We start from the raw sequence: 72,089 nt of genomic DNA, 5'->3' as shown, positions 1-72,089 counted from the left end.
AGGGTATTGAAGGGAATTAACAGCTACAGTAAAACATCAGCCGGTAGTAAGAGTACACAACAATGAGCAAAATTCAAACCTATTCACACCTATTCACACCTATTATTACAAATTAAGAATTGATTTTTTTTGTTGCATTCGAAGATTCAGGAAGTGATAAATTATTATAGGGGATGTTATGTACGTTACATTAACATCTAAGGGGGTTGCTTAGTTCGTAGTTAGATCTCGCCAAGGAAAGATTTTGCAGTATATAATTACGAGTTATTCTAGACGGAACATAAGACTTTATTTCGCTAATTAAAAACTGTGAATCAATATAACCACACAAAAGTCGTATTAAAAATATTACTCTAAGCTTTAAATCTCTTCTTTCTAACGATTGGAGATCTTTTAAGCGATTTTCTTCAGCCGGATTCCAGGTCAAACCTTTGAGAGCGAATATACACAGTACGCAACCATACTCTAATGTAAACAAACGTTTGGTAACGTAAGGGTCTTCAAGACTCTTTAGACCAGCACTTAATGAATCCTAGAAGTGACTTTGCTTTATTAACGCTGGATTCAATGTGTAAGTTAAAACGAAGTTTATTGTCCAAAATTAAGATCAAGAAATGTGTCTATATTCTCCAGTTTGTATAAAACTACGAAGTAATTAGATAGAATATCGAAATAAAGATACTTCTTTGCTTTTTTTAAGATTTAGTGACATACCGTTTATACCACACTAATTTACAAAGAACTGTAGATCATCTTGTAAATGTAATGAGTTATTGAGAGAATCGGGATTAGTGAAAAGCTTAACGTTATCTGCAAACATTACAATTTTGGAAAACCTTACAACTGTCGGAAGATCATTGAAATAGAGAACGAAAAGTAATGACTTCCCTTGGGAACACCAGAATGGACTAGTATATTTTTTATACCCTACACCACATAGTGGCAAGGGTATTATGTCTTTGTGCATTTGTTTGTAACATGGAGAAGGAAACGAGATAGACCCATACTTACTTTTGAGAACCTTCATAGAATCACTTTCTGAGTCGATTTATGCATGTCAGTCCGTCTGTCCGTCCGTCCGTCTGTCCATGTATTCTTGTGAACAAAATGCAGGTCGCATTTATTATCCGATTGAGATGAAATTTTCCAAACAATATTTTTTTGGCCCAAGGACGAACCCTATTGAAATTGGTGAGAATCGGATCAAATTTAGATATAGCTCCCATATATATCTTCATCCGATTTCGGGTTAAATGTGCACCAAATGTCCACTATCAGTCCAAATTACCTGAATTTTGGCACACCCAACCGAGTTCGGCCTAGAAGCAAGTATGTCAAATTTAGTGAAAATCGGTTCAGATATAGATATAGCAACCATATATATGTTTCATCCGATTTAGTGTTTTAGTCCCTTACATTCGTAATATTCACTCCACAACCGTGATATTTGGTACCAGGTATTAGATGGAGCACAGGAATAGCTGTTTTAAATTTTATCGAAATCGGTTCAGATTTGGATATAGCTCTCATATATATCTTCATCCGATTTCGGGTTAAATGTTCACTAAATGGTCAATATCAGCCAAATCACCTGAATTTTCGTACATAAGACCGAATTCAGTCTAGAAGCTAATACGTTAAATTTGGAGAAACCCGGTTCAGAGATAGCTATAGTTCGTAAAATGCACGATAGAATTAGATAGATTTTGATTTTGTACTAAATATCTCATAGAGCTATGAAATGCCCTGTATAAACCCTTTTACGAGAGCTCTACTTAATATGCATAGTGGTGTAGGGTATCATATAGTCGGCCCCGCCCGACTTTTGAGCTTTCCTTACTGGTTTAAAACTGTATTTATGAAAGACGCTTTTTGAGTACGGTTTTCAAGGTATGAAGAAATCCAGTAGGAAACCCAAGATCAAGTTAGTGAAGTAATAATCTATGTACGACAGTGTCAAAAGCTTTACTAAAATCGGTATAAATTACATCAGATTGAAATTTATTAGTAAAACCATTCTGAACATAGTACGTTAATTCCATAAGATTATTCAAAGTCGACCTACCTCTGATGAAACCGTGTTGATAAGGCGATAAGGTGTTGGTGCCACAAGTGTACTAATCTACCCGAAACCAAAAATTCAAAAAGTTTATAATTTTCGATATTGCTCGGCTATCAGCTAGCCCAAAGGTAAGGAGTAATTGAATAATTTCGTAAGTGGTAAGTATAATTCAATTGCACATAACTTAAGAACGTTTGCCAGTACTTCGTCTGGACCTAGGGAGATTGTACTTTTTAAAGCTTTTAAACCAGTTAAAACCTCGTCTTCCATAAGTAAAATTTGTGGCAAAAAATTCAGTCTATTAATGCTTTGTAAGACGTAAATGTCTTAGATATGGAGTAAACCATGGCAAGCCTCCATGTAACCCGTAATTTGAATTAGAGACTGTTAGTCTAAAGGCATCATTTAAGATGTTATACAAGTCGGAAATTCAATAATGCCAGATTTTATTGGAAAGATAATAATAATAAAATAATAATAATAAAATAAATAATAATAATAAAAATAAAGAATATTTTTTTTTTTTGGATTGTTTGGATGTTACTTGAGTTCAAAACTTAAATTGAGGGTTGTCTGAAACTTATCCTCCGGTTCGACAAACGGTGCACATCTACATAATGAAAGGTTAACGGTTGTGGAGAATACTAAATCTAAAATTATTTACTTGACATTAATAACATTATTTATTTGGAAAAGACTTTGGTCAAATATAGTTTCCCAGAAGTCGTCCATTCTGCTAGCTGAGCCTACAGACGATACAAGAATATCGTCTGTGGGATCCACGATATATTTGGTTAGTTGAAATCACCAAGGCAAATAAGATCAAAATTTGCTGACCTTAAACATGAAACATCTTTCAGAACCTTTAAGTGCTTAATATATATTTCAAAGTCTGCATTTGGAGGAACATGTTAAAGCAATATATAGCAAATACTTCAGAAGTAATGAAATTTGTATAGAATCATATTCAATAAGTCTTTTGAAGCCAGCATAGCGTTAAGAGTACGGGCAGGATTCAGTGATTTACCTAACCTATTAATAATAATATCAAATATGTTTTTACAAAGAACAAGCTTAAACGATGAAATCCCACGATCGGAGGAGGATTAAACATAAAAACTTTAACAATTTCTTGAAGATTATGTATTTTAAACTTAACATAACTACTTACATTAATTATTGTAGTCTTAGGATGCAATCTAGATATAAATACGCTTTTTCTAGGAGGAGCTACAATTAGACCACTAGAAGGAAGGGAATCACATTGCATTGAGGGATATGCTGTAAGAATTGACGTATAATCACTTACAAAAAAAGGGAGACGTTATGCAAATGATGTGGAATTTAGATGGAGCTTCAGAAGATCTAAGTATTCCGACTTTAATTTGTACTAGAATCAGCAGCTGATGATCTGCTGGATGGCGAAGATGAAAATTGCGACGGTGGCGCCGGATGGTTGTCAGCGGGTTACAACTGGTGAATTTAGCGATATTAAGTTATTACCAGAAACAATTGCTGAAGATATTTTTCTTTTGGGCAAAACATTACGATACTCAAATTTATTATACATGTTTTCAAAATAGTTTAGAGGCGAGTAAATAGATTCAAAATCTTTCTTCATATTTGCAATTTACGCACGCTCAGTAAAGTCCATTTTTTCTATCAGTTATTACATCAAATTGTCTGACAATAAAACCCTCATATTTTAAGTGACCATGATTTTCACATTGCCAACAAGTAATGTTGGCATTAATTACATTAGTAATTTTGCATTAGTAAAACTGCACCGTACCGAGGTGGAGTGGTACACTACGATAGTGTACCGTACCGGAACACAGCCCTTAAACAAATATTTTAGTGATACTGTATCGGAGTACAACGATAATCGTAGTGTACCGGAGTCGGAGCACTAAAAAACCTAGAGGTCCGCAGTCGGAGCACTACAAAATCGTAGTGTACTACATGGTGGAACATTAAAAAATAATGTAGTGTACGTTTTGGGAAAAAATTGAATGTTTGATGTTTTTGACAATGCAAAATTAAATAATACAATTCAATACTATGAAAATAAATGCTGGATTTATTTTATTTGTCATGTATGTTCAGATTGCTTGCGAAATTGAAGAAAGTTGAAAAATATGAGATTAGGTAGAAAGGGTAAAAAAATCACCGAATCTGAACATATAAGAACTTGTATTTAACCATTAAATTGAAAAATGAAATATTCCATGGGTATTTTAGTGATTGCCACAAGTCCTTATGGATACGCCTGATTTTCGGCCTATTGCGTTATAATAACCAGTAAAAAGGTCCGTCCATTTAAAAACAAAAATTCTACGAATGAATGCAAGAATATGGATAGTAAAATTTAGTTTAATAAAATTTAATGTATTGGTAAAAGGTCAAGTTTGTTTTATTATCTAAAGTGGTCGCTAAATGAAATCAATGAATGTTTATTATGCAGATAATTTACCTGCTACTTAGTGGTACCAAAAAATCAATGAATGTAGGTGCAAAAAATTAAATATTTTACAAAGTATGGCTGAGGGTTTAAATTTAGTTTTATAATTTAGGTTTAAATAAAGCCAAACATCGTATAGGAATTACATCAAAATATGTGATGATATCTAGAATAAAGTTAGCCACATTTTCACAACGGAATACAGATAGTTTTATTATTTTTAAAAACAATATTTTTAGAATATATGCAAAAAAGCCAATGTCCTTTTTTTTAGTTCTTCTCAAACATTCAGCGAATAACTACAAAAATGCCGCGACCTAAAAATATTATCGGTATCTTCCGATATTCGATATTTTGATGATTTTACCCACATTTTTCAATTCTACACAAGGTGTTCCTTGTGGGTATTTTACCCCCTGCAAGATAATTGTCTATATAGATCCACGATATCGTATAGCCCCCATATAACGGTACCCCCGATATTCGGTATTTTGATGATATTAGCCACAATTTTTAACAGAGTTGTCTGAAATTCTACACAAGGAGTTCTTTGTAAGTATTTTACCCCCTAAAAGAGAATGGTCTATATAGGTCCAAGATATCATATATCCCCCATATAACGGTACCCCCGATATTCGGTATTTTGATGTTTTTAGTCACATTTTTCAATGGAATTGTCTTAAATTCCACACAAGGTGTTCCTTGTGGGTATTTTACCCCCAGACGTAGATTTGTCTTTATAGGTCCACAATATTGTATATCACCCCAATATATCGGCACCATACGATATTCGGTATTTTTAAGATTTTAACAGAATTTTTAATGGATTTCATTTTTTTGAAAATTTCCTAATTCGTTCCAAATGGTGGAGGGTATTCAAACTTTATGCTTTTTTATTTGTTAACTATTACCCTTATTTCTTCAGATTCTACACCAGACAATACGGCCTGCTCAATACTGAATGAAACTCCATCAACAAGTAATGCATGTACAGCGAAATCCTTTTCCGATCACCTGAAAACTTTAGATCCTACCACGCCTACACAGAGTTCTTCAAACATTGATAATTTCAAATCTGATCTATCCACTTATGAAAGAAAATTTAGATTGCCACTAAGTGCAAATGTTTTAGAATATTGGGATTCTTCAAACATTATTAGTGATATTGTGAATATTTAACTTTCAATACCATCAACACAAGTAAGCGTGGAACGCTTATTTTCAGCTATAAAATATATGTCATCCGATCAGCGCAATCGATTGCCACCGTTAAATTTAGAGCATATATTAATGGTAAAAGCCAATGAGATTTTTTATTACCAGTTGGGATCAGATTAAAGTTCTTACTGGTACAGTTATATTTTTAGTTTATTACATTTTCTTTTTTTATTTTCTATTTATATTATGTTTATTATATTTAACTTGTTTAATTAATTCAATTTTTATTAAAAAAATACATTTATTTAATAAAAATTTAATACTTTTAAATAAATCAGTATTAAGTATGTTTCATTGACCAATGACTGTACGTTGTTTTATTTATTTTTTAATTTCCACTTATAAAAACAGTGATTCTAATATCGAATTTTGTATGATTTAGCCAAGTCGGATAGGATGTTATCAGATACTGTTGTTTCATTTAAGAATGCATGTAAATATATGAAAATGTAAATTTTAAATTTGCAATCCCTTATTTTTTTCATTATAATCATTTTATTCATTATCAATGCTATTATACTAAAAACTCAAACATTTAATATTATCTTCCAAATCATAAAAAAGTATATTGATGCCAGTACATTTTTTAATGTGGTGCATGTGGTACTATACGATTTTTAAGTACTCCGATTGCGGAACACTACGTTTTTTTAGTGCTCCGACTCCGGCACACTACGATTTTTTTGTGATCCGATTGCGGTACACTACGATTTTTAGTGCTCCGACTGCGGCACAGTACAATTTTGGTCGTGTTCCGGTACAGTATCATTAAAATATTTTTTAGTGGTAGCGTATCGGAACACTACTGCTAAAGATTTTTACTGGTACTGTACACTATCTTTGTGAACTGTTAATTTTCGAACGGTTATTTGAAGCAATTCCGGTGTATAATGTCGCTAAAATGGGAGCTATACGAAAAAGTGGACCTGACCGATTTAAGAACTTAATATGCCCCTTGGAAAAATACACACGCGTTCAAAATTTTTCCCTTCTATCTCAATTTGTTCGTCTTACAATTCTATGCTGATCCAGAATATATATACCTTGTACGGTCTTTTATAATATTTCGAGAAGTTACAAACGGAATGACAAAGTTAATACACCATCCATAGAATGGTGGAGGGTATAAAAAATTGTCATAAACATACAAGAATCTATATTAAGCTAAGTCAATAGGAATCAATATAGAAAAAAAGACTGACTCTGTCCATATGAACAAAATATTACGATATCCCAAGTTTAAACCACCAAAGGCTAATGAAAATATAGACAAAGAAATGGTATTAAAATATTAGGATGAACTAATTTTGAAGTACATCGCAAAAAATACAATTTTATGTTTTTTATACAAAAAGTTTTATCTTTTATTTGCGAGACAACAATATTCTAATATTGATAAAAAAAATCTGGAAGTCTAATACTGATAAAAAAGTAAAAAATTCAAATTTTCTTGAGTAATTAATTGTTAGTCTACATTTGGACCTTTTGTGATGAAGGTGCCAGAAGAAGGAGGCCAAAATATTTGTAACGTATGTTTGTAACGTATGTTACAATAGATTTGAAACGTATCTTTAGAAATGCTGCCGAAACCGCTGACTTGTTTGGTACTTTATGAAAGTTTTATTAAAGTTTTATTATTTATTTAAATTATTTATTATTTAAATTATTTATTTATTTAAAGTTTTATTTATTAAAAATGTTAAGTCTTTATGGGAGAAGTACCAAACCGATAGTGCGATTATCAAACTATTTTTTGAATTTTTTGAATATGCTTATAATTTCGGTATTGCCAAATATTTTCGGCATATTAGCGATCAAAAATAAGTGGCCGCTAAATCCTACCCATAGAAATAGTACTGCCAACTTTAATTCAAACTTTTCATATTTTGCGCCTTAAGCAAACCGATTACGTCCATTTCCCCATCTCATCTTAATATGCCAAGTTTGATAAAGAGTACTCCTATTTTTATTTTTTTTTTTAGAAAATTTTGATCTTGAGTTAGTGAAGTACCGGAAGAAGGTTAACGGTATTGCCCATCTTCGAATGGCACCTTCATTTGACACAAAAAAATTACAAAGTTTTGACCAAATCGGATACTCCCATCGAGAGTTTTCGTACTCAAAGATAAAAATACTGATGGGCTGAAATGTCTAGATCCGCTCAGAAACATTTTGGCCGTATTAAATTATATACACCCTCTATACGTTTATGGAAGAGGGTACAATTGTACCCTTATACATATGTAGCCAATGTAGATACACCTTTACGAGTTCACTTTCTTTGTTTATTTTGGAATTGTCGTACTATTTTCCTTAAGTACTACAACACTAATCTTACTTAACCTAATCACAGCCACACAATTATTCACGGTACTCACCGAAATTCAAATTTTAATAATCGTAGTCACTTTAACCCACGAAATTCTTCAAATTTGGAATTTAAGACTCACAGGTAAAACTCTTTGTACGATAAAATTCTCAATATAGGTTCCCGTTTTTTATATGTTTGTATGTATATAACAGCTTTACAAAATACTTGCTTTACAAAATACTCCAGACACAATAGTCCAACAGATTGGTATTAGATTTTGGTGGCCATTGTGCGCTGGAAATTAAGCGAGGAACCTCATTTTGTAACCATTCTTGTGTGGCGAGTGCTGAGTGCGATGATGCTGAGTATTGTTGGAATGTCCAAGGTCTGTCGCCAAAATGTTTGTGTGCCCAAGGCTTTAATACGCCCTCCAGAATATTTTCGCGATAATATTTGGCATTTAATCTAATGCCACGGTCGAATAATACGAGCGGAGAGCGACCATCGGCTGTTATGGCGGCCCACACCATCACCATTTCCGGTGCTTGAGTTCTGGTGGCCAACCGAAGTTCCACATTTTCAGCTGATCTCTTTTGCAAGTAAACACGATCATTTTGTTTTTTACTAACTGCTGGACAACGAATGTTCTCTCACCAGAGAAAACCAAATTCGGCAGTTCACCACTTTCGGAAAAGCGAAGCAAATCTTTAGCTCTTTTGAGTATAATTTCTTTCTGTAGGGGTATAAGTTCTTGCACTTTTTAGAATTTCAATTGCTTTACCCCGAGCTCATTTTTCAATATTTGCCGAATGGAATATTGCGATATGTTCAGCTCACGAGTCTTTTTTCGGCCACTGCGACGCGGGTTTCGATAGAGTCGCTTCTTTACTTTTCGAACCATTTCTGCTGATGTTGCTGTTTTCTTCCGCCCACTTCCTTGACGTCGGCCTACGCTACCAGTATCACGGTAACGAGCTATGGTACGAGACACAAAAGATTTATTCACATTTAAATGCTGGAGTGCTCTAACGCTAAATATAAAGAAATCACATTATCACGCTTGAATTCCATAACGAATAACTTTTTTTCTGGAAAATTCTCACAATTCTCGTGTACGCTTGTAAACAATAGCAATCACTGGAATAATTTTAATAACTGTCGGACGAGTGGCTTAGAAATGACAGCACATAGGCCAATCAGCTAATATCCTCAACACAGATGGCCTGTCCGAAATTGTGACAGAAAGTCGTAAACCTAGGCAAACATAATAAGACTTTTCGACAGAAACACGGTGATTGCATATTTATCAAGCTTATTGTAATTGTCAATGCAAGCATGTCTTTCATCTGAAATTCATATTCTTTTATTTATTTATTTAAAGTTTTATTTATTAAAAATGTTAAGTCTTTATGGGAGAAGTACCAAACCGATAGTGCGATTATCAAACTATTTTTTTGAATTATCGGCAAAAATATATAAAATAAATATGCTTATAATTTCGGTATTGCCAAATATTTTCGGCATATTAGCGATCAAAAATAAGTGACCGCTAAATCCTACCCATAGAAATAGTACTGCCAACTTTAATTCAAACTTTTCAAGCCGATTACGTCCATTTTTTTTTAGAAAATTTTGATCTTGAGTTAGTGAAGTACCGGAAGAAGGTTATCGGTATTGCCCATCTTCGAATGGCACCTTCATTTGACACAAAAAAAAATTACAAAGTTTTGACCAAATTGAAATTCATATTCTTTTCCATACCTTTCATGAAAAAACAGAACGGTCTTTAGCTTAGCTATTTTGCAACAACAAAACACGGGTGCTCAATTCTTGTTTTAGGAAAATTGTAATTTTCAATTGTTGCAAAATAGCTATGATGTAACTTCGTCAGAAAAACTCGTCAGGGAAACTGTTTTTATACAGGTATATGACGTTTCCGACGCTTAAAACTTTTAGGCAGTCGAAACCTAAGAAACTTCCAAACGGACCACATCTAAGCCACAATGTTTTGTGCTGTAAAATATGGCATCTGTTGAAATATAGATGGAACAATATTCTCCATTTGGGTAATTGTATCTGATATTTATCTTGAATGAAATATATATGAAATATAAGGTGGGATATTTAATAGTTATGATTTTCGCTAGATGGCAATAGCAGTTCGAAAAATTTTGAATCAAATCTTTTTGTTTTTATATAAAATCGGCCATCTGTTGGAATATTCTATACTACATTTCAAGTTTTGGTTGTTGTATCTGCTAATAATCTGAAAGCAATTTTCCATGTAGCAATAGCATAGACAAATAAAGGTATAGACTAAAAAGTTTTAAAATTAACCCAATAAAGTCACTCAGAGCTAGTGAAGCATAGACAATAGACACTCGACTTCGAAGACACATTTTATCGTTTTTCAAGAATTTCACTTGATTATTCCCGAAATTTTCGATGTCATCATGTACTATTCACATTTCTTTTATTATGGAACAATTTTCAACTTACAAATATCCTGCAGTTTTTGTTATTTTTAACATTTTAGAATTGAGTGACTTCACTCAAACCCCTGAAACGATACAGACGACATCTGCTGATCCGACTTTTTCGAAGATAAACGGTTAGAGCATTGCTTTGTCTATATTTTCATTTGTACTGTTTTTAATATTTTAACATTTAAGATTTGAGTGACTTCAATATTTTCAGTCATACCTGCTGTTGCAAATTTTTTCGAAGATGAGGGGTGAGGGCATTCCTTTTTCTATATTTTCATTAGTCTACAGGGTGAGATGAAAAAACTGCAACCAACTTCAGACTGCTGTGATTACTAAGCCTAAGTCACTATTCCAGTGACAGTTCATTATATTGTTTACAAGCGTACAAAATCATTCTGGTGAGAATTTTCCAGAAAAAAGTTATTCTTGAAGGAACTCAAGCGTGATAGTGTGATTTCTTTATATTTGGCTGCAAAACCACAAGTGGCTATCGTTAGAGCTCTCTAGCATTTTAATTTGAATAAATCTTTTTTTGTCTCGTACCATCGCTCGTTACCGTGATACTGGTAGCGTAGCCCGACGTCAAGGAAGTGGAGGGTAGAAAATAGCAACATCAGCAGAAATGGTTCGAAAAGCAGAAATGGTTCGCAGTGGTCGAAAAATGGCTTGTGAGCTGAACATATCGCAATATTTCATTCGGCAAATATTTAAAAATGAGCTCGGGCTAAAGCGATTGAAATTCCAAAAAGAGCAAGAACTTACACCGCAACAGAAAGGAAATAGACTCAAAAGAGCTTAAGAGTTGCTTCGCTTGGCCGAAAGTGGTGGGCGGCCGTATTTGGCTTTCTCCGATGAGAAAACATTCGTTGTCCAGCAGTTTGTAAGCAACCAAAATGATCGTGTTTACTTGCCAAAGAGGTCAGCTGAAAATGTGCACCTTCGGGTGGCCACCAGAACTCAAGCGCCGGCCATGTTGATGGTGTGGGCCGCCATAACAACCGATGGTCGCTCTTCGCTCGTATTAATCGAACGCGGCATCAGAATAAATGCGGTTTGAAGGCCATAATTCGTGACAAAGGTGACAAATTCGAACAAATCTAAACATATTCTAAAATTTGATGCTATTTCCGACATTTTTGCTTTCATTCAATAAATTAAAAAAAAATGTAAAAATGATGGGGTTTGACTTTATTGCAATTTTTTATCTCACCCTGTATATATGTTGTGTCTTTATCTGAATGGATATGAACTCGTCGTGAGCCGATTTAGTTTTGACTTAAACTGATAACAATATTTCCCCTACACTTTTTGTGTAGAATTCAAGCCCTTTTACTTTCGGTTGTTTTAGTGTTCTCCATAGTTTTTGAAGAAAAAAGTAAAACAAGTTTTCATAAAAATTGTAAATATTATTTTCGTAAATCAAATTTATTTTTAATGATATTTCACAATTTATTTCAATATTATACATTTTTATATTACTATTTTATTTATCTACTAAAATGAAACTTTTTAATATAATACAGCTGAAATGTTAAAAATATTACAAATAATGTAAAAACCCAACACAATACACTGGTCTGTCTGTTTGGTTTATTCCTCGATATTGTAAAAGTACTTTATGATTATGAATAAACATTTATCTATTTTCTATATGTTTTTGATATATTCTATTGTATTTAGCATATAAATATTGTGGTTTTAGTGCCTAACTTATCTATTTTTCACTAGGTAAATTATTGAATTTCTAGTTATTCTGAATATGGTTTTGGTGTGCAATATGCTCACATTCATCCATCCTACATACTTATGCCACAAATATTTATATTTTCTTAATAAGCATATTAGTTTTTAGCAAATGACTGCATGCTTCTTCACAGTAATTCAAAATAATATTGCAAATTTCCAACGGCTTTCGAATCTATCATCTATATTCACTATAACCAATAGAAAGCGTACAATTTTTCGTAATTTCTTTACATTTCTACACGGGTAAAATCGGTCCCCCAAAATAGTCTCCCTTACAACAAGGAAACAACAACATATAGCAGCAGAATAACTTGACTCAATAGTATTCGAATCCATACAATAATCTATTTTGAAATTTTATATGAACATAAGAAAGTTTACATTTTATTGAAATTTCTCTAAGAAAATCGCTTACAATCGTCTTCCAAAAAAAGTTCCTAAATGAATAACTTACAAATTTTGAAATGAATTAAATTGTTGAAAGGTAAGAACAAATATTGCGAATATTTAATCTACAATGTTTTGCAATTTTATCAAAAGGGGGATATGAAATAAATTTTTAAAAATTATTTTAGTGTCTGTATCTTTTTTTATTAAAAACATATACATATGTGTCAATAGTTGTCCATGAAAATATCATATTATAGCAACTAAAATACAAAGCAATTACGATGCAATCAACATATAGAAGAGCATTTGCGAAATGTTATAAACAATTTGAAACGAGTTGAAATCTGTTGAAAATGTGGCTGCAGACTTATCCTCTTTGGTCAACCATTTCCAGTATTAGAATAAGGATATTGTTAAGAAATGGCCCATTATGGACCTATATTGAACTGAACTGAAAATATGTACTGTACCGCAGTCGGAGCACTGGAAAACGTAGTGTTCTGCAGTCGGAGCACTGAAAAACGTAGTGTTCCGCAGTCGGAGCACTAAAAAATCGTAGTGTACCACATGGCGGAACATTAAAAAATAATGTACCGTTGTGTTGTTTACGATTTGTGAGAAAAGTTAGATGTTTGATATTTTTGATAATGCAAAAATTACTAATGCAATTCAATATTATGAAAATAAAAGCTGAATTTATTTAGTGGTAGTGTGTCGGTACACTACCGCTAATTTTTTTAGTGATACTGTACCGGTACAGTACACTATGTGTACTGTTTATTTTCGAACGCTGCTTTTGTATGACCCATATGTAATAGTATACCTTAATTTAGGTACTTCGAAATATTTGATTGCATTTAACTGAGTTTGTTTAAATTTGAATTTGTGATTTAGGAAATTAAAAAGGATCTATGAAGTTTGTGTCAAAGGTTTATTTTAAACCATTTTGTGTATAAGACATTCCTGTTCTAATAGCAAAAGAAAAAAAAAAAACAATTATTGATTTAATGAAACACATTCAAGAAGATATTGTGCTTCCCTCTATACGTATGAGCATGTATCTTCTACCACTTTACAAAATATGTATGGTAATACCTATGCAAATTATCAGAATAAATCATTTAACCATTTATATACATTTTTTCTGGTCAACGGTACCACTAATTGTTGAAACTGACACAAAATAGCTGTTCTTCATATTTTTCATTGATAATCCTTCCGTCGCACAGACGGGTGAATAATTTTAAAATAGATAATTTTATTTTAAAATGGATATATCGACTATAGGTAGTTACAAGTATTTTATAATATTTTGAAAATTAACTGAAAATATGGCCATATTTTCGCCATATCCGAAAAGTATATAGAATTAAAACAAGCCAAACTTTGAATACCCTCCACAATTTGGAACAAATTTGGCAATTTTCAAAAAAAATAAAAAATTCTGTTAAAATCTTAAAAATACCGAATGTAGCCGTTATATTGGGGTGTATACGACGTCGCGGACCTGCATAGGCAAATTTTGCCATAAACCATTACATTATTCGAGTGCTAAACTTGAAAAAAAAAATCGAATATACGGAGGTACCATTATATGGGACAGGTACCATTATATGGACCTGCACAGACAACTTTCTGTCATAGGCTATAGTATTCATTACGAACTTCAAATATCAAATTTGAAACAATTCCGGTGAATTTAGTCGCTTAAATCATCAAAACACTAAATATCGGTAGGTACCGTCATATGGGTGCTATACGAAGACGTGGACCTGCAAGGACAGTTTTCGGTCATAGGCTGTAGTATCCACTACGGGCTATACGAAGGCGTGGACCTGCACACACAATTTTCCGTCTTAGACTGTAGTATCTATTACGAACTTCAAATACCAAATTTGAAACATTTCCAGTGAATAATGTCGCTTATATCACCAAAATAGTTAGGTATCATTATATTGGGGCTATACCAAAACGTGGACCTACTTGGCCCATTTTCCATACCAGAAGTCCTGCAGACATAATATATATTTGAGTAAAATTTTATCAACCTACTTCATTTCGTTCGGAAGCTTCCACAGACGGACAGACGAATAGACGGACGGACATCGCTAAGTCGACATAGAATTTTATGCTGATCAAGAATATATATACATACTTTGTGGGGTCTAAAATGTATATTTCGAGGTGTTACAAACGGAATGACAAATTTAATATACCATCCATACTATAGTTCTAGAAGGTCCTAACATTTTAGTTTTGTATTTTGGTATGGAATGACATTTTTCATAATTAACAAAAAAATCCTGCCGATTTTGTTTTATTTAAAAAATGGTTAACTAGTGAATAATACTAAATAAATTCGGTGAATAATACTAAATAATAAGTTAAAAAACTCTATTTGAAATAGGGAAGCAAATATGACTTACATATAATAGTGAACCTATCTTCACAACATTTTGCAGGGAGAAATCCTAAAAAATTTGAAATTTTAAAATGAATCTTCACAAAACTTATCAGGGAGAGATTCTGTATGCCTTGGGTTTGAAATTGTGGTCGAAACCTTGAAAATACCGACATTTTGGAGGTACAGTAATATGGAGCCTATACCAAATACTGGAGTAATCTTGAAAAGTATTAGCATGAGTAGATTATATCTACTCAGAACTTTAAATGACAAGTTACACATAATTTGGTTTAAAATTGTGGTCAAAACATTCAAAATATCGAATATCAAGAAGTAGCGCTATATGGTTCCACACCGTTTTTAATGCCAAACATACTGAATATATTATTATAAATGTCTCAAAATCACCGGGTCTAAATGGTCTGTGATAGATAGTGTCTATCTGGTTTTATTTTTCTCTCCAAATTTCAAATCATTGAGCTCGTCTCAAAACTATACTACAATCGTTTTGGGCTATACTATGCATTAATTCAGACTGTAAGAGGAAGAAGACTATGAATTATGGGTGAAAACTCAATTCATAATCTCAATGGTAGATTAAAAATAGAATCCACTATCTTCTGCAAATCCACTTCATCGCCTAATGGGTTATGAGATCGCAGTAATACTTAGACTTCTCTTAAATGTATCTATGACGATAAGAGTTGATTTTGCGTATTTTCCTCTAATAAAACGTTAATGGATATCTTTATGTTGCTGTAATAGAACACGATACATTGTTTGTAATATAAATTTAGGTCGATATGAAATTAAATGTGAGCATTTTTAATTAACGTACATTAAAATTTTGATTCAAAACAACTGGAATCTAATATCACATTTCATGGACATTCCCCTTTTTAATTAAGCTAAAATGTGCTAAAATGTTCATTGTTACGTAATGAATGCAAAAATTTGTACTCAGGCTTTTGACGTTTTCGACGCTTACAATTTTATAAATGTCAGAATCTAGAAAAAAATCGTAGCAGATGACAACGAAATAATGAAATTAAAAAGATATCACATACTTTAATGAGGTATTACTCAATTTTTATGCTCTAATAATAATAATTTAGTACCTGGTTCAATCTTTCACCAGAATTGGAATCGAATTGTATTTGAAGGTCGAGTGTTGGGAATTTATAGATATATTGAACATATTCCCATTAAACTACGTGACAATTAAAAAATATCAGATATACAGGCATGTAACAGGAACGGGTTCCGAACGCTTCTTCAGAAAACGATTTTTTTTTTGTTTTTGGTTTGAAATATTTTTTTGATTTTGGAAGTGAAATTGTATTTTTATTTTAAACTTGCTTCTTTAAACGCTCTCAAAACAATTTAAAATGATAAAAACGTTGTTGTAATAACAAATACACCCCAATGTCTTTTTTATCTTTTAATTTTAAATAATTTGCAAATTTTAGTTGTTTCTACTATTCCATTATTAATTTTTTTCTTAAAACAAAAAAATGGAAAAATAAACAATCTGGCAATAAATTGAGGCAAAGATAAAAACAAACTCAAAAAAGTAAAAGATGTAAGTTCGGCCGCGCCGAACTTTGGATACCCTCCAACATTTGGAACGAGTTTAGATATTTTCAAAAAAAGAAATTCCGTATGAAGCCGTCATATTAGGGTCTATACGACGACGTGGACCTGCACCATCAAAATACTGAATATAGGGAGGTACTAATATATGGGAGCTGTACCAAAACGTGGACCTGCACAGACAATTTTCTGTCATAGGCTGTAGTATCCATTACAAACTTCAAATACCAAATTTGAAACAATTCCGGTGAATAATGCCACTAAAATCATAAAAATACGAAATATCGGGAGGTACCGTTATATGGGGTCTATACGAAGACGTAGACCTGCAGAGACTATTTTCTGTCTTAGGCTGTAGTATCCATTTCGAACTTCAAGTACCAAACTTGAAACAATTCCGGTGAATAATGTCGCTAAAAGCATCGATCATCGGGAGGTACCGTAATATGGGTGCAATACCAAAACGTGGACCTACATGGCCCATTTTCAATACCAAAAGTACTATACATAATATACATTTGAGTAAAATTTTATCAACCTACTTCATTTAGTTCGGAAGCTAAAGTGATTTCCACAGACGGACAGACGGACGGACATCACTAAATCTACATAGAATTTCATACTGATCAAGAATTTATATACTTTGTGGAATCTAAAATGTATATTTCGAGGTGTACAAACGGAATGACAAACTTAATATACCCTCCATACTATGGTATACCCTCCATTTTGTGCAAAAATGTAAGAATTTTAACATGTATTTCAAAATATGAATAACGTTATAATGATTTAGGGGCAAGCGCAGAAATTTATTTATAGTTTAAAACTATACTTGTAATTAAAATGCTTACACTGCACTTGGGTAGAACAAGGGGTTTGGAGTATCTCTTAAATTCCTCCGGCGTATTTTTGAAGTATAGCGTTCATTACTGTATTGCGTTTATTGATTTCAAACCATTACGACTGGATTTTGTGACATGCCTGATAATGAAAGAGTGAAAGCCCTTAATTTATACTGTAAAAAACACAAAAGGATCCAAATTTGAATGCAATAAATATTTGAAATGAAATAAAATTAAGGGATCAGTAATACCAGATTGTTGCTTTTAGCAACAATAAAGAAATAAAGAATTGAGTATGCATTGGTACATCCTTGATAAGAATCACAAAAATACCATGCGTTTGATGTCTACAAAACGCATTAAATTACATAATATTATGTTTTATGGTGGTAAGTTGAAACGAATATTACACCTTAATTAGTTAAAATGACTTCAAAGTAGTTATCAAACTCACCAACAGACTTAAGTTTCCTTGGAAAACATAAATAAAAATAAGCTCATAAATCTTATACGCTGAAGGTCAAATGCGAAGCCAAATAAAAATCAATAATCAATTATCTTTTTAAATACAAATTGGTTTTCTTTTTATTTACGAGAAATATTTCTATCTAAAGACCTTTTCTAAAGTTCGAAGAATATTTTTAAGAACATAACAATATCAAAAAGAGAATGGCAATTAATTTAATTTAAACTAATTGCTAAACAATAGTGGAAAATAATATTTAATATTTATATAAAGGACGACATTGAATTCAATACACGAAAAAATAATAGTAACACCAAATACAATACAATTAAAGCAAGGAAGAGAAATATTTTATATGAACAAAACGGTATAATTGAATTAATAATTATGGAAAAATATAAATTCAGACAATAGACAAATGTGTGCGATTCAATTACACATATTTTTCTTTAAGTAAAGTAAGGCTTTGTAACAAAACATTAAGTTATTTCAATTATTTACGAGAAAAAAAAAACAAACAAAAACAATTACAACATAAAAATATGACAATTTTCCAGCTTCATTTGCTAACATAAGGTGGTTTCTTGCGTATTTTTGATTTTTTTTTTTCGTGTGTCGTGTACATTGGAGAAATGGTATTCAAAATTCATATGAGATCCCAAAAAAAAAAAAAAAGAATTACAATAAAATTAAGGATTTACACATATGTAACTATACTACAAAAATAATAAAACTAATATTAAAGTTTATATAATATTTTCTTTTTGCACTTGGTTTTTGTTGTTGTTTTCAATTCGCTTCGAAGAGTTCCTTTTGCTGAATGTTTTCGCTCTAAAAAGCTGATACCTTTAAGTTGATGTAGAAATAAAATGAAAAATGACAGTGGTATGCTCGGTGTGTTTTTGTTACTGTTCTTTTGGTTAATATAATAGTTGTGGATGCCACTGATGTTGTTTTAAATGTTGTTCTTCGTGTTCCTATTGCAATGTTGTAAAGCTAATACTAACTTTTACTTAAAGCTTTTTTCTTTCTTTGTACTAAAATATCATAGAACGGATTATGACTAATGGATTGTGTTAGCCGCTTAATCCATTCCTGTTGATCTTCCTCGGTGGCAGCAGACATGCGATAAACGCTATGCTTGCCTTCAACAACCTAAATGTGTGCAAAGAAAAAAGTAGAATATTAATTTGCCGGGCTATAGACAATAATTCAAGCTTATGACTTACCTTGCCTTCCGAATCAGTCTTACATGCTTTAATAATTTCTGCTCCACCAGTAGCAAAGAGTTCAAAGCAGTTGGGTTTGCTGCGATCGTGAATTTCTCGAACCTGTAATCAAAGCAATGGAGGTTATAGAAATATGTTCCAAGAGGATCAAGTCCCATGCTTACGAATTCAACCAACAAACGGGAGAGAAGGATTTAATATGAGCAACGGATTGGATAGGTTAAGATTTCCGAGATCAATTTGTGATATGACGTAACAAAATATAAGATACACATTTGTGCATTCTCACGGGATGAACTGATTCCATCCGAAAAGTCAGTCCAATTTGATAACCAAAATAAGGCACGCATATGATAAGGGAATGTCTTATGCAAATTTCAAATCAAAACACGAGATCTATGAGTGCGTATCCACCTTATTTACGACCGGCAAAATGTAATTGAGTGATTATATAAAAGAATTTCAAGAAATTATGCACAGTGGCATATGAAGAGTTTCTGTCATAACAATTTGTTAACAACAAACTGATAATAATAAAAGTTACAAATTCCTTATGTCTTGTTGTATTCCACCACACCCACAGAAGGGGTTAATTTAACTTTATTTCTACCGCCCCAATCCATATGCCATTCTCCTTTGTAAATTAGCAGTTAGACAGATTACCACACCTTGGATTAAAATTTAAGAAAATTTGGAGAGACAAATTATATACACCACATAAAAAGATTCTAAGTTCATAAATCGAATAACAAACGTATAGAAAAACATAAGAATGACTTTCGATCATAACAAATAATTGCGGATGTTAAAACTTCGAATCAAGAGTAAATTCTGGACACTTGATTGATTTATAGAATTATAGACCTCGTGATGTAGCGTTGTTTGAAGTATAATGGAATATTTGCACATTTCCGGCGACGAGTATTAAAATCACAATGTGTTTACCTCGAAAAGGGAAAAATCTACAAGTTTTGTAGATTGTGGAAATAAAATATTTCTTCCTTGTGCAAATTTGCGATTTTTTAAACTTTTCTGATATATTAGAATGACATTTAGTATTGCCATACACTTGGAATCAGGAGGATTTGAATTTATTATTTGAAATGTTAGATGAACGGACGACTACAATTAGAGGAATGCAAGCAATAAGGGAAGAGCGAAATACCAAAACACCAACAAATACTAAAACACATTGTGTCTAATTAACATTCTGCCAAAACCACCTTTGCAAAATACTCATACTTACACATATATTTTCCAATGGTATTATCCCCCTGGGTTCTTTATCTGTTGTATATTCAAAATAATATAAACAATTGTCGTTCAATATAAACCATCGCCTCTTCCATGATTTGTATCTGGAGAACATACTAAAAAGGTTAATATCATTCCAAATACTAAATTTCAATTAATTCGAAATCACTTACCTGCCACCCTGTTTCCACAGCCAACCCTCTTTGTCGGGATTGAAGAAGGTGTGCATTAAATCATTACCATCATCTTGGGGTATTTTAAACGGTTCCGTTCGTATGGATTCGTATAGAGATTCAAGTAGGGTTCGTGGCAAATCACCGCCGTTGTTGATACCGCGATTCATTGAGATGAATTGTTCAACTGTGGGTTTGTCTTTGACCTAATGGGGAATATGGAAGTATATTTGATGAATTAGTACTTAGTTATCGAAACATGCCATATTATTTACCGCCACACTACACTCATATATTTTAATAAACAATATCTATATATTCTCATAAACGATATAAAGAAATCTGCCACCGAAACAAACATTAATATGCATGTTGGGAGAATTGTAATTGATCTTTATGATATTATCTTTATCTCAACATAAAATGAAGGTGAGGTTAGGGTGAGAATAGAACTCTATTGTTTTTGAAGATGATTGCAAAATATTAAGGCGTTGAAATGGACAAAAAATTAAAAAAATCCTGACTTTGAAATGGCTCTAAAGGCCACAATCATGAACCAATCGACGCTGAAATTTACATGGAGTTAAAATTTAGGACTGGCCAGAAGTATATCAATTTGGACGGTCGTCGCATAATATTTAACGGGTAAAGTAGACCCTAACTTTTATGTACCCCGAATATTTTTATTATATAATAATAATAATATCATTTATTCCATTTTTTGTCATACTTTCTTACAGTTGTGAACTGTAAATTTTCTTTCGTCTCTCAATGAGTTTTATCATAGGACCCTCTTAAAATTCTAAAATTGTCGTCAGTAATTATTTTCTCTCTCAAGCTCTCTTAAATATCCAAAATAGTTTATTTTATAATGCAAATGGTGGGAATTTTGTCTGTTACTTTATTTAAAAGATAAATCTACATTTATAACAAGTTAAAAAGTTAGAAATTCTTGAAAATATATTTTTTAATATTCTGCCAAGGGACTGATGATGCAAATTTTCGCATACAAAACATCTCTTTTTGATTTATAAATACATAAAATGGCAGCGATAAAAATAAACGATTTAGGCAACCGCTGATTGTCATAGAAAGCATAAAATAAATACATGCACAAAGGCCCTTGGACTAATGGCACCAGAAGAATGAGAAACACGATTGGCATTTGCTAAAAGTAGCAAGGCTATGCTGTTCAATAAATGTAGATGCAAGAGGAAAATACTTCTTTTCCCCTCTTTAATATTTTGCATAGAAATATACTGCAAATTCAAAAAAAGCTATCTCTAACGTTATGGAGAATATACGGAGTGTGTAGTGTGGAGACATAATATACTTAATATTCTATAGAAACACATACCGATGGATTGTGTAACGATGTATTTAACATGATGATGGCAAAACTTAAAACATAACAGGTATCGGTATTTGTGAATATATCAGGGTTTAGTTGACAATAACGCTGGGCAAAGCATTCCATCATGCGATCAATTTTTTGCGCCTCACCGGGCAGCCGAAAGGACCATAAAAATTGTCTGCAAAGCGTTAATGAAAAGAAATAAAAAAGAGAAAATAAAATATGAATATTTATTGATAATGGTTGAGTAAATAAAAATGTAGTCAATGTTTACCTTAAAGCTTGAACCAATATTAAATTTGTAAAATCGTGCAGTGCCACAAAAGCTTTTAAAACTTCCTTGTTAAAGTCATTGTTTTCTCCCAAATAATCACCTGCAAGGAGAGAAGAAGAAAAGGAATGGGATTTATTAAATTTGATAAATGCCTTTGTATGATTTAATACTCTACGCCCCACTTTCATAGAGGGTGATGTGAATTTATTATGTATGCTTGTCTTTTTGTTATGTGTGCTTGTCTGTCTGTCCATGTATTTTTGTAAACAAAGTACAGGTCCCAAATTCTTACCCACTTAAGGTAACATTTCGCACAGTTTATTTATTTGGTCCTAGGACGAACCAATGGATGATGATCGGTTTAGATTTGGATATAGCTGTCATGCATAATTTAGAACTACTATAACTATCTGTGCACTAAATATGTAATATCTCTTCCAACAAGATGGATATTCTACACAGAGTTGTATTAGTTGTGGAAGTCTTGAAGATTTAGTAAGAAGATATAACTATAAGTCCTATATATGTTTCATCCTATTTGATATTTTATTGTTAATTATAGCCGTATTATACACTATACAGGGTGAGATGAGAAAACTGCAACCAACTTCAGACTGATGTCATTTTTAAGCCACTCGTCCGACAGCTGTTAAAATTGTTCTAGTGACAGCTCATTATATTTTTTACAAGCGTACAAAAGCATTTTGGTGAGAATTATCCAAAAAAAAGTTATTCGTGATGAAATTCAAGCGTGATATAATGTAAATAAATAAATGCGATACTGGTAGGGTAGCCCGACGTCAAGGAAGTGGACGGAAGAAATGCCGAATAATATCGCGAAAATTTCCTGGAGGGTATTTTAATGCCTTGGGCACGCATACATTTTGGCCGCAGACCTTAAACATTCCAACAGGACTCAGTACCATCGCACTCACCACGCGCCACCCAAGAGTGGTTACAAAATGAGGTTCCTCGCTTCATTTCCAGAGTACAATGGCCACCAAAATCTCCGGATACCAATGCGTTGGATTATTGTGTCTGGAGTATTTTGGAAAGCAAATACCAAAGTGTCGATCACCGGACGGGAATGGGCCAGAATACCGCAGGGCAACATTCGGGCAACATGTGACGGTTTTATTGGCCGTTTGAAGGCCATAATTCGTGCCAAAGGTGACCAACTCGACACATGGCATCAATGTAGACCCGAAATACCTCTTTTTGTCGATATTGGTTTAGATTCGGTTATATGTCCCACATATTTCTCCCACGATGTTAATGATACACCAACAAATTGTGCATACAGGTTCCCACCAAGTTAAAAATCGATCGGGAAATTCAATTTAGATAATAAGATGAATGCGTGGTATGGCTTTCGACAATGATAGGGTCAATAAACTCTTTTAAAAATGTTCGTAAATTTTCTTTTTCTTCCATTACAAAGTCCTGTTTGTAATGGTTTATCTCTTATGAGAGGTTATATTCAATTGCATGATTGTTTTGTTCTGTTTTCGTTTATTTTGTTTATATGTTTGAATTTAGGTACCTCAGTTCTATGTAAATTCTATTTGATGTATTTTGTTTACATAGCTTTTCGTAGTGGCCTTGTATCGCTTAATTTGTTTATTTGATTTGCCAAGAATGTCTATCTATTGTTTCTTTTATACAAATGGGTATTTCGTTTCGATGTTGTTTTTTTTTTTTTTTTTTCTTTAGAATTAAATTTTTCTTGTGGTTTTTTTTCATTGTAATTGAATGCATCATCGTTATCGACAAAGGGTGTTAATTGTCTAACAATGACGTCGTAAATAGACTCTGAAATTAATACCCAATAGGTGTGTGGTGTGATATAATATTGTTTATAATAAAAAAAATACATACCTATTGCCGTTTTATTGAGACCTTCACCTTTGTAAAGGAAATGTGCAACATCTTGTGGATCGTGTCGTAGTAGCCGATGTTCAACCAAGTGTTCGATACCTGAAAGAAAATGTAAAAAAATGGTAAGGAATGAGTACAATTGTTTCAAAAGAGAATAATAGATGGTTTTAATCTGATTTTAATAAATCTCACACAGATTTACTAAAAATGAATACATTTCTCCCACTGTCATCACTTCACTTTTATTACTAACTATATGTCGTTTAAAATGATAATGTGAAAGTGGCGGCAAACAAGATGGTGTGCGAATACCTTGAATACATTTAATTTGTTGTGTTATTTGCATAAAGATGAGTCAGACAACAAGATTTTGAATGAACATCAAAAAATCTCTGAATGAAGTGTTCAACAAAACACAACACAAATGATTTTTAGTCTAATGGAATGCAAAAAATCAATGAATATTGCTTAGAATCTAGAGACAAAAGTGTGTACTGACAGAATGACTCAAAATTAAGCACTAACTACCGGCAAACATACAGCCACACACATGTACATATGTTAATAAATAATTCTGGTGTTGCAGTTTTATTGAAAACGATAAATATACGTTTGCCAAAATGTAATTGATTGTCAGGAAGTTAATATGAAATGACTTTATCGGAAGTTTGTAATTTAGTATGCTATTATTTGCAGACTACTATATTTAGAATGATTTAATGATAATTTTTTCCATTTAATTTGAGTGTCATGTGGGTGGGACGAAACAGGAAGATTTTTTGCATTAAGAAACTTCATCAGTGCGGTTGGTGAATAGATAAATAGGCTTGTAACGTCTTTTGTTATTTTTCCACGTTTAGTATGGAATATATTACCAATAGTGTATTAAGTATCTATGTAAACGACTTATATACTCTTTATTAAAAAATTAAACTAACATTTATTAAAAAAAAAAAAAATCCAAATGTTCTCATCTAAATGCATTATTACGTATTTTCTTTTAACCAAAAGGATTATTTCCTATAGAAAACTGTTTTTAAAACACTCACAGTCTTAGCACGCAGAGAACATAAATCCATTCTTACATTTTATTTTGCATTACTTAATTAGTTTCATAGATTCATATCACAAAATTACATTCTATTGAAATAATGTGTATCACCCAACTGGCTCAAGATTTAGAGTTTGTATGAAATCTGAAACACAATGATTTCGAACGTAAATGCGTGTAAACATTAGAGCATGAATCAAATAGACAATAGGAGAAACATTCAAAATTAAAGGTACACAAATTTAAATGTACATCTTTATAAATATATTCAAAACCTATTACTACCAAATTAAAGAAGTAAAGAAAAGTCAAGCCGGGGAGGGAGGGGCCGACCGCATGATACCCTACACCACTATGCATATTTAGTAGAGCTCCTTTAACAAAATAATTTGTTTGAAGTAGATCATACCACCTATCAATATTTGGCGTTAGAGCATTTATCATTTGATTTCAAGGGGATCTAATATATGTGAGACATATCCAATTCTAAATTTGACGGAGACATTTTTTCTTTTATACCAAAGGGTGAGATAAAAAAAACTGCAACAAAGTCAAACGCCATAATTTTTACAATTTTTTTAAATTTTATTGAATGAAAACAAAAAATGTCGGAAATTGCATCAAATTTTTTGCTCTGCGGTATTTTGGCCCATTCCCGGCGAAGCGCTTGCTTGAGGTGATCGACACTTTGGTATTTTAAAGTGCCAACCTTGCTTTCCAAAATACTCCAGACATAATAGTCCAACGGATTAGTATCCGGAGATTTTGGTGGCCATTGGAAATGAAGCGAGGAACATCATTTTGTAACGCGTGCTGATTCCTATAGTGCTGATTTCGGTTGGAATGTCCAAGGTCTGCAGCCAAAATGTTTGCGTGCCGAAGGTTTTAATACACCCTCCAGAATATGTTCGCATTAATATTCAGCCTTTATTCTGATGCCACGGTCGATGAATATGAGCGGAGAGCGACCATCGGCTGTTATGGCGGCCCGCACCGTCACCATGGCCGGCGCTTAAGTTCTGGTGCACATTTTCAGCTGGCTTTACCCCGTGCTTATTTCTCAATATTTGCCAAATGGAATATTGCGATATGTTCAGCTCACGAGCCATTTTTCGGCCACTGCGACGAAGTTTCTATTAAGTAGCTTCTTTACTTTTCGAACCATTTCTACTGATGTTGCTGTTTTCTTCCGCCCACTTCCTTGACGTCGGTCTACGCTACCAGTATCACGATAACGAACGATGGTACGAGACACAAAATATTTATTCACACTTAAATGCTGGATTGTACGATTTTGTACGCTTGTAAATAATATAATGAGCTGTCACTGGATAATTTTAACAGCTGTCGGACGAGTGGCTTAGAAATGACAGCAGTCTGAAATTGGTTGGAGTTTTTTCATCTCACCTTGTATATATATATCCAAATCTGAAATGATCTTGATACAACTTGGCAGAGGTATTTTATATTTATAGCAGCCCATTTGACAATGAAGGCAACACGAAATTTTATGTTCCCATGTATCGCAATTACAGAAATTGTGTTTCCCACAAATTTAGCCTCGAATAAGTCTAGATTTTTAGGAAATCATTGATGTCCTTCGTTTTACCCCAATAACCAACAATTATTGAAATAAAAGCCTTTCTTGTCTTCTAAGCCTTGTAGGGGATTCTTTCGATCCTAATCATCGGAGTATAAGGATGAGTTTCCTTGAGTTAGTTTTATTAAACTTAACACTTGACATCTATATATTTTCACAAATCCAGCTGTATAAAAAATCTATAAGATTGGTTTTGCCTTCTTCGAAGACCGAACTCTTTTTACATAGACTAATCGATTTATCGAGTACTTCTTTACCTTGTTGCCCGGGTAACTTTCTTCTGTTTCAGACTCTGAATTAACACTCGTTATAGTCGAAGCTTCTTGCGAAATGTTGGTTCAAGATGGGAAATGTAGTAGAGAGCAAAAGTCTACTCATGTTTTTCGTTTTTCTGTAATCAGCTATAACCAAATTCGTCGTTTTATCAATCGTTTCATAATTTTTGTCTCTTACGAGAATGAAAAATCGACAAAAATCTATGATGTCAAAATATTTAACACAAGCCGACTTTTCGATTTTTACAATCAAAAGTTGAATTACGTTTCCCTAGTGCGATATTAAGTTGTTATTGGTTACTTTATACACCCTGATGTTGGGTCAGAATGATCAATGTTAAAAATATGATGTCAAAAATGCCAGAAAGTGATGAAGATGACATGTAAATCATGAATATGTCATGACAATGTATCGTCGAAAATATCACATCAAGGAATTAGTAAAACTGTAATGAGAAATGATAGGCAAAAATGATTTTGGGCAAACTAGTCTAAATGGAATGGAAGATTCCCATAATAGATGTAATGCCAAGTCACTTCCACCGCCCATGATTGAACTCATTCTTTGGCATCGAAGGACAAAATTACAGGATACGTGTAATCACATAATATATTTCTGTTTATACAATAATTGTAATTTTAGTTTCTCAATAATCAGTTTCCCTATCGAAAATTATTAAAGATTGTGAAAATAAAATTCGCCCAAAAAACATAAGTCATCATTAACTTATCGATTGCTTACCTTATCGGCATTTAAAATGAAATATCGAATGCGTATGGTCAGATACCAACCAACGTCACTGTCTATCTAAGCTATGTGTGAAGCATGAAAACAAAAATCGTCATCAGACGTAGCCTTGTTTGTGCATACGTTAAACCCTTGATAATTCAAACGGTTTATATGTATGTCTGTGTATGATAATAAAGTGTATTTTTGTAACAACGCCATGGTTTCGAATGACAAACCAATCCTCTTCACAAAGAAGAAAGGCAGACGACCAGACAGAAAGAAAAAGGACACAAAAGTCTGTGGATAAAATTGGGAGACACACTAAAATTCCAGAACCACATTGGCAATGAATATCCAGTGGTAATGTCAATATTTTATGTGACTGTAGGTATTATTATTTTGTTTTGTTTGTTTTTGCTTCTGATGTGGTTTTATGTTTACACATTTAATTCATGGTTGGTTAATAAATGAAAATATATGAGAAGGAGAAATGAAAAGTGACAACAAATACGTATTGTCGTATGATATCAATGCCAATTGGAGATTGATTGGATTGTTGCATATAGTTGAAGACATTTTGGGTGTTATTTTTATTGTCGACATTTCCAATTGGAATTTACACAAAGTTGAATCACTGGTAATACTAATACACATATTTTTGAGAAGGTGGTACATATTGAGAACTCTACATCAAACTTTAAAAAATTATATTGAAAAATGAGCTAAAAATCATTCAAAAACCGAATATCGTTGTGTACCCTTATATGGGGGCTATAAAAAAGTGAAAAAGCGAAGACAATTTCCTGCAAAAAAAATTGTAACTATACAGCCAAACGCAGCAATATACGGTTGAAAAATATGACTTAAACTCAACAATTCCACTGAACTAAAATGGAATTGAGTGAAAATTTCATCCTATGCTGACCTCAGTGTGAGTACTTAAATCAACATGTGTTATCGGATTAAGGTTTGTTTCGAGAATCAGAATTTGTTATCATAATCTTTTTGAGATCAACATGTTTAAAAATCCAGATGAGCCCAGTCGCATTGAAGTCTTCGGATATGTGTAGACAACATTTGTGTCCTTTAGTGATCTCATCAAATACAGAAACAGATATGTTTCTTCCTCAATGAGGGACTCATAACCGATTGTAATGACAATTTGTATTTAAATGTATTTATTCAATAAAGGATTTTATTGACAAGAAACAACAAACAAATTCAAAGACAGAATGGACACATTTGTTAAACAAAATGTTATTGAGGAATGTTATGGGGACTTGGAAAATTCCAAAATAATCAACGTTTTTAATCCGGACTTTGTCGATCTCGATGCCGTTTCTTCTCCAATAATCTACACAGTCTACATTCGGTGCTCAAAACATACCCTTCCCATGTTTAATATCCAGAGCATCAATTTTCGCTATAGAAACCGTGTTTACAAATCTTTGGAAGGCTTACCCAGGAAAGGACTTAAAAAGTCAATAGTGCAAAATCAAACTATTTACTTATCGTTCAACATTTTCGCAGAACAACGATTGTCGTCTATATCCAAGGATATCCGAATTTTTATCTATATTTAGATTTGCCAACATGGTTATTTTCATAATTATTATTTTAATGTAACATCAAGTGTTGTTATTGCTTGTAAAAGATTATTTCCTTGAAATAGGTTACCGAAAACGAATAAAAAATAGAAACCGCTCCATAATTCAAGTCGAGCCTCCTATTTTCATTTTATGTCGAACTGAACGATGCTAACTTTTGTTATTGGTTTATGTGATAAATGGCATTGTTATCGTTACTTTTGTGTTCGTGCATTCGTTACGGTTTGAAAATATAATTGTGCGTTTTTCTAGTGGTTTAATTTCCGCTCTTTTAACAACACACGATTTATTGGACACACACTAGCGGGAGGAGGGAACGCTCATTGACAAATTTGTTGACAGGCCAAAGCTCCAATAACTCCCCCACCATAAACCAACAATGTTTTAGATTTTCCATTGTTATTTGAACCATTTGACGGAGTAGGCAGCAGCATTCATCGCATTTTTCATTCCATCCTGGCTCCCAACAAAAGTTTTGTGGCCAAATTAAAATTTCAATTGAAATCGTTTTGGGGCGTGCGTTTAGTTGGTTGAATGAAAATTTGTATTGGAATTCTTTTGATTAAAGTTTTGAATTTCCTTGACTGCTAATGTTTTTATTCAGTTTTTCGCCCACTCCCCCTAATCAAACAACAAAAATCATAGTGTGCAAAGGGGCCCATAAAATGGAACTAATGGAATTTTTGGTATAATTAAGATGAAAAATAATTAAAAGGCAATCGAATGGGAGAATATCGTTTTCATTACATTATCGAAATTCAATACTAAATAATGTTCTTTGAAAGGTAAATGCAGTAGTATGTTTTGAAATTTTCTTTACGTAGCATTTGTTTAATTTTTACAAAGCATTAGAATGTTGGCATTTTTATATCGACCCGCCTTAATATATTTTGGGAAATGTGACATGGTTTGTAATTGTTTATTCAAGATTTATATGTTGCAATAAATGTAATTGAATTGCGGTAGCTATTCCGGCAATATCGACATAATTTATGTTACACTGTTGTTTGGATTTTCATTAAATTTCCTCAAATTTATAGATAATCTACTATTCTTAAACTTGACGATAGCAAAAGTGAAACGTTTTTTTTGTTTTCCTTAAAGAAGTTATCATTTTGGTTTAAAATGCTCCTAATGATATCCATGGAAAGTCTATTATGTTTTTAAAAATAAAAAGAAGTTAACCTACGAAGGTTTTTAACAACATTTTAAAGGGGTTTAATTGATATATCGAATTTTGAGTTTTTAGTTTAAGAAATAGTTTCAAATTAATTGGTGTATAATCAATATGTGATTTCTGTTTGGTAAAGCTATTTGCCTGAAGAAAACTAACATTAATTATTAATATTTTTGCAATATAATTTATATTCGAATGAAAAATATATGTTGAATGAATATCTCAACTCCATTACTCAATAAGAAGACATTAAGGAACACGATCTTTAAAACTGGTGCAACTAACATCGATTTTACTGTTATTTTTCGAAGGCTGAAAAACAGATAATTATAGTCAATGAAAACTAAATTTGCATTGAATGATCGAGATGCACAACATTTTTAATTTATATAACTATTCCATCTAGTTCAGTATTAAATTTTTACTAATTTTGGCTTTTAACTCATTTTATGAGATTTAACGGTTACGCTAAGCAAGCAGTTAATGTTAAAACTCAAGTTATGCTGTATCTCATTTGCCAATGATTAATTGTTTTTTAAATATGCTAAAGTATAAAGGAAAACCTTCGTCTGCTATCATTAAAAATATTTTGTAGTAAATTCAAATGATTATAAGTTTTTAGGTATACAAGTAGTTTTCGATGGTGCAAAATCCAAGGATAAAAAATATGCGTAATTTAATTAAGCTTAATGATTCTGAATAAGACGAATGATTAGAGCGTAAGATCGTCCCACAAAAAACTAGAAAATGTTGTGTCAAAAACAAAACTCCTTCGGCAACATTTTCATTGTCACTGTTGTTCTACATATTCCTCAACCTAGTTGCTATATATTCTCGAAATAGTGTCACCTTGTGACGACTACAACAACTTTCAAAAAAACCCATGTTTCAACCGCAGTTAAAATAAGGCCTAATGCCAAGTTTACTCAGAAGAAGCGAAGACAAACAATCCACAATAAAGAGGACACATAGAACGTCTACTCAAGCGGTCGAAAGTCAATTGTTTTCTCTCGACAACGTATCCCTACAACATATTTCTAACAACGTCGTGAAAATGTGTATCTTAAATGACCATATTTTGCAGTGACTTGAACATAATATATTTTCTACTGGTTCCCGTAGGCTATATTACATATACATCCATGTTAATTTTGCTAGAGTCTGATTCCAAATTTCATGGATTTTTGAATTTGAAAACCTAGAACTCTGCTTATGTTTTCTTCTATACTCTTTTAATAAGTCCAAAAACTCGATTTATTTCCAAAACCATTGAAATCTTAATTGCGTTAGGATGTAACAATCGAAAATCGTCAACCAAAATGACTAGAAAAATATTCATAAAATGTAGAGTCGGTTTTTATATTGACGTCAAAAGAAAAAATAAGGGAAAAAACATTATCAAAGTACGTGTTAAGTTCTTCTTGGCCTATGTAGGAACACCTTTTGGCTTGTCGCAGGAATACCACCAGATTGGCCGTTGCACTTTTTTACAGGTACGTACGATATAGATTTTTTATGCAGGGAAGTAGTAGTAGTTCTGGTAGCGAATATTACCTAATTTGGAGAACGATTTTCGAGGAATCATATACGAAATGACAAGCTTTTGAATCACCCCATACCATGATGGTGAGTATAAACTCGAAACAAATCACATTCATTAAGTCTCGGGTATCATAATTTATGTATATTCTATTTGTCATCTCATCATAGGAAAATTATCTGAATGAAAAATGACCCCTACAATCTTGTACGAATATATCAAATTTTAATATCCAAGGTTATTAAACGGAATACATAATAAATTAAATAAAACTCTATTCTCATTGTCACCAATAATAATTTTGTTTGTCCCCCAAAAACAGAAAAAAAGACAAACAAAAAGTGAGAAAAAATCCATTAGTAACAAATCGTCGCATCGTTAGTGAAAGATGGATGTCGACCGTCGTTGACGATATAACAGCGACATGCATGATTTTTATCAAATAATAAACGTCTACGCAATATTTCAATTGACACATTTCATGTGTCGGCCACTTTATGGCAGCCATACGAAAAGCGACATCATCGTAGTGCTAGCTGATCGTATAGTAGGTACCTGTCTTTTCAAAGAAATCTCTTTCAAGTAAAAAATAACAACTCAAGGAGTGGCTCACGTCTTCTTGCAACGGACAGTCGCCGCCATGCATCGTTGTTGAGTTTTCCTTTAACGAAAAATCAAATGTCAACGAACTGTCAAATTTGTCAAAAATAAAATTTTATGTGTACGTCATAATCGTGTAATGGTGGATGTTTGGTTCCTCAATATCATCATTGCTATATTTGGAATGTGGGTGAGAGATACAGATCTTCTTTTTATGAAATATTTGCTTGTGAGATTGAATGTAATTGAATTATAACATGCCACCATATGGGTACATTTAGTACTGACGGTCTCATTTTCCAGCGTTATGGTGGCTGTCAGCAGCCTGCCTTGCTCGGCAAAGGGCGTCGGTATTCTTTGTGAAAAATGTTTGTTTTTCGAAAGGGTGGATGAAAATCGCCACCATTCTCCCCTCCCATATGTTTCGTTGTCTTGGGAATTTATGGCTATTAAGTTGTTAAATTTATGTTGAAATTAATATGATATGTTGTTGTTCTTTGGCAATAATGTCTCTGTTGTTGGTTATATCAAAATATATTTTGCACATTATTACAAGTCACCTTTTATTACACCCTTCATTTACGTTAAAGTGTTACACGCTCCCTTTCTGAACGATGAAGCTCATAACAATGAGAGACAAAAATGTTCTTAACAAACACAGATTAATTGAGTTCAATTGGAAATATTGTAATAAGTTAGTCCTTTAAAGGAGACGAATTCAGCCATATCCCATTTACTTTCAAAGTTGTTCCGTTTTATAAGGAGTACTAATTGTCGTAAAAAAGGGGTTAATTTTCCAAATGTTTTCTAGAATTTCTTAATTTTCAACGCACTTTTCTTCCACACTGTAAAATTATGTGAACAACGATTCCCCCTCATTTATGCAAAACCAAAGCATAACTATGTGCAAAATGCGTGTGGCAGAAAATAGCGTAAACATTTTCATTGGGGAGAAAATAATTGGGATGAGCAAAAAACATTAAAATATAAAAAATGTGTGTTTTTTTTAATCCCAAACTGACGTCATTCGAGTCATACAATTAGGAAGTGATGATTTATTTAGTCTTTTAACGCATTGCGAATATCTCGGCATTTTTGTGAACATGTGTATACACTTCTTAACTTTAAACAAAACAAATTATTAATTAATTTAGCACGTGTTTTGTGTGAGTCAAGATAAGTTACCTTATTTAATCAGCATTTATAGACAATAAAATCGTGATTCATAAAAAATGTGACGAAAAAGTAACTCTTTTTTTGAAAAGATGTGACGCATGAAGTTGATGAACCCCAAACCTTCATTTCACCAAACACTAACACGAAGTTTAGAAGCACCGACGTAGCCAGAAATGCATTTCGAAACCATATCGTGTGGGTCCAATCGACAAAAATGAAATTTTCATGCCATTTGAAGGCCATAATTCGTGCCAAAGGTGACCAATTTCAACAAATCTAGACTTATTCTAAATTTTTATGCTATTTCCGACATTTTCTTTAATAACATTGAACTTTTATTCAATAACATTAAAAAAATGCAAAAATAATGGCGTTGGGCTTTATTGCAGTTTTTTTTATCTCATCCTGTACATTATAGAATTTGTATGGTTTTTGTTTTCATAACACAATAAATTAGTTACATTGTTAATTGAGGTTTATTTGACTTTATGAGGTTTATTTGACTTTATTTCTATCTCTCTCCGTCATGCTTCTATTATTTTTTTGAAAATTGACTAAAAGATATATTAACCAATAAATTGTTATAAACTTACCTTTCTTGGGATCCATATTGAACTTTTTGCGTCCCATAGACATTTGTTTATCTTTATTGGAATGTTTAGAATCTTCGGGCACATCGAGTGCCTCCATTTCGGATACCACTTCACAGAGTTCATCTTTGATTTGCTGGAAAAGGAATAAAATTAATTAATTAAAGACAGCCAATTTAAATAATGCTAAACGTACAACAGATGTATTCTTTCTGTTCTAAAGTTCTGTTAAATAACATCATTATATTTTTATGTAAATTGAATTATTCATTTACTAAATTAATTATGAAATAATTTAATTTTAAGAAATATTTTAAATTGAAATTCAAAAACATAAAATTGAAAAAAAAAAATATATCAAAATTAATTCAGTTTGAATTCAAAAGTATTCTTCCTATTAAAGTTAAAAATAACCTTATCTTACGAGACCCATAATCAATCACTGCACAATAATATTTCACCAATAAAATCTCCATTTCAAAAATCTCTCAAGCTTTTCATTTTCAATTATATGTATGGAAATAAATAAATATATAAATTGTTTTTCTTTGTAATTGCATTATTCAATGTGCCTTGTTGTACCTGTTACCAAACGTCAAAATGCGATTCTCATTATCTGTTCGATTTTTTCCAATACTGTTTTTAACTTATTTTATTATTTTTCTGACACTTTGTCGATTTCGAATACAATATATGTATGTGTATGAATTTTTAATCGCCTTTGTCAGTTCCCATTGAAGTAGAGGTGGAGTGCAATAAACTCAATAAATGATTGTACTATGACATAATGGAATGTGTGGATTCAATGATTTAAAGCTCAGAAGCTTTTTTGTTTAAATCTGCCAAATGTTTGTTTATTTTCTTAGCAAAACATATATAACAATTTTTTCATCTTTTTGTTACCCGTTAATTAATTTGTTGCTACCCCACAAAAATGTCATTAGCAAGTAATCGTTTTGTTTTATAATTCTTGATATCTGCGAGAAAGAACTGAGAAAACTTCTACCAAAAATCGATAAATGTTTTAAAAAATCTATTTATTCGATATCAAGAACAAAGGAACTGACACACTCCTTTACTGGTAATTCAAATGATAGGTTGTTGTCATTAGGTTTTGTTATATGGAGAGTGGCTCACGTGGGTCCGAGAATTTTTTTTTTCATTTTTCAATAACCTAAAGACAATTTGGTGTTTTATATTTTAATTCCATATGTATTTAATATCCGGATATGCAAATAGAACTCCCGAAGACGTCTTTCTCACTATACAGTTTTGATTCCCAAATTGGAAAAAAAATCTTCCAAAACACTCCCAGTTCGTTTTCATTGCAAAACAATATAATCCAATTGATTATTCTATATCCCCCAAAGTAGAAATTGTACACATTTTTAAATATTCACACGAATATCAACTATACAAAAATTAACATTAAAAGAGTTTTTTGTTTAAAGCGAAAAATATGCGATTTTATATGGTATTACTATTACATTAAACCGGAATTTAACAATAGCTTTTTTCAAACTTATGTCGTTATTGTCAACTTATTTTTTTTTTTTTAAATTTGTGTTTATTTTTTTTTTTTTTGTCAGATATCCGTCAAAATCAGCATTCTTAATTTGTGATATGACACACGTAGCCTCCACCACATCATATGTAACGGGCAAAATGGAAGGGGGAATGTTTCGGATTCGTTTTTCCCAGAGTAACTTGAGTGGCTTCTTAATAACAATTTGTTCGTTTGTCTGTTAATTCTTCTTGGGTCTGTACGACTGGTTGGCTGGCCGTCTGTCTGTCAGCTTGGTTGGTTCTCTGGTTGTCTGTCTTCATTGACATATCAACCATGATCTACATTTTTTTTTAAATATCGTTGACGAGACATGACAACGAAATTCTGCCGCCGGCCGGTATTGTCACAAGCACATCTCCCCCTTAACATTTTTTGGGGCTGCGCTGTAAAAATTGTCAATTTGACAGTTTATTTTATAGAAACACCAAAAGAAAATAATGACATATATTTCTGCCTTTATAATGTAATTGTATACATTCTTTGGAGCTTTTCTTTTTCACGGTTTGTTTTTTTTCTTTGATGAGGATGTTCTTTTGTATGACTTCAATAATATTTTGGTGTACCCGACAATTAAAATGATTAAATTCAAGTAGGAGAAGATTTCTTTGAAATGAAGAGACCGGAATACGAATGGCGTCAAATTAAAGGAATACAATAAGCGGAAATAATAACAGAGAAGAATGGAATTACAAATCATGATAAATGAAGAATTGTTGATCAAATCAAAGATCTTGACATTTTTTTTATTCAGTTTATTTGTCGTTTTGTGGCGATCGATCATTTGTTATTGAATTAAGGAGGAGAAAATCAACAAGGAAATATCTCCCCTTCATTTCAAATTAGGAATAGAGAAGTCGTTAACCTAATACTACCCACTCTGGATGGAATCTTCATAAAAATATAACTTTTTAAAGTCTCTTTGTTGGGGTCTCCTACACAACTTGGGAATTCAAAAAAGAATAACTGGTGTTAAGCCTATAATTGTAACCACAGTCTATATCGAAAAAACTTCTCTTGAATTTACAAATTATCTCACGAGAAATCTGTTCTACTCAATCTTCGTGACAAAAATCCAATGGTGGACCATAGGATCAGGAAAATCTTTATGAGAATCGATGAAGTATTGAAAATAGCTACTGTTCCATCATTACATTTTATTAGGATTCGAGTTCAATTCTTCAAAATTTTTTCCAAAGACTAGGAACGAATTTGTTTTAAATGTAGAATCCACATCCATAAGCAATTCTATGCTCAGAATTCGAATAAATTATCCTAATAAAATGTATTGTTGGAACATCAGAATCATTGATTCCAGTATTGATTATGTCGCCATAAGCATCAATTCTTAATATCCCGAAAAGCAATCTTCAAACGGCTCTAAACATGAAATTGAATGTCGGCATGTAATGACAATATGTGAATACCAAATTTATTTTGTCAAACTAGACATCGGTTTCTACCTTCATGAACGCAGTAGTGATTGCATATCCCAGCTGATGAATTTTAATCTCTCTGAAATCGTAATTTCTAGCAGAAAGTAATAGGTCGAAGTCAGACTGCTATTTGTTGTTCTATCCATACATAAAGATATATAGTAAAAAGAGGCAAATTTTCCGCTTTCTTTGCATGTTTCGTATGAAAACTAGTAAAAAAGCTGTAAGTTTGGCTGGGCGGAACTTTGAATACCCTCCACCATTCAGAACGAATTTGACTATTAAAAAACAATAAAATTCGTTAAAAATTCTGTTAAAGTCTTAAAAATACCGAATGTAGCCGTTACATTGGGGTCTTTACGACGACGTGGACCTGCATAGACAACTTTTGTTATAAGCCATTACAATACTCAATTGCGAAACTTGTAAAAAAATATCGGTGAATCATGTAGCTAAATTCATCAAAATACCGAATATAGGGAGGTACCGTTATATGGGGGCTATACAAACACGTGGACCTACATGAACCATTTTCAATACCAGAAGTTCTGCATACATAAAAAAAATTATCAACCTACTTCAATTCATTCGAAAGATGGAGTGATTTCCACAGACGGACGGACGTCGCTAAATATATACATTGTGGGGTCTGAATTGTATATTTCGAGATGTTACAAAGGGAATGACAAACTTAATATAGCCACCATACTATGGTGGAGGGTGTAAAATTAGGGGGACCAGTCTAAATTATACCTAAAAAGTTATTTAAAAGTATACTTGGATCTTCGAATAAAATGTTAAAAAAAAGAACAACAATTATGGGTTTGGTAGATCTTGTAGTAATTAAAATGCATAAATCCTGAGATCTTAAAAGATCTATATCTTTGATAATGGCATAAAAAATTGAAAAAATTCTAAATTAATTTAAGATAATGGGTCTGATAAGTCTTTGAAAAAAAATATATAAAAATCCACTATACTTTGTCTGATAGATTTTTGAAAAATATAATTTTAGAATCCTCAATTATGAGTCTTAGATAAATCAATGAAAATATAGCTAAATATCGTCCGTCATGAGTATAAATGATTATCGGATTCTCAATAAACTCACAATTATGGGTGAGAAAATAATAATTCGAAAGATATTCTGGAATAATTCTCGATTATGGTTACGTTAGACCTTCGAATGGGTCCAAAAGATTTTTTTTAATATTCAAAAAAAAAAAAAACGATTGAAGGTCAGGTTGATCCCCAAAGTTTTTTTTAAAGATCCGCGAATAAGACACGTCTATTAGAATGGTGCAAAATATTCTTATTTCACACTGCAAGTATTTTTTTCGTCGTTAAAATTTCATGTAGAAATCATTTATTATCTGTCAAATGTTTTCATTGCAAACAATGACAGGGATGCGCCGTATATTTACTTAGAAAATGCATTGCAATTCATTTGGTTTTTTTTTGTTTTTAATAGAAATGACTTCATATAAATGGATGAGAAAAGAAAACACATATGGCTGCTGTTGCTGTTGTTTTTTGGAAGAATATCTTCGAGAGTAAAATGATGGAATATTTACTTTAAGAAACACGTCATAAAATTTGTTTTTTTTTCTGCTTCTGCTTCTTCCATTTCAATTATTTTATTCAAATAATTTTGTTGAACAAATAAACAACAAAATCATTGAAATAAATAAAAAATAATAAAACAAAAGCAGACATATTCTCACATAAATATGACAATGATGACGGTTGTGCTGATGATGATGCTGATTTGAATTTATTAGCAAAGTTAACAACGTTTAATGATGAAACAATAGCTACGTATTTGGAAGGTATTGCGATATTTATGCAATTTGAATTGAAGTAATAATAATATTAGAAATCGAAACATAAAAGATGAGGAAAGAAATATTAATAGGAAACTTTGGTCTTATCATTTTCAGGGGTATTCCTAGATTTGTTTTATCAATACCAAAACCAAACCGAGTTCACCTTAAAAATTACCACATTAAATTTAAGTCATTCCAATGTGGGGACTTTTCCTTTCCAAAAATAATGATTCGAAAGAATTTTAGATAAACCTTCAAATAACGTTATTATACGTTAAATAGAATCTTTGGCCAATTTCAAACATTCCACTGTGGGGTTTTCTTTTGAGTTAGCCCTTCAAAAACTCTTGGTCTAGAAGCTTCTTCCAAATACAGGGTGAGATGAAAAAAATTGCACCCAACTTCAGACTGCTGCGGAAGAAAACAGCAACATCAGAAATGGTTTGAAAAGTAAAGAAGCGACTTGATCGAACGTCACAGTGACTAAAAAATAGCTCGTGAGCTGAACAATCGCAATATTCTGTTCGGCAAATATTGAAAAATGAGCTCGGGGTAAAGCCATTGAAATTTCAAAAAGCGCAAGAACTTACACCGCAACAGAAAGAAAATAGACTCAAAAGAGCTAAAGATTTGCTTCGTTGGCCGAAAGTGCTGAATTTGACGAATTTGATTTTCTCCGATGAGAAAACATTCGTTGTCCAGCAGTTTGTAAACAAACAAAATGATCGTGTTAACTTGCCAAAGAGGTGAGCTGAAAATGTGCACCTTCGGTTGGCCACCACAACTCAAGCGCCGATCATGGTAATGGTGTGGGCCGCCATAACAGCCGATGGCCGCTCTCCGCTCGTATTAATCGACCGTGGCATCCGAATAAATGCCGAATATTATAGCGAAAATAATCTGCTCGTAGACTTTGGACATTGCCATAGGACTCAGCACGCGCCACCCAAGAATGGTTACAAAATAAGGTTTATCTCACTCTGTAAAATGTCACTCCCCTGCCTGGTCCAAAGAAAAGTTTGTCTAGAAGTATTTGCGATACTTCAAAGTTTTGGTTTTACTAAAAATATAACAAATGTGTTTCAAACCCATATTCACCCAGAGTCAGAAAATTTGAGTTAGGTCGCTGTGGGGTCCCAAATGCTTGTACCCCGTAAAAGTATTACTCCAGATGTATTTAAAAAAATTATCTAAAAATACCTAGCTGGCATATAAACAATTGTATTTAATTCTAAGAATTTAAATAACAGTTTTAATGATAGAAAAACTTGTGGTGATGGTAAAAACAAAAATAAAACAACAACAAGAAATTCCATAAGAGCATATGACAGGAGACATAAATGGGTGCAAGTGGTTTTTCTGATGCTACACGGCGTGTATGTCCGCCGTTCGTCATATGCTCTGTGGTCGACAAACATCCGTACTATTTTTATTCATCTAGACATGCAACATGGACCCAGACAACAACGGCGACAGAAATTAATGAAGAAATAAATATTTCCTCAAATTAGCTTTTAAGATATTGTAAAGAGTGAAGCGTCTTTGGTTTTTCAGGAAAACCAATTTTTACAGAAAAAAATTAAAAATAATAATAAAAATAAAAATTTAAAAAAAATATAATTTTAATGGTATAGAATTAGAGCAATATTTGAGAAAATAAGCAAAGGAGGTTTGTCAGACATGGCGTTGCAGATTTTGTCTAAAAAACACAAAAAACAAGTATATACTTTGGGCAATTGATTTGGAATCACGTTCTAGGAAGATTTATGGGAAAGATACTAAAATTGTTAAAAAAAATGATTTTGCATTTAGTTATAGCTCCCACAATCAGTTGCAGGAATGCAATACCTCTATTTTAAATTTTATGGACATTTTAAAAGGGGAACACAAATCACTTCTAAAAATACTTTACATAAATAATTGTGTAACATGTTGCGATCATAAATTATTACATAGACGAATCTCTTCCGTTAGTTTTCTGTGTGCTGTTGAAATAACAGCAAACCTGTCATCCCCATAATTAAGCTGGATGTGTACAGCATCAGATGCTTTCTCTCGTGTGCTTGGTTTACAAAACCGGTAGGGTTATTTCACTCCTTTGCGTATCCATCTAATCAGTAATAATTGATTATAAGCATAGCGCTTAGATGGTATCTGACCATGATGATTTCTTTTTCTGCTGCTACCAATAGATATCCATGGAATGTTAGAACAACTTAATAGATGGAACGACTGGATGATAAGTTAAGATAATGATGGTTAAGACGTGACAGGTTTTCTTTTTCTATTTAAAAAAAAAATATATATATATATATATTGTTGATGTTGGCTACTGAATTGAGTCGTAAAGTAAGGCGACCGGTTTTATAAAGTTCTTTGAACTTTTTCTAATTGTTATACATGTATCATTAATAAGTCAATACCGATTAAGAATAATGGTATATTCAAGATACGTAGGAAATTATAATTAAGACTGTCGGTATTATAACAAAGTAATACGGAAGTCTGGATATGTCCTTGTTTATGTCCAAAAAATACGGGGTAGACCAGTATAATAGATTTTTTCCAATGACAATTACAATTATTATTATGTGAAAAAGTCGCTTTACATATAATTCTATACCAAAAAACGTGGGGATTTTTTGAATAATGACATTATGGGGAATTTATACGACTGTGTCTCATACGAATATTGTGTGCATAGCATTTTATCCTTTAAGAACTCAAAATACTTGGGATCAATTCCGATGCCAAATATATATATATATAAAAAAAAAAAAAAAAAAAAAAAAAAAAAAAAAAAAAAAAAAATATATATATATATATATATATATATATATATATATATATATATATATATATATATATATACATTGAAGTTTTCCGCCCATGTTAAGCGATTTTAAATAACCATTGAAAATATACAAATTTTGACCTATATAGTTAATTTATATATATCCTGAAAATAATATAGATATTCCAATGGGTATTTCTTTCCAATAATCATTTGAGGAAGAAAGACGCAGTCTGTTAGTTTATATTCTTACCTTATGTCTCAACAGCATGTTTGGCTGCTGATGCATATCACGATTATTGCGATTTCGCTCGATGACAGTCCGGCAGTCATCGCATAAACTCCCGATATTATTGTTATAGTAAAGGCCAGCCTTTACATTTCTCGATTTGCCAATGCCATTGGAAATGCTCATGGAGCGTTGCGATTCACGTGAAACTTTTTTGAATTTCGATGGCAGTGTATAGTAGTAGTTCTCCTTATCCTGTTGCGTTTCAACTGCTTGCTGTTGTTGTTGCTGCTGCTGCTGCTGCTGGCCGTCCATGGCCGTCGAACTTTGCTGAGAATTACGTTCGTTTTCTGATTGTGATGTTGACGAGTCATCAATGAATTTAAATTCATTATTGGCAGAGTCGAGTATCAATGGTGTAGACCCACTTAACGGTGATGTGGGTGTGGAAATGGGGATAATATGTTCCACTGGATCGTCCAAAACACACCCTAAACTACTGGAACGTGCTGATTTTTCAATGGCTTTTGCTTTGGCCGATATCAGTTCACCTTTGGCACTGATAATCAATTCAACGGGGCGGGATACCATAATGGTGCGGGTTGAGGTAATGGTAGTGGAACGTAAAAATTCGGTTTTATGCGTTAGGATGGGAGGACTGTTGCACTGTGATAGTGGTGACTTTGGGGTGCAGGGCGCTGATGAGGGACAGGAGGCGGCATGATACGATTTTGTCGAAGAGCCTGTCGACTCAAGACGCACAATTTCCACATTTTGCCTCTGCTGCGTTTCAAAAGTACTACAGGGAATCGCTGGAGGTGTGACCACATTATCATAGGGTGAGGGAGGTTCTTTGAACGTCGTCGTCGAGGTGGGCGTAGTAGGTGTTGTTGCATCGCAGGGTGTTCTATATGAAGCTATGCTGGCATAGGGATTAATCGAGGGAGATCTTGGTGGCGAGCAGGTAGTTGGCGTTGTGGAATCCGGTGTTATGGTGGCACTGGTATCATTACTGCTGCTGCTACTGCTGGTAACCGTATTGGGCGAAAGTGGCGGGGTATGGGAACGTGATTTCGGTGTGATGGCACAACAGCATCGGGCACAAATGGATGCCGTTCGCGATTTACGCTCATTGTCAATTAAATTGTCGGTCGAGGTGCCGGGCGCGGGGCTATATGGTTTTTGATTCACATAGAATGTACTGGAGGGCAAATCTATACAACTACGTTGATATTGTTTATCCACATCGTAGAGCGAATTGGAAGATTTCTTGTTTTTTGGTTGCCGTCTAAGAGAGCTAAACCAATTTGATATTGAAGGCCGCTTCTGTTGCAAAGAAGCCATGATGGTGGTTGATGATTGTAGAGGAGTTTAACGCCAAAATATGGAGTATTTCTTGTTTATGTTGTTGTTATTCTCTTTGCTATATTAATGAACACTATTGTTATTTGGAAACTAGTTTTTTATTTTCTTTAATTTTATTTTATTTTGGATTTTTAATATCACAATTTATTTCTGGTTTAACAATTTCTTGCTTATCTTTTGAATTTTTTTAATCTGAAAACAGAAATATGAGGAACATTTATTTAATGTTAAAAATATTTGCGGTTTTAAAATATTTTCACATTTTGCTTTTACACAATATTCTTCTTGTTTTACACTTGTTTTCCTTTGTTTGTGCTCAGCGTTTTGTCATGTCCAAACATTGCGGCTAACCAAATAATACTGAAGAAGAGCCAAGAGCTTCTTGACATTGATTTCTTCACCAAACCCGTCTGCAGTCAACTGGTCCGGCAGCCAGTTCAAACAACTCAGCGAAACCAACAACATGGAATTATTCTTCGAAAACGTATTTATGTCTTCATTGAAAAGTTGGATTCCTTTGAAAATGTTACCCCTGGGAAGTTGACGCTTTATTACCCCAAGAAAAGCGCAAATAAGAAGAAAATAAAAGTCAAAACAAAGTAAAATGTCATTGTTCAAGAAAATGCCAACACCAAAAGATACAACACCTAACAACGAACAGCACAACCGAATCTGACCATTAAATTAGATTTGTTGCTCCCCAGACTTTGGGGACGCGGTCGTCGTTGGGGCCGTCATCAGAGCACAGAAAACAAACAAATTACGCTAATGCGTGTTCAAATGCAGACAAAGCAGCAAAAGTAAAGGAAAAACCCCCAGACACGAGAACCGAGCGACCGAGCGAGTGAGAGACAAAAATAAACACCTCAAGGGTTTGTAGCCGGCTTACAACAATAGAAAAGTTGCAGCAACAACAAAAAAATTTCAACACAAAATCACTTCCGTTTCCCAAGAAACGCATTTAAACGCTCACACACATACAAACAAACAAACCGCTAATACCAACTCACTTGATTCAAATCTCTTAAATTTTCCACCAAAGACAAAACACAAAAGATATTTTGAAGTTGGAAAATTTTTGGCCAATAAAACAAAAAAGGGGTTTCGACATTCAGCCTGTGCTAATTTAATCTTGGGCTTAGCGTTTTGTTCAGGGGATTAAAATGTAATCTCTATGCACCTTGTCGTATTTGGTGATTTAAAAAAAGTTTTTTAACAAAGTAGGGACATGATTTATGAACCGTAAAACTGGATGTCTGATATTAATGAGTTTAAGTTGGGGATTATGAAAAGCAATATTACTATGGTTAGGAAAAAATATTCTACATTTTTGAAGCACCCGTTGATAGAAATGTCAATCTAATGAAAGGTGAGGAAAATATTTTTTAACTGATTCACACTTTCTATTACTTGGACTAACTATTAACTTATCGATATTTCTAATTCATTCCCTGATAGGGAACTATTTCTTTTGTCTACTTTGGAATTCAACCGTTCCTTCAATTCAATATTTATTTATAATTCCAGTTCCGATAGTTAGATCTACGAAATAGGCTTCTTGGGGGGCTAGTCAAAACATTGTCCTACATTGGAAAATATTTGTTGGAGAAATTTCTGCCCACCGAGAACCAAAAATGGAAACACCTTAAAATAATCGAACATTGAGAAGCTCTATTAAAACAATTATTGTGAAGATAACCTAAATTTATTTTGATATTTTAAAACCTTTTTCCTGAAAAAAAAATATCTTAACAAATTTTTGCCGATAGTAAAAACTTATAAATTAACCTAGTAACTCATTATTTTCGCTAGGGCATTTCGCCCGAAATAAATAATTATTATTTGGCTATTAAAAGGCAACAATAAAAGTCAATAATAATAGCAAATTGTTTTTTGTTTTGATTTTCAACAACTTTATTATACCCTTAGCCATACGGCTACAGAGGGTATATATCATTTGATACGGCCTAAACGTACCTCATAGAAATAACGGTTCTAGACCCTAGGACCCTTTGCATCAAATCCGTTTCAGGAAATTTGGAGTCGTTCTATGGGTTTCAGTCTGCCTCGTGCTCGGAATAAAGGGATATCAACAGTTTGACCGAAACGACCATCGGCTGAGGGTATAAATCTGTCGGCAAAACCAACTAATACTTTTTAACTTGTAACAAGTTAAAATTGAGAGATCAATAAATATTTGCCTCTTATTTCAAGGCCATATAGATTTCAACGGCACCCTACGGATTCATACTGGGTGACTAACACTGAGTTTATGGTTGCTTTGTTAGATATTGCTGGCAATTCACGAAGGACACAAGTATGTTTAAGGTCATATCTCAACTAAAACACACTGTAATCCTAATGATTTACAAGTAAATTTAGCATCCTTTCAAAAATGTTTCTCACAAAGACTATCTTTCACATTTTAATAAAAAATAAGTAATTCCATCTTAGAAAAAAGCAAGTAGAAAACCTGATAACTCCCTCCGGGTCGAACTTTTAACACCTTCCAACATTTGGAAGGAACTGGAAAAATAAATCCATTTAAATGATGTCATTCATACGGGGGGCTATACGAAGACGTGGTTTTAGTACAATTTAGATCTTTAAATAAGAAAATTTAAACAATTCCGGCGAATTATGTCGCTAAAATCATCAAAATATCGAATTAAGTTAAGAGAGATACTGTTATATGGGGACTATGAAAAAATCCGTGGAATGATGTTACTAAAATCATCAAAATACCGAATATTGGGAGGTGCCGTTATATGGGGGCTATACGAAAACGTGGACCATCAACGAACTTAACCTGTCTATTGGCAATGTTGTGTGTTCTATCTCAATTCGTTCGAAAGACAGCTTGATTACAACAGGCAGACAGACGGACATCGCAAAATCGTCTTAGAATTTTAAGCTGGTCCAGAATGTATATACTTTGTAGCGTCAATCATGAATATTTCGAGGAGTTACAAACGGAATGACAAAGCCAATATACCCTTCATAGAATGGTGGAGGTTATAAAAACATATTCCGCGGGCTGAATTTGATTAATATTTGATAAGGTCTGCCACAGTGTAGATATTAAGCTTTACATTTCATTTGTTTACACTGGTTTAAATATTTGCGTATCCACTTAGAATTTTGATATTTGTGAAAGGTGGTTAATTTGTATTTTCTTTGTCATCTTCGTAATTAATTCACATAATCCTTCAACATTTTGAGAGAGTCAGCAAATGTTCATTTCAGATATAGCAGCTTAAGGGAAACTCTGATGGGTTGTTTTTATTTTTTTTTTACTTTTATATATAACAATTTCAAATGTGACTTTTTAATGAATTTTTTTTAAATTTGAATTTTTGTATAAAAACATATATAATTTATTTATTTTTTAAAAAACCATTCCAATTTTGTGAAATTTGTGATTTAGTGTATTTGACGCTTATCCAAAATAAACATCCAATAATTTCACACATTTCTTTTCATAATTTTCACAAAAACAAAAAAATCAAATTTTTGCCAAATTTTATCTGGATATTTTCGATCAACGGTCGTTTTAACACAATCGGTTTATTGTATCCACATGAAAGACCGATATCCGTGTTGTGAAACGTATTAATGTTGTTTTGTGCGGTGTAAACAATCGAAGCGAGATTTAACGCGTATGAAGAACTGGAAGGTATTTTTGTTTGTTTGGCAAATTGTGTCATAATGATAATGTCAAATAGATATATTCAAAATCTATAAATTTTATAAACATTTAGTTTTTTTTTTCTTAACATCTCACAATGCATATTTTGGCTAACATTTTTTAAAACGATTTTGTTTTTTTTTTTGTTATGCAATTGAACAGTAGACTTCAATATTTTCATATTATTTTTTCCCAACATGTAGGTACCAATGTGGCATATTTCATTTCTATTTTATTTTGATTATTTAACACAATATACTTCTTGTTGCTTTTTTTCTTTTTTCAAACCTTTATTTTGTTTTTATTTTCGTTTTTTCCTTTGCACTTTGTATTTAATTGATATTCTTTATCTATGTACGTATGTATGTATGTATTTTGTTTATAATTTCGCACTTCCTTTTCGCACTGGTCACACAGAATATCATTCCATTATCATAGCAGCAAATTCTGCTTCATTAGTTAATCACAAACAAAAGAAAAAATTTCGGACGCTGAATCACTCTTTAAAAAAATAGGTACCTTTTAAAAACCAAAAACAATACTTTGTTGTTATATGTAAAATTTGTTTGCTTTTGTATTAAAATTCCACAGAATAATATAGAATGAATTTTTTGTTTGACGTACATTTATTTATTATTATTTTGTTTGTTTTTTTTTTTTATTGTTATTATTTAGCGCAGAAAATCGCGCACACGAATTGGCCAATTAGCCGTAACGGCAAATACATGTCTCTCCCACGGCGTACAAAAATCAACTAAAGTCGACAGTGTGCTTTGGCCTTGCTCACACACCGCAGTTCATTCATAATATCGTAAAAATTAAATTTGATTCTCTCCCTTATTGCTGTTTGCGGTCTCTAGGGATTTTTGTTTTTCTTTTTCGTATTCTTTGGCTCTCTCTCTGTTCTCGGAGAGCGTAGGTACACATGCGGTCATCACCAGTGTTGCCGTTTTGGGCGTTTCCGTCCAAATTTGGGCGGAAAAAAGATACATTTTGTGGTTTGGGCGGATTTTGGGCGGATTTTTTCCATATTGGGTACAAATTTATTTTTCATTGTTTATTTTTACGTAATTTAATTTTTTTATTACTAACTGAATTTTATATTTTTTTATTGAGATGAATCGTTATTTATTTTATAGATTTTTGTTAAGTTTTTTAATAATATATATAATACATTAGGCTATAGTCCTGCGGGGCCGACCATGTGATACCCTACAACACTACAATATGTTAGAAGCCCCCTCATGTCCAAATCCATTTTGGAAGATTTCGCTTTTGAAATTATGTCACGGAGCACTGCCCAGATATTACCCTTAGCATTTTGACCAGGGACATTTTCCCAATATTTATGCACTCCGTTGTGCTGTTAGTTTTTGTGGTACATTTTACGGCTAAATATATTCCAATGGTCATCCAAAATGCCAGAATTCTTCCGTGTCGATTGGCTTCAATTGTGTGATCAGGAATTTTTTTTCTGTTTTTGGTTCATTTAAACCCCTAAATATTTTGCGATCATCTCCAAAAGCAAGAGGCCCCTCTGTGCCTCCAAATTTAGACTCATCTATATGATTTGCTTGTCTACGATATTTGGCTACATTCGTCAACGAAATCAGCATAAAAAAGCCAGAAGTTCGCCTATTGTGTATCGCCTGTAAGTAATGTTGATATTTTTTTACACAAAAGTAGTGGTCCATTCTACCCGCTGTCCTAAGCTCTAACTTCATGCGAGATTTCGTGTCCTTAGGTTTATATTTGGGACCTTTATAACGGCTGCAAAATCAGGAACATTTTGAGTTGCTGGTAAATTTCAACCCCTAAATATATTGCGGACATCTTTGAAAACAATAGGCTAAGCTCTTCTGAGCCTAACCCTACCTTTGTGAAAAATTTCGTGAGGATCGAACGATAATTGCAATCTGTATATAAATAATAACCCTAACCTGTGTTGTAAAGTGAAAAAATATTACAAAACAAATACTTCAATATTATAAGTCAATTTGAAAAAATCGCATGCGATAAAAAATATAAAAAATAAAAAAATGTCACAAAATACTACAAAATCTATATGAACATCATTATTGGTATCTTTTTGTTCGATTTTTTAGTATTTATACATTAATGCCACAAGGGCATTCTAAATTGACAAATTTTTTCAAAATCGCTCCAGCCATTCTGAAGATATAAGCATTCTAGCTGACATCCCCTTCCTTTGTATATATACATTGTATATATTTCTCTATATATATCCGATATTTTTACTATCGGCATCTACGTAACGGTCAGAATTGACCTGTTCGTCTATTTGTGATTTCGCTGGCAGTAAAAATATTCGCGGATTAATGGAAAATTTGACTTTTATTTATCGCAAATGCTATGGTCTACTAAACCACTAAATATTACCCGATGACCATCAAAATTGGAAGGCTTCTGCCCAGCCCAAAGCTTTAGCCCCATGCTAATTTCCGCGTCGATTGGTCCACAATTGCGACCTGTAGAGCAACTTTTTGGTTCATTTCAACACCTAAATATTATGCGATCATCTCCAAAGGAAATAGGGTTCTATTCTGACCTTAACCCCAGCTACATTCTAAATTTCGTGAAGATCGGGCCATAATTGCGACCTATAGAATGATTACAAATTAACATGGACAGACGGACGGACGAACATACATAGCTAGATCGACTCAGCTCGGTGAGATAGGAAGATCCATATATACTTTCCTATGTGGGAAACCAATATTTCGTGGTGTTACATAATTTTTGGCCCAATCAAAGTTATAATCCCCCAACACATAGTGTTGTAGGGTATAAAAACCTGAATAATAATAATGACTTTAATGTATTTAATACATTGAATTCTTGTATAAACTTGAAGTAAAATAACATACAATTTTTATTTTCTCTAATGTATTTAATACATTGAATGTAATAAAATTGAGTACCTTTTTTATGTATAGTGTAAAATTTTCAATAAAATTTACTTGAATACAAACTACATATAAATTATTCAACTTTTTACAGTTTGGGCGGATATGGTCGATTTTGGGCGGTTTTTAGAAAAAATTTGGGCTGAAATAAAAATTTCAAACGGCAACACTGGTCATCACTGTGAGTACGTAACGTACGTTTGTAAAGCAGGGATGGAAAATATGAATTTGCACTCTTTAGTTTTCATTAAATTTAGAGGATGCCAATCTAAAGAGTTGCAAATTAAAGACATATTCAATAGGTCATAATTAAGGATATTCAAATCTACTTTGGTTTTAAAAAAATATAAGCTTGGTGCAAAAATATTATGTAAATCATATATTCATGTTTTTAACTCCAGATTTAATAATGAATCGGTACAAAAAGTCCAGAATCCAGAAACTAGGTAAAAATATTCCAAATTTTGATATGCCTCAATAGGTAAATACCCGGTAAGCTGGAACTAATCGAGCAAATATTTGGGATTTTACCCAAATGTTGACAATATATTTTTTAGTTAAAAACAAATTAAAAAGTATTTTTTAAATATATTTTGACTTGCGTTATGACCTATTATGGGGGAGGTTCTGAAGGAGTGGGTCAATATTTTATATTACCTAAGCCTGATATAAATATTACAACGTGCCACATTTGAAAATTATAGGCAATTAATTGACTTTATATGAAATATGTGATAATTTTTGGAAAATATTGAAACGTATTTGAGTTATCAACTCAAAAACGGCCGAGGAAAATTTGATCAATACAGATTAGAAATATTTTTGTTTTTTTTTTTTTTTTTTTTTTGGGAACATTGCTGCAGCTATTTCTTTTAACATGCAGTGAAGATAGGGATTACCGTTCCTTCACAACTCATAGTGAACTTGATGAGGAATATTTTTGTTTTTGATATTGTTTTGTTTTAATGATGCTTTGATAGGAAATTTTTCCATAAACTCACATAAAGTACGGCTTTAACCCTAAAATGTGTTTTAATATATATAAAATCCTGGCCTTTAGATAAGAATTGCACTTTTGATGTCTTCTGAGATCTATATAACAATTTTATTACAGTTAATTTATAGAAATTTATAAAAAAACTTGCGTTTAAAGGAGGTTTTTGGCCATATTTTGAAAAAGGACGACAACAACCCATTTGGCTACTGGCCTGAAGGCCAACATTTTTGACGAATACAATACATACCCGTATTGTTATCAGTGATATTTCCAAAGACATCTTGAATCTGAAATGAATAATCTGAAATTTTCAAAAAATGAGAGACTTGCTTTTTTAATGTGGACACGGTTTTTTATCTCCAAAGCAAACGGAAGGCAATCGAACGCTTCGACGAAATTCTTATTGACCATTGTGAATGATTGCTTAGGTCTGGAGCATTCCCCCATTGAGTCAACTCCATGTTTTTTAAAATGAAACTGATAGCTTTGCAATATTTGCTGACCATACCGGCGAAGGAAATTGAAGTTTGGCTTTTTCTGCTTTTTGATATGACGACTTTGGTGAAAAGCAAGCTCTATAAGTGTCGAGCATTCACAAGTGAATGAGAATCACACTCAATTCTTGCCTTTTCCAAAAATCATCATAACAGATTGCAAATAATATCAGCACATTTTCCTCGAATTTTGTAGGAAATTTAAACGAGGCGTGAATTCCAAGGTTACTGATCTCTAATGGGATTTCTTTTTCTTATTGCCAGCCGTGAAAAATGACAACCAACATTAAGGCGTGAATGTAATAATGTTAAGACTTATTACCTTTCATTCCACAAAGATTTACAGCTTATCTAGGCGCAGGTAGAAAAATTGAAAAATCCAATTTCCCACAGTTGGCACATGGGAATGTTTCCAACTAGAAAATAACATATTTTACCTACAAATCTATAGGGAAATTGTGGGGGATTTCTCGATATTAAAAACGGATTTGAGGAAAAGCAAAGGTTTTAGAAACGTGTCACTTCACCGGCAGCAGAATTGTATCGAAATGTACATTTTTTAATTTGGCACGAATTATGCCCGTCAAACGCTGCCCGAATATTGTTCTGCGATATTTTGGCCCATTCCCGGCAAAGCGCTTACTTGAGGTGATCGACACTTTAATATTTTTAGTGCCATCCTTGCTTTCCAAAATTCTCCAGACACAATAGTCCAACGGATTGGTATCCGGAAATTTTGGTGGACATTGTTCGATGGAAATGAAGCGAGGAACCTCATTTTGTAAACATTCTGGGGTGGTGCGTGCTGAGTGCGATTGTGCAAGGCTTTAATACACCCTCCAGAATATTTTCGCGATAATATTTGGCATTTATTCTGATGCCATGGTCGATTAATACGACTATCGACTGTTATGGCGGCCCATACCATCACCATGGCCGACGCTTGAGTTCTGGTGGCCAACCGAAAGTGTACATTTTCAGGCAAGTAAACACGATCATTTTGTTTGTTTACAAACTGCTGGATAATGAATGTTTTCTCAACGGAGAAAACCAAATTCGGCAGTTCACCACTTTCGGCGAAACGAAGCAAATTGATACCTGTACAAAAATTTGTCGAAATGGTTTCAGATTTAGAAATAGTTCCCATCACCAACCCATCATGCACCAATATTTGTCCAAAAAACGGTAATCAATTCCGACAAAAATAAAAAATAGACTAAGTTTGTTTGGATATAGCTATACCTTTCACATAAACCATATATGATTCCATATTTTAGCCTGATATCAGATACAACAAAAAACATTTGGTCGCAATCCATTTAGATTAAAATTCAACTCTCATTAAATATCAAAATCTCAGTATGGCTGTATTATCCATACAATATTGATTATAGCTGGTTTGCCCCGCCGACTTTTTAAAAAAGTTTGTAAAGATCTATAAACCTCTTACCAATAAATTGCATATTCCAAAAAAGGTGTTGTCGAAGTACAGTTTCAAGTTTCTTTATATTTTTTTGATATTAAAATTATTTAATCAAAAAACTCGAATGTTGAGCCATCTCTGGCTCATAGGCCTTCCAGTTTTGTACATTTGTTTTGTCTCAGACCTTTTTATAAATGGATACAAAACAAAAATTCGCATGACTCATATGCAGACTCCTTATCTTAGAATGCTGTTCGGTCATATGAAAAATGTTTGGCATGCCTTTTATTGTTGTAATAATAATTATGAATATTTTCGTAACACAACTAGACCTCACACAACATCAGATATTGGCCCGGCGGAGAACGGACACCTGAAAGAATGTTGCACAAAAAAAAAAACTCCAAAGTAAATACCATGTGATTTGCTGTCGGTTAGGTTCCACTTGACTTGAATTATGAAATAGAACAAACTACCGTTGGAATTGTTTTTTTATTAAATGCTTCAATTAATTCCGTCTTTTTTATTTTCTTATCTTTTTTTTTTTTTGCTCGGCTAACAATTAAAATAAAACCAAAATAGAATAAAAAATTCAAAACACTCGTTAAACTGACTTTCTAAAAATATTTTGTATGTAACCTCAATTAAGAATTTGTGACTGGTGTGTAATTAAGTAATGGAGCCGGCTAATGAAACTTACAATATTGAATAAACATTATAAAATCATGGAAATTTAATAATGATTTAGACAATTACCCACCGCTTAGACAAATATGCAACAAATACCAGCAACTAAACCGACAAAAATTCCCCTTCCCTGCCAGATCCAAGTAATCATAATTTTTTTTTTTTTTTTTCAATATAAAGGGAAAGGTTTAACCAAACCCAATCTCACTTGTCATGGGATTTGTAAATTCAATACGAAAATTACACAAGTAGAAAAAAAAACGACTAAAATGCAGTATCAGAAGAGTTAAACGCTACGTGTTTGGAATTTTTAATTGAGATATGAAATACAACAATGCACACATAAAAAATAGTTACATCAAGTTCCAATATAAAATAAATTATCAGAAAATTAAACACATTTTCTTGAAATTCCCAAACATGGGTAATTATTTTCAGTGTGGGCAGCAGGTAAAGAGGCATGGGAAAAATTTGGTGACGTTTGGCAAAATACACAAGAGTGAAACTGGAGGGGGAAAACATTATTTCTGTTGATTGAGGGGAGCAGGGGAAACAATCAACAAGTACTTGTGTTAGTCTCGCTTCGTCTGTCCGTCATTTGTAATCAAATCATCATATCTCCAACCACCAAGCACTTGTACACCACCACCCAGACGGCCAGCCAGCAACACCCATTCACAACATTAAGTCATAGCAATTAATAAAGGGGAGGCAGCACACAAAGGCGTCGAATTCTAACCCCTCCACCACCACCACTTAACAAATGTTGACTTAAACAAATGGCGCTCACCAAACAAAATATTAGCAGTACCCATTTTTAGTTGTACATCGCTGAGTGAAATGCAAGCTGTTGTAAAATTCTCCAAATAAGCATTTGTCAGTACTTTATACAACACTCGTCGCGGTGTAAGAAAATATTATGGTATCACATTTGTACGATTGTACGATGTTTGTTCCATATTACAACGAGTAAAAAAATAATTCCCTCCACCAAGAGGTAAAGCAAACCTCAAGAAAATAAAGGTATCGGGATTCAGTATTCGAACGAGTTTCATTTCAAACTGCAAATGCTAAGGAAATTGATTGGAGAGTACAGGAAAATATCTAGTGTTTTTTAATAATTACAAGAAAACGGATGTAGATTACACTGTGCAACACAAAAACTAATTACGGGGGAAATCCAGCAGATTATGAAAGTATAGCTAAAAAAGAAGACAGGTGATAGTTTATATTGCAAAGTTACCATAAAAAAAGGGGCAGCAAGTTTCGGAATAAGATTCCTTGGAAACCGTGCATTTTTCGGTATATAGTATCTTTGGCAATATTGCAGATAAAAATAAGGGGAATATTTTTATATAACTCTAAAGTGACTCATCAAAGGTATATTTTTCATCCTTTTTAAAATATGTCAAAACATTCCACAAAATTATTTGTCATAAAATTATAATATAGGTTCTAAAAACCGCCAAAATCAAAATCGTGCCTAAATGTCAGAAATTAATATACATTAAGCCTACATTTTGTGCTAAAAACGTACTTTAAGTGAGTTTATGCCAAAATCTCCAACAAAGCATCACTTCAGAAGGATGACGTCGAAGACAAAAATTAATATCCATCAAATTTTTCATAAAAAAGAAGATACGTGTGAGTTCATATCGCGAAGTAGTCTTAAAAGAATGGGTAGCAATCCCCCCCCTTTTTCACACTTTGGAAAATTTTCGGAGTAAGATTCCTTGGTATCCATGCATTTTTGTTCTAATTTCAACGAAAATTGAACCCTAAGGCGAGCCAACAAACCGTGTCTTTTTGGATCGTCAAAATACAGGGTGAAATAAAAAACTGCAACAAAGTCAAAGGCCATAATTTGTACATTTTTGTTTTAAATTTTATCGAATGAAAGCAAATAATGTCGGAAATAGCATCAAATTTTAGAATAAGTTTAGATTTGTTCGAATTGGTTACCTTCGGCACGAATTATGGAATTCAAACGGCCAATGAAACCTCCACACGCTGCCCGAATGTTGCTCTGCGGTATTTTGATCCATTCCCAGCGAAGCGCTTGCTTGAGGTGATCGAAACTTTGGTATTGTTTAGTTCCAACCTTGCTTTCTAAAATACTCCAGACACAATAGTCTAAAGGATTAGTATCCCGAGATTTTGGTGGCCATTGTGCGCTAAAAATGAAGGGAGGAACCTCATTTTGTAAGCATTCTTGGGTGGCGCGTGCTGAGTGCGATGGTGCTGAATCCTGTTGGAATGTCCAAGGTCTGTGGCCAAAATGTTTACGTGCCCAAGGCTTTAATACACCCTCCAGAATATTTTTGCGATCATACTCGGCATTTATTGTAATGCCAAGGTTGATTAATACGAGCGGTTTACAAATTGCTGGACAACTAATGTTTTCTCATCGGAGAAAACCAATTCGGCAGTTTACCACTTTCGGCCAAGCAAAGCAAATCTTTAGCTCTCTTGAGTCTATTTTCTTTCTGTTGCGGTGTAAGTTCTTGCACTTTGTGGAATTGCAATGGCTTTACCACGAGCTCATTTTTCAATTTTTGCCAAATGGAATATTGCGATATGTTCAGCTCACGATCCATTTTTCGGCCACTGCAACGCGGATTTCGATCAAGTCGCTTCTTTACTTTTCGGACCATTTCTGCTGATGTTGCTATTTTCTTCCGTCCACTTCCTTGACGTTGGGCTACACTACTAGTATCACCGTAACGAGCGATGGTACGAGGCACAAAAGATTTATATTTAAATGCTGGAGTGCTCTAACGATAGCCGCTTGTGGTTTTCCAGGATAATATAAAGAAATCACATCATCACGCTAGAATTCCATCACGAATATTTTTTTCCGGAAAATTCTTACCAAAATGCTTTTGTACATTTGTAAACAATATAATGAGCTGTCACTGAAATAATTGTAACATCTGTCGGACGAGTGGCTTAGAAATGACAGCAATGTGATGTAGTTTGCAGTTTTTTCATCTCACCCTGTAGTAGAGAGAAATGTATATTCTTTTGACCTTATACAAAGGGACTTCTCTAGTTTGAGATATATTTTGCAACAGTTAAGATAGAGGTTTCTTATTTGATAGATGTCTTTGGAATACATCTAAAATCATTGGTATAAAAAATGATCAATTTTCGGTTAACTTTTTGAAATAGCTCAAATTTTAGTCATGTTTTTCATTCAATTTCGACAAATGTTGGCATTTTGAGTTGTTATTGTGTAAAAACGCTATTTACCAAAAATTATGAATATAAGTACACATTTTGCTACAGGTCCAACTGATTTTAGCAATTCAAAGGGTATTGGCTATATTTTCCAAACGATAAGATTTCGAAATGTTATCCTAAAAATCAGCAGATCAAAAGCTACTCAACATTTATTGTTTGCCTGATAGTGGAGTTGAACTGACTGTCTTCTCACAAACTGACTTCATTATCACTGTCACGAACATTGATTGCTTTTAAACTTCATCCATGTGTGGGAAAACGTTCCATATTTTCAAATGTAATGACAACTACATACACACTGCATTAAAAGGCAAACTAAAAATAATTGCAAATGCAAATTCACATTATTCTATCTTACCAAGTAATGAGTAGTGACGGCGTAGAATGTACAACCTACCCGGCAAAGAAACTCATTACCAAATAATGAGTTTAAGAGCATTTTGATACCAGTAATCACTTACCCAAAACAGCATTCTAACCCATTTATTTTAAAATGTTCATGTCAAAGGAGTAAGTCCCTACAAAACTGCCACCAAGATACAATAGGGTATGTAGTTGTCTGGTAGTGCTAAAAATAACACATTTACTTAACAAATTTTTGCTGGACTTGTTTACAGATATTCTAACCAGCGACCATAGGTTTTGTAATCAGGCGTAATCACTCCATGCAGCAGTTATTCATTACGTGATATGATAAGTTATTTTGCAATGAAAATTTTTAAGCAATAACTTATTATTTTTTTGCTTTCTGGTAATCCAATGCATTTGCAGTAACCGTTATTTGTGATCTGCTGATAATGCAGAGGATATTTTTTTAACGTTATTGAAAGGGTCGTGTTAAATTTGAAAAACAATCTTTGCACGAAACATTAAACTCTTTTGGGGATTATACCAAAGTGACCTAATACTATCAATCCTTGTTGAGTTTTTCCAATCCCTCGCTGTACTGTGTTATCGTTGTCGTAACATTGCTCTCAATAGAAAAAAAAAGAGAAATTTATGGCTGGAATTCTGCTAACAATAATACTTATATTTATTTCGTTTTAACATTCCAAGGAAAAACAAAAAAATAAAAACAATTGATGCCACACCTTTCTCCAAGTTGAATGCCTACACAGTTTTCCGCTTGACCAAAGCAACAGTTCCCTGAAATGTTGCTAAAACAGTGCTTAATTAAATAGAAATTATTCTTTATGTCTGTTGTATGTATTAAAGTTGAAGAACCTGGCAGGCAAGAGAATTAAACAAAATAAACAAAAAAAACTAATTGAGCTTTTCTGTATTCCATAAAGTTTTCTGTTTTGTGGCCGTCATGCAATAAATTTATTTGGCATGGAAGTGGTCAAGACTTTGAACGGTTCTTTTTTTAGGGACATGGGAAAAACGGTCATTTACTTTAAGTCCGAAGAAAAGAAAGAACGGTTAACCCAGATTTCGAATACGTCAGACGGTTTTCTTCACAATTTAGACAGTGTGTGTAGACATCGTGCAGACGTGATGGTATGGACGTAGTTATATTTAGTTTGTGGGATTTCATCTTTAGAATATGAGTCAAAATGTATTTTCGTACGATTTTGTTGGAAATCGACAGAGAAGTAACATAAATGGTAATTTTATAAGAGAATCATTTACCATAAGATGGAAAATATACTAAATTTGTCAATCTACTTGGAATATCTCAAAATATTTGACTGAGACCCCACCATTTATATATTATTCTTGATCAACATACAATTCTAGATGCATATAGAAATATTCGTTTGTCTATTGAAATTGGACAAAAACATGCTTAGGATAATTGGTATTGAAAAAATCAGTCCCCGTTTATGTATAACCTTCATATAATTTTTGTTGAACACAATCAACTGTTATTTGTCACATTGACAAAATATGTTCCATATAGGCCCTTTTCATTTTCGATACCTAACCCTTTTTTTGGTACATTTAGGGACTCAACCACAATCTTCAACCGATTTTTCTGTAATGCGACGATTTACATTCTAGTTAGGCTCATGTTTTGACATAAGCCCCATATAACGTTTATGTCCGATTTATATGCCCCATAGGTCTAGTTTCCATTCGAAGTGGCTGAAATGTTAATAAATTTTGATAGGTCACCTGACCAGCATTGTAAAGTATAGCTCTAATTATTTAAGGGATCGGATATACCGTACAAGTAACATTTAAGTTCCCCTCATCGAAAAGGGCATAAACAGTGCTGCCCGGTCGAATTTAGCGATATTATTAATTGTTATATACTATACCATAAGAAAGAGGGCAAACTATGTTAGTCCGTGGTGTAAAAACACCATTGAGATTCGTCTCCCAGTCCATCAGCTCGCACTATTAAAGATATAGAATCGAAATTTACCACATAAATTTGAAATTGAATACATCCATACATGTCTACAGAGTGAGATGAAAAAACTGCAACCAACTTCAGACTGCTGTCATTTCTAAGCCACTCGTCCGACAGGTGTTAAAATTATTCCAGTGACAGCTCATTTTATTGTTTACAAGCGTACAAAAGCATTTTGATGAGAATTTTCCAGAATAAAAGTTATTTGTGATGGAATTCAAGCGTGATAGTGTGATTTCTTTATATTTGGCTGGAAAACCAAAAGTGGCTATCGTTAGAGCACTCCAGCATTTGAATGTGAATAAATATTTTGTGTCTCATACCATCGCTCCTTTCCGTGATACTGGTAGCGTAGCCCGACGTCAAGGAAGTGGACGGAAGAAAACAGCAACATCAGCAGAAATGGTTCAAAAAGTAAAGAAGCGACTTGATCGAAACCCGCGTCGCAGTGGCCGAAAAATGGCTTGTGAGCTGAACATATCGCAATATTCCATTCGGCAAATATTAAAAAAATAGCTCGATGTAAAGCCATTGAGATTCCAAAAGTGCAAGAACTTACACCGCAACAGAAAGAAAGTAGAAGTAGAAGCCGAAAGTGGTGAACTGCCGAATTTTGTTTTCTCCGATGAGAAAACATTCGTTGTCTAGCAGTTTGTAAACAAACAAAATAATCGCGTTTACTTGCTAAAGAGGTCAGCTGAAAATGTGCACCTTCGGTTGGCCACCAGAACTCAAGCGCCGGCCATGGCGATGGTGTGGGCCGTGGCATCGGAATAAATGCAGAATATTATCGCGAAAATATTCTGGAGGGTGTATTAAAGTCTTAGGCACGCAAACATTTTGGCCGCAGACCTTAGACATTCCAACAGGACTCAATACCATCGCACTCAGCTCTGCCACCCAAGAATGGTTACAAAATAAGGTTCCTCGCTTCATTTCTAGCGCACAATGGCTACCAAAATCTCCGGATAACAGTCCGTTGGACTATTGTGTCTGGAGTATTTTGGAAAAAAAAACCAAAGTGTCGATCACCTCAATCAAGGGAATGGACCAAAATACCGCAGAGTTTCTCTATTTCCGACATTTTTAGCTCTCATTCATTATCGCACCTGCCCCCAACAATGGTACTCCACATTTTCGGCATCTTCCTCAAATTTCACTTTCTCTGGAAAAAATATTCAATATAGGTTAACTTTTTGGTATAACTCCCACAAATTTTCGTTTTTTGGGGGTTCTGTCCCAATTTTCAATTAAATCAGTTCCTTCTTGTCATTTAGGGTTCTTATGTGTAGTTTAATTCCTTGCTAAAACTATTAACTTTTTGGTGGCGTCCCCAAAGCCAGGTGTAATATAACATTTAGGTTTTACAACTATTTTTTATGAATTGCTTCCATATAACAGTACCTCCTATTTTTCCGTATTTTGAAAAGTCGGTATTAATTTGTAACCAAATAAGAGATTATTTAATATTTTGGGTTCATTGTGGGTAGAGTTATTCCCCCGAAAAATATTCAGTACCAATATTGATATCAAAACTTCGAAATTTGATGTATTTAGTCAAGTTTTCACATGGTGAAGAGTATGCAAATTTCAAGCTGCAGAACTTATCTTCACTTAACTCTAGACTGTTTGAACGGATATGAACAACCTTTGGTCTTTCGCAGTTATTCCATAAATTTAGGTCATTTCTATAGCAAAAATTCGTAGAATTATTTAATCCGTGACACTTTTATATAGGCATTTTCAATGTCCAATCTCAGACCTTTCCCACTTGTGTTTGTAATAGGCGCTCTAACTGTAATATTTTTCTTTTAACCATAAATCAATTTTATTTTACATTATCTAAAGCTTTTCAAAGGTTAAAAATGCGTTTCATATCATTGCCACACATTTCAGGTGGCATGAATTTATAAATCTTATCTCGAAAGGTTCCTCCCTCGCTCTCTCCCAAATTTTCCATCATACATACCTTCATAGCAAGTGATTAATGATCGAAGATTATTAAAAAAAAAAAACGTTTTTCTAATGATTTTTAACTGTAATCTACCAAACAACAACAACAATCAGTTTTTTTAAACACAAGGTATTAACATAAAATTGATGAAGGGCTTTGAAATTGTTTTCTTTCTTTTTAATAGAATTATAAAGCATAAAAAACATTTTCCAAGGGCCTTAAGGAATTTCCTAGATAAGCGTAGAAGAACAATAAAAACAACAATAAATGCGGATTGATAAATTCCATTTTAATTTGATTTGTAAGTTAAATGAACCCTAGCCACCCAGCCATTCAGCCACAACAATAGAAAACCCACTGAAGGTGAAGTAATAATGAAAAACACTTGTCAAAATATTATGGACGGTCACTCAGTGCCACAGAACAACAACAACAACAACAGTAACCATTCAAGAACAATGATAAGCCCCCATGTCCAAGTTCGTAATGCCATAATAAATTCTATTTATAGAAAATTGTCATGACCATAACAACCGGTGTAACCATAATCACCCGCCATTGCCGGGGCAGACCCCATGCCCCAAGCAACAGCAACAAAAACAACAAATATGGGAGGTGGAAGATCTAAATCAATCCATGGTTTGACAACAAATTATATTAACTGTCAACGAAATGTTCCATTGCGAAAAAGAACAATCGCCTTTTTTGTGGCACGTGCCACATCACATTGGCGATGGCTGATGATGGGTGGAGTTGTTATATCCGCATGTGATTTTTCTTTGCGTTTTTCGTTGAACACGAGTTCATTAGGAGAAGTTTGCTATCGAAGGAATTATAGCAGAATTAGAGTATGTGTATTTTAGTCCACCAAAAATGTTCTCCGTAATTTCTGTTTACCGCACAATTCAGAGGTGCATCTTGATCAAAAGTGTCCAAAAATTGAAGGAACGTTTGTGGGAGTGTAATGTCCCCTCGGTAAACAACGACAACATTTGCAAAGAGAGACATAAACGATCTTGATCGTCTACAGACAACTTCTTCTGATCTCGCTTTAACAAATTTTTGTACAAGTCTTTTATAAATGTTGTTAAAATATTATTTTTGCAAACAATATCAGAAATTAAAAGCCAGCAGCTATAGCCATAGAAATTAGTCATAGCAACTGTTACTACAGATTAGCAGCCACGGCTAAAGTAGTACATGATCAACTATTTAGCTTAGCGCATGACCCAGCTAGCTAGCGACTACCTGCATTTTTACCAACAATAAAGCTGAAAATTCTGCACACAAAATAAGCAATAGATCTGATTTTGGCGCTGCTATTTTCGTTTTAGTCGAATGAGCAGCCGAGGTATTATAAGTTTGATTGGGACAAAAATTATGTAACACCTCGAAATATTGGTCCCCGACATAGGAAACTATATATGGTCGATCTAGCTATGTGTTTCCGTCCGTCTGTCCATTTTAAACTGTAATCAGGCTACGGGTCGCAATAACGGCCCGATCCTCGCATAATTGAAAATAGGAGTGGGGTCGGAATAGAATACGGAAATAGGGTCAGAATAGAACCTTATTGTTTTTGGAGGTGATCGGAAATTATATAGGGATCGAAATGGTCCAAAAACAGGAAAAAATCTTAATTTTGCTATTGCTCTACAGGACACGACGCGGAATTTTTCATGGAATTAGAGTTTAGAGGTGGACAAAAGCCTACCAATTTATCGGTTATCGGACAATATTTAGTGGGTAAAATAAACCATAACTTTTATGTCAAAAATTCGACAATTTCCAATAAACCGCGAATATGTTTATTCCGACGAAATCACAAATACATTAAAAGGTCACTTCTGACCGTTACGGCGATACAGATAGCAAAAATATAGGGTACATAGTAAAATAGGTACAATATATATGTAAAGGAAATTGATCTTAGTTATTCTGCTTACAAGTCCAGAACCGCTGAACTGATTTTCACAATTCTCATTTATTTGGAATTTGTATATAATAGGAACATTTTTACTTTTACTGCTATTTTGTTACATTTAGTACACATATCCAAACCAGTCTACATCTCTATATCCTAGACACCAACATTGATTCAAAACTTGTACCAATTAATACTTTTCGAACAATTGTAGTACGCATTCACAAAACCACCATCACATACCAAGAGAGACCTCAATATCAATATCATTTCGGGATTCCAGTTCTACTTAGTACTTATCTTATAAGTTTAGTACTGATTTGCAAAACCGTTCCATATCTCAATCCTAGATACCAACGGTTATCGCAATAAAAAACATTTCACGGTTTAAGCTCTATTCCTTCATTCAATATCAAATTTAGTACCATTTAGTACTTTTTGACAACTGTAGCACGCGTATCCAAACCCACCTCCAAATCTCAACCTCAAATACCAACAGTTATGTAAATATAAAAATTCAGAAATATATCTCTATCCTTGCAACCAACAGAAAATTTAGTACCATTTAGTACTTTTCATACAATTATAATACACACTTTCCAAAACAAATTCATATGTCCTGGCTATACATGAATAGCGACCCTAATATCAAATTTCAGATTACAATCAATGTTCACCCAATATCAAATTGTACCTAATATAGTGTTTAGTACTTTTCGTGTACTTATATATTACAAATTTTTCTTTATCATAAACCTATCACCAACAATGACCCAATAAAAAAGTTCACAATTCCAACTTCACCCGTTCAGCCTAAAAAACTGTTTCAAATTAAGTAACATTTCCAAAAGCACTACACCAAATTTCAAGATTTTAGCTCTATCCGTTCACATAATTCCGAATGGGTACCATTGTAGAAGTTTGGTATCATTTTAGAATTTATAGTAACCTTAAAGTTCGAATTTCTCATTCCGTTTGTCCAATACAACGTATTCAATTTTTAACACATTTAAATACTTGTCGTGCCCTCTTAGCACGAGTATCAAAAAAAAAAAAAAAATCACGTCTGAGCATCAAGACTGGTTCTCGTGAAATATTTCAAGATTCTAGCTTCAGTTTCGTCTGGGCGTTGATTCTCAGTAAGTTAGTTGTTTTACTACTCTTATGTATTTTTAGAATATTTTGATCTGATACTATCACAACTTAATGGAGTTTTCAACATTTTTGAAGAAAACGACCTTAAATACACCTTTAATGACTCGACTGAGGGTTAACTGTTTTTACAGAAATATTCCCAGTATTTTTGCCAGTAATAATACCTAAGCTTTCCAAATGCTGATACATATGTCTTATAGTTTTTTCCTTGTAGATATTATTTGTGTCGCACAGCGTTATCAAATTAAAATTCTTCGAATGGCTTATAAAAATGGTATATATTTTCGATTGAACATGTCGTTTTACAAAAAAAAAAAGTCTTGAGGCGTGAAGTGAAGTATTTCCAAAAATTTTTCTTAGTTCATATTGTTTTTCCGGCACGAGAATTCGAATTTGCAATTTAAGATTAAGATTTAAGGATTAAAAGCAAATATTTTATTAACAACATATTTATTCCTTTCTTTTTAAGAAATAGCTTATAGCTTACCGGTAATACAAAAGATATGTTGTTGTCTTTACCCTATAATGCAAAAAGCTGTTATGTGAATACAACATATTTTTAATAGACCTCAGAGAAATACACCAATCAACTTAAAGTTTCTCTTTAGATCACAAACATCTCTTGCAAACAAACGCTGAGTGCAAACAAAAGAAACATTTTCACTTTCTTTCTGGCAAATTCACGCTATTTTTAGCTCTGAATGTTTAACTCACATTCGTCTGTGAATTGAAAATGTATGTTGCTTGCTATTATTTCTATTTATTTTTTAAGTATTTTTGCCATTTATTTGTCTGTTTGTGACAATTTCTTTTGCCTTAGTTTTGAGGCGACAGTTGTTGAAACCACCATAACTGGGAGGAGGGCATAACGAGACCTTTTTGAAATGAAGTCGTACAATATCGTTTGTTTGTTTTTTTAGTAAATACAATATGGGCTGTTTGTATTTCTCCACAATTCTGATATCAATGGAATAGATGATAATTGTGATGAAGAGAGAAATGAAAAACCGCAACAAACAGAGCCAGCCAGCCAGCAGTAGAAGGCAGAGCAGCATTAGAAATGCGAGCAAATCAGAGCAGGTTTTCTGATGGTTGAGAGTATTAATGTCACATTCAATTTGCCTCATTTACTTTGAATCGGCGTAGAGAGCAAGCAGTGTGTGGTTTTTTTCGTTGCGCCATAGGGATTACAAATAAAAAAAGAATAAATGTAAAGTGAAAACAAGCGCCACACAGTAAAATAGTTTAACTAGGTATAAAGATATCAAAAAGACAGTGGTATTTATTATTTGTTGATAATAGTTAAAAAATGCGGGGCAAAATTACATTCGATTTGACCGAGGTTTATTAAAAGTATTCGAAGTGAGTTTTTAATTATTTTCGACCATTAAGATAAATATTAACCAGGAAATCGATCAAAAGGAATAAACTTCGTTAAATGCATCTATTTTTGACATCAATAACTGTTTATCAGATAAGTGACTTTAGGGTTAGTAAAGTAAGTATTTTCCAAATTGAAGTAAATATTTTCTTGATATTTAATTGAATTAGAGATATATTTTCTTTGGTGATTTATAGTAAAACTCGATGTAGAATATTTGTATCTTCGAGGCCATCCTTCTAAAATGATGCTTTGTAGGAGAATTGTATACAAAATCACATGAAGTCCCAAAATGTATTTTTATAATATTTGTAATTTGTTTATAGTAATATTTCCGAATTCGTCATCAGTAACTACTGCATCAAGCACCCGTAACTACTTGTAACTTAAAGTATATACAAGGTGGGATTAAAAAGCTGCAACCAAATTCAGACTGCTGCCATTTCTAATCCAATCGTCCGAAAGCTGTTAAAATTATTCCAGTGACAGCTCATTATATAGTTTACAAGCGTACAAAAACATTTTGGTGAGAATTTTCCAGAAAAAAAAGTTATTCGTTATTCGTGACGGAATTCAAGCCTGATAGTGTGGTTTCTTTATATTTGGTTGGAAAAACAACAAGTGGATATCGTTAGAGCACTCCAGCATTTAAATGTGAATAAATCGCTTGTTACCACCGATGGCTACCGTGATACTGGTAGCGTAGCCCGACGTCAAGGAAGTGAACGGAAGAAAACAGCAACATCAGCAGAAATGGTTCGAAAAGTAAAGAAGCGACTTGATCGAAACCCGCCTCACAGTGGCCGAAAAATGGCTCGTGAAAAATGAAATGAGCCATGAAAATGCAAGAACTTACATCGCAACAGAAAGAAATTATACTCAAAAAAGGTAGAGTTGCTTCGCTTGGCCGAAAGTGGTGAACTGCCGGATTTGGTTTTCTCCGATGAGAAAACATACGATGTCCAGCAGTTTGTAAACCGTGTTTACTTGCCAAAGAGGTCAGCCGAAAATGTGCACCTTCGGTTGACCACCAGAACTCAAGCGCTGGCCATGGTGATGGCGTGAGCCGCCATTGTCGCTCAGCACTCGTATTAATCGACCATGGCATTATGATATATGCCGAATATTATCGCGAAAATATTCTGGTGGGTGTATTAAAGCCTTGAGCACGCTAACATTTTGGCCGCAGACCTTGGGCATTCCAATAGGACTCAGCACCATCGCACTCAGCACGCGCCACCCTAAAATGAGGTTCCGAGCTTCATTTTCAGCGCACAATGGCCACCAAAATCTCCGGATACCAATCCGTTGGACTATTGTGTCTGGAGCATTTTTGGAAACAAGGTTGGCACTAAAAAAAACCAAAGCGTCGATCACCTCAAGCAAGCGCTTTGCCCGGTATCGGCCAAAATACCGCAGAGCAACATTCGGGCAGCGTGTGACCGAATAGCCGTTTGAAGGTCATAATTCGTGCCAAAGGTGACCAATTCGAAAAAATCTAAACTTATTCTAAAATTAGATGCTATTTCCGACATTTTTTCATTCAATAAAATTAAAAAAAAATTAAGTTATGGCGTTTGGCTTTGTTGCAGTTTTTTTTTATCATACCCTGTACATTAAAGGTGCGAATTCCTAGGAATCTTGGTCTCTAAATTTTAAAAAAAATGTGGAAGTGGGGGAAACTTGACCTCTCTCTGTTTTGGTTACATTGGCGTTGTAAACTTTCAAACGCCGAAAAACGTGTCACCCAAAACGACTAAAAGCGACGAATAAATAGAAAAAGTTTTTTTTTGTTTTTTGTTGTGGATTCCATGTTTTGCTTGTTTTGTTCGTTTTTGGAGAATATTCTGAAAGTATGGTTAATTCGGCTACTTCTTAGATTTAAAAATGTTGCGGAAGATTTTCGCAATTTAAAACGTGTTTTTTGTGTGATGAACAAGGACGAAACAAAAAACGAAAAACTTATTTGAAATGGTGTTTTTTTGTTTCGTATTCACTACTTCATACAAAAACAGAACCTTATAAACTAAATTGGCTGTAGTTTAGAATTTTGATGGTTTTTGAAAACACTTCTTTTAAACAAATCTTCACTTAGTGCAGGGTTTTGGAAAAATTTAGCCCAGGGCAGACTATATTTACTCTTCCCCTTATATATTGCTTTTTAGTCTCTTATGCTACAAAATTAGAGCAAAACCTTTATTTTAAATTGTAGACAACATTACGTATTTATAAGAGAACATTAGCGCCAATCCCACACACTCTTCCTTTTAAATCTGTAAATCTCTTGTAACTTTTAATTCATTTGAACATCAATCATTTTTAATCCGCCAACATTGTAATATTTAAAGAAATGTGGGAAGCGGAGAAAACGAATATGGAGCACATATCCCCCTGAACTTTGAATCTACTTTTGGTATACTTAACACTTTCTTTTTTTTTTTTTGTTCTTTTGAATACACAAAATTGGAATCATAAATTTCCACAGAGAATTATCTAATCTAAATAACAAATCTTTCAAGGAAATTTTCAAAGGGAAGAACAGAAAAAATCACAACAAACTTGTAGAGATGAAGAATAATGCTGGAAACTGCCACTTCATCAAAGAAACGGGAGTTGTCAAATCAGACGAGAAAATGGTACTGGCCAAAAAGAACAAATGTTCAAGGGACAAATGCTGAACTATTCGAAAAGGAAAACCAAGAAAACACTTGAAATACGGCAAATAAGGTAAACAAAACTTCAATCATCTAAAAGGCAAAAAAACGTAGAAGAGAGAGAGAGAGAGGAAAAAAAGGGAAATGACAATCCACCAATCCATGAAAATACATCACAGAGAAATAAATGCATTTTTAAGTACTGCATTTTCTAAAAATAAACATGAAAATAGATGTGGGGATGAGCCAAGTGTACGAGCGAATGGATAGATGAATGGACGGACGGACGGACGGATAGAAAATGAACTGTGTGTGCATTTTGTTTGGTATAAATTTCAAAACAGATTTTGTCTGCCGTCGGCAAAATGTTTTTGGTCTTTCCTCTTTGGTCGCATCATAAAATACCATCAGTCAGGGAAAATGACAGAAATGGAGAGGGGGAGAGAAATACTTGACACCATATTTTGTCGAAGGGAAACCTACACATTTTTTCGGCCATTGGCTGTGGATTTTGTTCTTTGGTGAAACATAACAGAAATTTTCACACCCACCATCTCATTGTCAGATGACAACAAGAGGCGCTTGGAAAACACAATCGAAAGCAGAAACTACTCTTCTTGTCACCGTGGACATATTTTAACAATTGGTAAGTTTACATGAAATTGCATGCATTTCAATGTGGTTGTTCCTTAATCTGGAGAAAATGTTTAAGGGGATCTATTTCCAAAGTGTGTCCAGCTCACAAGTATACAGTGTTGTGGACGGCAAGGAGAGTGAGCTAGCGAATAGGAGTTATATTTCCTTATGGAAGATTTTTGACTTTTTTTGGTCTGAGCTTGGGCAAGACTCAGCGTCGGTAAAGGAAGGACATCATAATTAAATGCCAAAAGTTCTTAGCATATACGTAATATTAAAAATAAACCTTAATGTTAAAGCAAAAACTTGGAAGTTGTATAAGCGGAATAACCCGTTAATAGGTAATGTAAACAAACTTCCATCTGCATTACCAATTGGCTGAACGTAATGGTTTATTCCTACAAAAATATACAAAGCAAAATAAATAAGTTTTTTCATAACCAAGTAATGAGTATCGTCGGCATAGAGTGTGCGCGTTCGACTATAAAACCAAGGGTTGTAAGTTTGAGGTTCAGCGTCGGCCAGCGAAGAAAAACGTAATAAAATGAGATGAGTTGTTGGTTAGATATAAGACTGGGAACATCAATTATTGTTAAATTAACAAAAAATCAGAAGATTGTGAGTTCAATACCACCAGCGGACAAAGATGATTGTGATAAAATGGAACATTAATTCTAAACATATAAGAACTGTTTACTTTTCTCCATTTTTGAAAACAGTTACGACTTCTAAAATTGATTTGATAATGGACATTTTTGTTGGGCATTGAGTTTAGCTACAAATCAGAGGATTACGAGTTCAACACTAGCAGAGGATAATATAGGCGTAAAATTCTAAGTCGATTTAGCAATATCCGTCTGTCTGTTGTAGTCACGCTATCTTTCGAACGAATTGAAATAGAAGACTAAAATGTTGCAAGCGTGTTTTTTTCGTAAATGGGTCATGTCGGTCCAAGTTTTTGTACAACCCCCATGTTACTGTATCTCTCAATATTCCGTATTTTGATGATTTTAGCGACATTATAGACCGAAATTGTTTGGAAGACCTTAATGAATACTTCAACCCAATACAGACCCCATATATAACGGTACCTCCATTTTTTCAATATTTTGATGATATTAGCGCATTATTCAACGAAATTGTTTCAAATTTCGTATTTAAAGGTCCTAATGGGCACTACAACCTAGGACAAAATATAGTTTAAGCAGGTCCTCGTCTATTCATTTAAACCGTATTTTTCGACGAAATTTTTTTAAAGTTTTTCAAGTTCCTTCCAAATGGTAGAGGTTATTAGGCCTGGGCAAATATAGTTGCTTTATAACTTGTTTCTACTTATTTGTGGACTTTTAGTGGCCGAAAAACAACTTCTTATTTCGGGTAAAATGTTTTTGCAAAAATAATGTAAAAGTAGGTTCATTTATAAGTAATTATGGCTGTCAAAGATTGATTAGAAAACGTATTGTTGGTAGTGGGAGTTTTTCCTGGCGTTGCATTAGTAACTGAAACGTGTTCGATTATCGAAAAAAGACTGTATGTATTGGCCTTTTGTGAGAGACAAGATAGAGAGAGAGGTGTCCACACGGATTGTGGATTGGAATGAAATTGAGTCGGGTACTAAAAAGTTTCGACTCCGACTAATTAAATATGTATTCCTCTATCTCCTTGATATAAGTTTTCCTTTTTTCGACAGCCAACATGAAAATGGAAAAGCAAAAAAATCTTGACGGGGTTTATTTCACTTTTCATGAAACACTTTTTAATACATGAACTGGAAATCTTAATACTTCAGGGTTTGCCTTAAGTTGAAAAGTTTTCGAAAATCTGAAGTTTTCGCTACTGCCAAATCGTTCGGAAATGCGAATACAATTTGGTCCGTCCGTACACTCTAAGTTCCTCATACGATTGTACAATTGTAAGTATCCCATAGAAGCATTGTCGAGCGATATTAAGTAATAAGCAGAAATCAAGTACTCTATTTTCTATGCGACTCGAAAAAGAGCCAGTAGGTTTTGCTAATTTTCGAGTGAAAGCAAAATCCGCTCGAAGCAGATTGTACCCACTTAGTTTGTAAAATGCCCTTGTTTCATTTGCAAGTACTTGCATTTTTTGAACCCACTGCTGCAGACGAAACATTGTGTACGTTGAAGAGCATTGTGTACGGCTTCTCTTGTTTTTCAAAGTATTAACTCGAGAATTCCTCCACTAAAAACCAACGAGTAGTGGGTAAACTGCGTGTAAAACTTCTACTTCTACTATGAAGGCGCTTTCACATTTTCATTCAAAATGTCTTCTAAAGAGATATTTTTTAGAATAAATTGCAATTGACAAATTTTGATAACATCTGATATTAACTCTATATCGTCCACAACGATTAACTGTATTAAATAGTTAAAACTGAATCTGGGGTTATGTCAGGCCCTTTCAGAATTAGTAACTATTTTGACATGAAAAAAATTGTTAGAATGATTTTTTACACTTTTTCATAAAAAAAGAAAAAAGAAAGGTGTATCCAGGTGGTAAGTCTCTTAATTTTTTATTTCCGAGCACAAAACTTCTTAAATAAAATCCGTTTTTCATATGTTATTAATTGTGGAACAATAATTCATACCCCATTGTTTTAAATCCTCGAATCCTTTCGCTTTGTTTTTGAACAGTCACAATAAGCGCTCTTTGAATGTCCTCAAAAGTGGCTTCTTTATATGCTTTTCCACTCAATATTTTTTATTTTTATTTCATCTTTATAACATCGCACAAAAAGTTGACATCATTTTATAGCACATTATCCGTTCTCATTTTCACAGTGTTTCCTTTTTTGTACACCAACTTAATTTAATTTTTGTATTTTCCGCGGGGATTTCCTTTCCAC

The 72,089-nt window shown here is 33.3% G+C and overlaps 1 protein-coding gene across 3 annotated transcripts; it reads right to left on the bottom strand.

Moving 5' to 3' along the window:
- Positions 1 to 18,067: 18,067 nt before the first annotated feature.
- On the bottom strand, positions 18,068 to 48,146 carry LOC101901404 (uncharacterized). Of its 3 annotated transcripts, none has more exons than XM_005178845.4 (10): positions 47,909 to 48,146; positions 42,361 to 43,893; positions 34,491 to 34,623; positions 24,142 to 24,240; positions 22,264 to 22,363; positions 21,993 to 22,167; positions 20,636 to 20,841; positions 20,455 to 20,578; positions 19,209 to 19,310; positions 18,068 to 19,134 (listed from the first exon to the last, which is right to left on the bottom strand). In XM_005178845.4, the coding sequence occupies exons 2-10, from the start codon at positions 43,678 to 43,680 to the stop codon at positions 18,982 to 18,984; spliced, it is 2,412 nt and encodes an 803-aa protein (XP_005178902.1). In that variant the 5' UTR covers positions 43,681 to 43,893; positions 47,909 to 48,146; the 3' UTR covers positions 18,068 to 18,981. The 3 variants fall into 3 exon arrangements, with proteins under 3 accessions (XP_005178902.1, XP_058984194.1, XP_005178903.1); XM_059128211.1 differs by having other exon boundaries at positions 48,014 to 48,140; XM_005178846.4 differs by lacking the exon at positions 47,909 to 48,146 and having other exon boundaries at positions 20,455 to 20,566.
- Between the last annotated feature and the right edge of the window lie 23,943 nt (positions 48,147 to 72,089).

Source organism: Musca domestica, unplaced genomic scaffold, assembly GCF_030504385.1.
Source record: "Musca domestica strain aabys unplaced genomic scaffold, Musca_domestica.polishedcontigs.V.1.1 5, whole genome shotgun sequence".
In the NCBI taxonomy this organism is placed as follows: Eukaryota; Metazoa; Arthropoda; class Insecta; order Diptera; family Muscidae; genus Musca; species Musca domestica.
The sequence above is the reverse complement of the archived record's forward strand: the minus strand, read 5'-3'. Positions and strand labels throughout refer to the sequence as shown.

Excerpts from the sequence above, each read along its gene's own strand:
- LOC101901404 (XM_005178845.4), bottom strand. The coding sequence starts at position 43,680 with ATGGCTTCTTTGCAACAGAAGCGGCCTTCAATATCAAATTGGTTTAGC. Across the intron at positions 22,168-22,263 it reads ATATTGGTTCAAGCTTTAAG|ACAATTTTTATGGTCCTTTC; the intron begins GTAAACATTGAC and ends AACGCTTTGCAG. Across the intron at positions 19,311-20,454 it reads TACCATTGGAAAATATATGT|GTTCGAGAAATTCACGATCG; the intron begins GTAAGTATGAGT and ends CTTTGATTACAG.